The 72,089-nt window shown below is 37.6% G+C and overlaps 1 pseudogene; it reads left to right on the top strand.

Moving 5' to 3' along the window:
* The first annotated feature begins 20,339 nt into the window (after positions 1 to 20,339).
* LOC101125915 (small ribosomal subunit protein eS27-like) lies at positions 20,340 to 20,667 on the top strand (annotated as a pseudogene).
* Positions 20,668 to 72,089: the final 51,422 nt, after the last annotated feature.

A 72,089-nucleotide genomic window follows, 5' to 3' on the forward strand; every position in this document is an offset into this window, starting at 1 on the left:
AGTATATTGGACCCAGGCAGTGAGCACAGTATCCAATAGGTAGTTTTTCAGCGTATGCTCCCTCCTTCCCTCCCACCTCTGGTAGTTCCCATGTTTATTGTCCCCATGTTTATGTCCATGTGTGCTCAATGTTTAGCTCCCACTTAGAAGTGAAAACATGTGGTATTTGGTTTTCTGTTTCTATTTTAGTTTGCTTAGGATAGTGGCCTCCAGCTCCATCCACGTTGTTGCAAAGCATATGATCCTGTTTTTTTTAAGGCCACATAGTATTCTATGGTGTACATGGACCACATTTTCTTTATCTAGTCTACCATCGATGGACATCTAGGTTGATTCCATGTCTTTGCTATTGTGAATAGTGCTGCAATGAACATACACATGCGTCTTTTTGTTAGAACAATTTATTTTCCTTTGGGTATATACCTAGTGTTGGGATCGTTGGGTGAAATAATGGCTTTAAGTTCTTTGATAAATCTCCAAACTGCTTTTCACAGTAGCTGGAATAATTTACACTCCCACCAATAGTGTATAAACATTCCCTTTTCTCTGCAACCTTGCCAGTATCTGTTGTTTATTGGCTTTTGTATAGTAGCCATTCTGACTGGTATGAGATAGTATCTCATTGTGCTTTTGATTTGCATTTCTATGAGGGCCTTTACTAGGGAAACTGGCTGATGTGATTATGGAGGCTAAGAAGTTTCATGTGGTCTACCACAGAGAGATCCAGGGAATCATGGTCCAGTCTGAGTCCAAAGTCCTGAGAACCAGGGGGCCACTGGTGCAAGTCCCAGAGTCCAAAGTCGGAGAAACTGTAGTCCTTATGTCCAAGGGTAGGAGAAGGTGAATGTCCCAGCTCCAGAAGAGAGGTCAAATTTACCTTTCTTGTGCATTTTGTTTCATTGGGGCACTCAGTCAGTTGGATAGTGCCCACCCACTTGGATGACGGCAGGTCTTCCTTACTCAGTCCACTGATTTAAATGTCAGTGTCTTCCAGAAACCCCTCACAGACACATCTAGAAATAATGCTTTACTAGCTATCTGGGTATCTCTTAATTCAGTGAAACTGACACCTAACATTAACTGTGACGGCCATTTTTGAGAGATGGAGAAGACGTCTGCATCTGGTCAAGATAGAATGGCAAGGACCAGATTTACCTACCCTTTCATCTGCAATAACCAAAAAACTGGCAAATATATGGAAAATGGCTTTGAAGATATTGAACTTCAGGTAATAAAAGAGAGTGATTCCTGAGAGGTGGTAAACAAATGAGATGACCCCATCTCATAGAACAACCAATGCCACTAGAGATCACAAAACACAAAACCGGAGAAGAGAAAGTTGCACAAAGAAAGCACTCCAGAGCTGGGTGCAGTGGCTCACACCTGTAATCCCAGCACTTTTGGAGGCCGAGGTGGGTGGATCACTTGAGGTCAGGAGTTTGAGACCAACCTGGTCAACATGGGAAAACCCTCTTCTCTACTAAAAATACAAATACTAGCTGTATGTGGTGGCACATACCTGTGGTCCCAGCTACTTGGGAGGCTGAAGCGTGAGAATTGCTTGAACCCAGGAGTTGGAGGTTGCAGTGAGCCGAGATTGTGCCAGAGCACTCCAGCCTGGGCAACAGAGTGAAACTCTGTCTCAAAAAAGATAGCACTCCAAAGATCTGCAGAGGGTTCTGGTCAAGTATTCAGCTGAGTACTGATTAGTGTATGCATGTGAGAAAACTATGTGATATTAGAGAAAGAACTACCTGAAAAGAAGAGAGGTAATAGCACTTGCTGTTCACACAGGGTGAGGAATAGTGTCTGCTTGACTGGAAAAGCACATGATCCGTGAGGTATTTAGTAGAGTGCACAAAAGATTCTTGCATCAGTGGTGGGTAATAATTATCCCTGGACTGAGCATTGCTTCAGTACCATCTAATGATTATCAATGGCAAGATCCCAAAAGATCGAACTCCTTTGCAAGTAACTTAACTGCATTCAAGAACAAAGCTCAAGAATATTTGCAGGGAACACAAAAATATCCAGCACCCGAGGTAAACTCTCAATGTCTGGTATTCAACAAATACTTATGAGGCTGGCAAAGAATCACAAAAATACTATTTATAATGGGGAGAGAATCAATCAATAAAAAGCAACTCAGAACTGATATTATATATATCAGAATTATCAGACAAGAACATTAAAATAATTATTATAATTGTATTATATATGTCCTCAAGTTAATTAGACATACAGAAGGCATAAAACAGACCCAGTTGAACATCTGGGGAGAAAACTGTGATGAATGAGATGAAAAATACACTGGAAGGGATTAACAGCATGTTAGAAATTGTAGAAGAAAAGATTAGTAAACCTGAAGACATAACAGTAGAAACTAAAAAAAAAAAAAAAATGAAACAGATAAAACAATGAAAAATGAACAGGACGTCAGTGAGCTATAGGAAAACTTCAAGTAGCCTAATAAGTGAATACGTGTATGACTGGAGTCCCTGAAGGGAGAAGAGGAGGTTGTTAGAACAAATAATGAACAATTTTTTCCCCAAATTTGTTGAAAATTATAAGCTTACACTAAAGGGACTTCAAGCAAGCATAAGAACTATTAAGAATACTATGGCCGGGCATGGTGGCTCACGCCTGTAATCCCAGCACTTTGGGAGGCTGAGGCGGGCAGATCATGAGGTCAGGAAATCCAGACCATCCTGGCTAACATGGTGAAACCCCGTCTCTACTAAAAATACAAAAAAATTAGCCGGGCTTGGTGGCGGGCGCCTGTAGTCCCAGCTACTCGGGAGGCTGAGGCAGGAGAATGGCATGAACCCGGGAAGCGGAGCTTGCAGTGAGCCGAGATCACGCCACTGCACTCCAGCCTGGGTGACAGAGCGAGACTCTGTCTCAAAAAAAAAAAAAAAAAAAAAAAAAAAAGAATACTACACCATTATATGTTTTATTCAAATTACTCAACACCAGTAATAAAGAGAAAATCTTTATTGCCAGAGGAATGATGAGGGTGAAAGCACATTTCTTTTTTTTTTTTTAATTTTTATTTTAAGCTCTGGAGTACATGTGCAGGATGTGCAGGTTTGTTACATAGGTAAACATGTACCATGGTGGTTAGCTGCACCTGTCAACCCATCACCTAGGTATTGAGCCCAGTATCCATTAGATATTTTTCCTAATGAAAGCACGTTTCTTATCCGAAACAATGAAAGTGAGGAAATGGTGAAGCAACATCTTTAAAATACTGAAAGAAAAGAAGTCAACCTAGAATTTTATATTCAGTAATAATATTTAAAATGAAGGCACGTAGGCTTTTTTCAGACATCCAAAAATGGAAAGAATTGTTCACTAACAGACTCTCACTACAGAAATGTTAAAGGAATTCCTTCAGGCTAAAGAAAAATGATACCAGATGGGAATATGGCCCTAGACAAAAGAAGGAAGAGTACTGGAAATTGTGACTACATAAATAAATATAGAATTTAAAACTTCGTTTTTAAATATCTTTAAAAGATCATTGACCATTCAAACAAAAACAGCCACATAGTGTGGGTTTATAAAATATGTAAAAGATATGACAACACTAGCACAAGGGGGAAGCAGATAACTCAGAGTATGATATTATAAAAATATTATACTGTATAGGAGGTGCTATAGGGTCACTTTAGGGTAGAATGTAATGAATTAAAAATGAATACTATAAACCTTAAAGCAACCACTAAAACTACTAAAATAAAAAGACAAAGAATTATGGGCAGTAAACCAACAAAGGAGATAAAATGGACTTATAAAAATACTCAACTTATCCAAAAGAAGGTAGAAGAAAAGAAAAAAAAGAAACATGGAAGATAAAACTAATGGAAAACAGGGTGGAGCCAAGATGGCCGAATAGGAACAGCTCCAGTCTACAGCTCCCAGCGAGAGTGACACAGAAGACCGGTGATTTCTGCATTTCCAACTGAGGTACTGGGTTGATTTCAGGGGAGTGCCGGACAGTCGGTGCAGGACAGTGGGTGCAGCGCACCATGCATGAGCCGAAGCAGGGTGAGGCATTGCCTCGCCTGGGAAGCGCAAGGGATCAGGGAATTCCCTTTCCTAGTCAAAGAAAGGGGTGACAGACGGCACCTGGAAAATCAGGTCACTCCCACCCTAATACTGCGCTTTTCCAACAGGCTTCACAAATGGCACACCAGGAGATTATATCCCACACATGGCTTGGAGGGTCCTACGCCCACGGAGCCTTGCTCATTGCTAGCACAGCAGTCTGAGATCAAACTGCAAGGCAGCAGCGAGCCTGGGGGAGGGGCGCCCGCCATTGCTGAGGCTTGAGTAGGTAAACAAAGCAGCCGGGAAGCTCGAACCGGGTGGAGCCCACCACAACTCAAGGAGGCCTGCCTGCCTCTGTAGGCTCCACCTCTGGGGGCAAGGCACAGGACAAACAAAAGACAGCAATAACCTGTGCAGACTTAAATGTCCCTGTCTGACAGCTTTGAAGAGAGTAGTGGTTCTCCCAGCATGCAGTTTGAGATCTCAGAACAGGCAGACTGCCTCCTCAAGGGGGTCCCTGACCCCCGAGTAGCCTAACTGGGAGGCACCCCCCACTAAGGGCGGACTGACACCTCACACGGCCGGGTACTCCTCTGAGACAAGACTTCCAGAGGAATGATAAGGCAGCAGCATTTGCAGTTCACCAATATCCACTGTTCTGCAGCCACCGCTGCTGATACCCGGGCAAACAGGGTCTGGAGTGGACCTCCAGTAAACTCTAACAGACCTGCAGCTGAGGGTCCTCACTGTTAGAAGCAAAACTAACAGAAAGGACATTCACACCAAAACCCCATCTGTACATCACCATCATCAAAGACCAAAGGTAGATAAAACCACAAAGATGGGGAAAAAACAGAGCAGAAAAACCAGAATCTCTAAAAATCAGAGCACCTCTCCTCCTCCAAAGGAATGCAGCTCCTCACTAGCAACGGAACAAAGCTGGACGGAGAATGACTTTGACGAGTTGAGAGAGGAAGGCTTCAGAAGATCAAACTACTCTGAGCTACAGGAGGAAGTTTGAACCAATGGCAAAGAAGTTAAAAACTTTGAAAAAAAAATCAGACAAATGGATAACTGGAATAATCAATGCAGAGAAGTCCTTAAAGGACCTGATGGAGCTGAAAACCACAACATGAGAACTATGTGACAAATGCACAAGCCTCAGTAACCAATGCGATCAACTGGAAGAAAGGGTATCAGCGATGGGAGATGAAATGAATGAAATGAAGCATGAAGAGAAGTTTAGAGCAAAAAGAATAAAAAGAAATGAACAAAGCCCCAAGAAATATGGGACGATGTGAAAAGACCAAATCTACGTCTGATTGGTGTAACTGAAAGTGATGGGGAGAATGAAACCAAGTTGGAAAACACTGCAGGATATCATCCAGGAGAACTTCCCCAATCTAGCAAGACAGGCCAACATTCAAATTCAGGAAATACAGAGAACGCCACGAAGATACTCCTCGAGAAGAGCAACTCCAAGACACATAATTGTCAGATTCACCAAGGTTGAAATGAAGGAAAAAATATTAAGGGCAGCCAGAGAGAAAGGTCGGGTTACCCACAAGGGGAAGCCCATCAGACTAACAGCTGATCTCTCAGCAGAAACTCTACAAACCAGAAGAGAGTGGGGGCCAATATTCAACATTCTTAAAGAAAAGAATTTTCAACCCAGAATTTCATATCCAGCCAAACTAAGCTTCATAAGTGAAAGAGAAATAAAATCCTTTACAGACAAGCAAATGCTGAGAGATTTTGTCACCACCAGGCCTGCCCTAAAAGAGCTCCTGAAGGAAGCACTAAACATGGAAAGGAACAACCGGTACCAGCCACTGCAAAATCATGCCAAATTGTAAGGACCATCAATGCTAGGAAGAAACTGCATCAACTAATGAGCAAAATAACCAGCTAACATCATAATGACAGGATCAAATTCACACATAACAATACTAACCTTAAATGTAAATGGACTAAATGCTCCAATTAAAAGGCACAGACTGCTAATTGGATAAAGGGTCAAGACCCCTCAGTGTGCTGTATTCAGGAAACCCGTCGCACGTGCAGAGACACACATAGGCTCAAAATAAAGGGATGGAGGAAGATCTACCAAGCAAATGGAAAACAAAAAAAGGCAGGGGTTGCAATCCTAGTCTCAGATAAAACAGACTTTAAACCAACAAAGATCAAAAGAGACAAAGAAGGCCATTACGTAATGGTAAAGGGATCAATTCTACAAGAAGAGCTAACTATCCTAAATATATATGCACCCAATACAGGAGCACCCAGATTCATAAAGCAAGTCCTTAGTGACCTACAGAGAGACTTAGACTCCCACACAATAATAATGGGAGACTTTAACACCCCACTGTCAACATTAGACAGATCCACCAGACAGAAAGTTAACAAGGATACCCAGGAATTGAACTCAGCTCTGCACCAAGCCGACCTAATAGACATCTACAGAACTCTCCACCCCAAATCAACAGAATATACATTCTTTTCAGCACCACACCACACCTATTCCAAAATTGACCACATAGTTGAAAGTAAAGCGCTCTTCAGCAAATGTAAAAGAACAGAAATTATAACAAACTGTCTGTCAGACCACAGTGCAATCAAACTAGAACTCAGGATTAAGAAACTCACTCAAAACCACTCAACTACATGGAAACTGAACAACCTGCTCCTGAATGACTGCTGGGTACGTAACAAAATGAAGGCAGAAATAAAGATGTTCTTTGAAACCAATGAGAACAAAGACACAACATACCAGAATCTCTAGGACAAATTCAAAGCAGTGTGTAGAGGGAAATTTATAGCACTAAATGCCCACAAGAGAAAGCAGGAAAGGTCTAAAATTGACACCCTAACATCACAATTAAAAGAACTAGAGAAGCAAGAGCAAACACATTCAAAAGCTAGCAGAAGGCAAGAAATAACTAAGATCAGAGCAGAACTGAAGGAAATAGAGACACAAAAAACCCTTCAAAAAATCAATGAATCCAGGAGCTGGTTTTTTGAAGAGATCAACAAAATTGATAGACCGCTAGCAAGACTAATAAAGAAGAAAAGAGTGAAGAATCAAATAGACGCAATAAAAAATGACAAAGGGGATATCACCACTGATCCCACAGAAATACAAACTACCATCAGAGAATACCATAAACACCTCTATGCAAATAAACTAGAAAATCTAGGAGAAATGGATAAATTCCTTGACACATACACTCTCCCAAGACTAAACCAGGAAGAAGTTGAATCTCTGAATAGACGAATAACAGGCTCTGAAATGGAGGCAATAATTAATAGCTTACCAACTGAAAAAAGTCCAGGACCAGATGGATTCGCAGCTGAATTCTACCAGAGGTACAAGGAGGAGCTGATACCATTCCTTCTGAAACTGTTCCAATCAATAGAAAAAGATGGAATCCTCCCTAACTCATTTTATGAGGTCAGCATCATCCTGACACCAAAGCCTGGCAGAGACACAACAAAAAAAGAGAATTTTAGACCAATATCTTTCATGAACATTGATGCAAAAATCCTCAATAAAATACCAGCAAACTGAATCCAGCAGCTGATCCAAAAGCTTATCCACCATGATCAAGTGGGCTTCATCCCTGGGATGCAAGGCTGGTTCAACATATGAAAATCAATAAACATAATCCATCATATAAACAGAACTAAAGACAAAAACCACATGATTATCTCAATAGATGCAGAAAAGGCCTTTGACAAAATTCAAGAATGCTTCATGCTAAAAACTCTCAATAAATTAGGTATTGATGGAATGTATCTCAAAATAATGAGAGCTATCTATGGCAAACCCACAGCCAATATCATACTGAGTGGACAAGAACTGGAAGCATTCCCTTTGAAAACTGGCACAAGACAGGGATGCCCTCTCTCACCACTCCTATTCAATATAGTGTTGGAAGTTCTGTCCAGAGCAGTCAGGCAGGAGAAGGGAATAAAGGGCATTCAATTAGGAAAAGAGGGAGTCAAATTGTCCTTGTTTGCAGATGACATGATTGTATATCTAGAAAACCCCATCATCTCAGCCCCAAATCTCCTTAAACTGATAAGCAACTTCAGCAAAGCCTCAGGATACAAAATCAATGTACAAAAATCACAAGCATTCTTATACACCAATAACAAACAAACAGAGAGCGAAATCATGAGTGAATTCCCATTCACAATTGCTTCAAAGAGAATAAAATACCTAGGAATCCAACTTACAAGGGATGTGAAGGACCTCTTCAAGGAGAACTAGAAACCACTGCTCAATGAAATAAAAGAGGATACAAACAAATGGAGGAACATTCCATGCTCATGGGTAGGAAGAATCAATATTGTGAAAATGGCCTTACTGCCCAAGGTAATTTATAGAATCAATGCCATCCCTATCAAGCTACCAATGACTTTCTTCACAGAATTGGAAATAACTACTTTAAAGTTCATATGGAACAAAAAAAGAGCCTGCATTGCCAAGTCAATCCTAAGCCAAAAGAACAAAGCTGGAGGCATCACACTACCTGACTTCAAACTATACTACAAGGGTACAGTAACCAAAACAGTGTGGTACTGGTACCAAAACAGAGATATGGACCAATAGAACAGAACAGAGCCTTCAGAAATAATGCCGCATATCTAGAACTATCTGATCTTTGACCAACCTCACAAAAAGAAGAAATGGGGAAAGAATTCCCTATTTAATAAATGGTGCTGGAAATATTGGCTAGCCATATGTAGAAAGCTGAAACTGGATCCCTTCCTTACACCTTATACAAAAATCAATTCAAGATGGATTAAAGACTTAAATGTTAGACCTAAAACCATAAAAACCCTAGAAGAAAACCTAGGCATTACCATTCAGGACATAGGCATGGGCAAGGACTTCATGTCTAAAACACCAAAAGCAATGGCAACAAAAGCCAAAATTGACAAATGGGATCTAATTAAATTAAAGAGCTTCTGCACAGCAAAAGTAACCACCATCAGAGTGAACAGGCAACCTACAGAATGGGAGAAAATTTTCGCAACCTACTCATCTGACAAAGGGCTAATATCCAGAATCTACAAAGAACTCAAACAAATTTACAAGAAAAAAACAAACAACCCCATCAACAAGTGGGCGAAGGATATGAACAGACACTTCCCAAAAGAAGACATTTATGCAGCCAAAAAACACATGAAAAAATGCTCATCATCACTGGCCATCAGAGAAATGCAAATCCAAACCACAATGAGATACCATCTCACACCAGTTAGAATGGCAATCATTAGAAAGTCAGGAAACAACGGGTGCTGGAGAGGATGTGGAGAAATAGGAACACTTTGACACTGTTGGTCGGACTGGAAACTAGTTCAACCATTGTGGAAGTCGGTGTGGCGATTCCTCAGGGATCTAGAACTAGAAATACCATTTGACCCAGCCATCCCATTACTGGGTATATACCCAAAGGTCTATAAATCATGCTGCTATAAAGACACATGCACACGTATGTTTATTGCGGCACTGTTCACAATAGCAAAGACTTGGAACCAACCCAGATGTCCAACAATGATAGACTGGATTAAGAAAATGTGTCACATATACACCATGGAATACTATGCAGCCATAAAAAATGATGAGTTCATGTCCTTTGTAGGGACATGGATGAAGCTGGAAACCATCATTCTCAGCAAACTATTGCAAGGACAAAAAGCCAAACACTGCATGTTCTCACTCATTGGTGGGAATTGAACAATGAGAACCCATGGACACAGAAAGGGGAATATCACACACCAGGGACTGTTGTGGGGTGGGGGGAGCAGGGAGGGATAGCATTAGGAGATATACCTAATGGCAAATGATGAGTTAATGGGTGCAGCACACCAACATGGCACATGTATCCACATGTTAGAAACCTGCACAATGTGCACATGTACCCTAAAACTTAAAGTATATATATAAAAAAAAGGAAAACAAATAGTAATACTGAAAGCTTAACATATAAATAATTACATTAAATGTAAATACTTGAAATGTCTAAGTGAAAATCGAGGATTCAAAAAAGCTTTTATTTTAGGTTCGGGGTACATGTGCTGGTTTGTTACATAGATAAACTTGTGTCACAGGAGTTTGTTGTACAGATTATTTCACTACCCAGGTATTAAGCTCACTACCAAATAGTCATTTTTTCTGCTCCTCTGTCTCTTCCCACCCTCTGCCCTCAAGTAGATCCCACTGTCTGTTGTTTCCTTCTTTGTGTTCATAAGTTCTCAATATTTAGCTCTCACTTATAAGTGAGAACATGCAGTATTTGGTTTTCTGTTCCTGTATTAGTTTGCTAAGGATAATGGCCTCCATCTCCATTCCATGTACCTGCAAAGGATGTGATCTTGTTCTTTTTTACGGACAAGCAGGGATTCTTTGATTAAGCAGCAAGACAGTGTGTATGCTGTCTACAAGAAATGCACTTAGGCTAGGTGCAGTGGCTCATGCCTGTAATCCTAGCACTTTGGGAGGCCGAGGTGGGTGGATCCCCTGAGGTCACGAGTTCAAGACCAGCTTGGCCAACATGGTGAAACCCCATCTCTACTAAAAATACAAAAAATATTAGCCAGGCGTGGTGGCATGCACCTCCCAGCTTCTTGGGAGGCTGAGGCAGGAGAAACACTGGAATCTGGGAGGCGGAATTTGCAGTGAGCTGAGATTGCACCACTGCAGCCTGGGCATAGAGTGAGATTCTGTCTCCAGAAAAAAAAAAAAAAAAAAAAAACAGAAAAAGAAATGCATTTTAAATATAAAGAAGTGAATAGGTTAATAGTAAAAGAATGAAAAAATATATCTTGCTTATACTAACCATAAAAATCAGGAGTGATTATATATAATCAGACAAAGCAGCTTTCAGAGAAAAGATTTTTACTAGGGAAAAAGATCATTTCATAATGATAAATGGATCAGTTTATCAAGAAGACAACAATTCTAAGTCTTCATGCACCTAATAATAGATCTTCAACATGCATAGCACAAGAAATGGATAGTACTGCAAGTATAGACAGACAAATCCACAGTTTTAGTCATAGATACTAATACCGCTCAAATAGTTGATAGGATAATAGACAGAAATTTGGTAAAGAAGACTAAAAAATATTAAGATAAAAATTTTACACAAATGTATTTATAGATTCAGTGCATTCTCAATAGAAGTTCCAGCAGACTTTCTGTGTGTGTGTGTGTGTGTGTGTGTGTGTGTGTGTGTGTGTGTGTGTGTGTATAAATAGACAAATTGATTCTAAAATTCATGTGGAAATGTATAGGACCTGGAATAGCCCAGACTGCTTTGAAAAAAAAGTAAAGTTGGAGGACTTGCATGACCTAATTTAAGACAATGTAATGCCGTATCATCAAGATAGCGTAGAGATTGTGGTTATGGTTTCCTGGTTGTATACTTATGTCAAAACTAATCACATTGTATACTTTAAATGTGTGCAGTCTATTGTATATCAATTATACCTCAATCAAACTGTTAAAAATGATTATTGCTAAGAAATAATGAATTTCAAGTAATATCAGTAATTCAAGGAAAAAAACACGAGAAAGTGACAGAGCTACACTTCTACTCTTAGCACAAGCAAGGTTAAAAACAACAAGCCAATAAAGTCAAACACTAAGTAGGCTGAAAAAAAATAAATTGATATGTGGATTGAAGACACAGTTATTAATGTATCACATTCTACTTGTTTTGCCTTGATATATTGATTAAAGCTTGTACGAAATGACCACCTGTTTCAAGATATTTAAAAATTATACATCCAAAACACCAAGTGAATCCTATACAATTGATAAATGAGTATCAAGACTTATTTTGCAAGATAATCAGGCTCTCCTCCCCCTGACACCCCATTTAAAGATTTTTGTGCTTTGAGGGATAGCTTGTTTAGCTGTGTTGGCCACTAAAACCTAGTCTTGAAGTGAGCTGGACTAAGAATCAGACTTAGATTAAAATCACAGTGATATTATCTTTAGTGATAGTAACAAGGATGCTTGTTCTATCAATTCATAAAATAATTGTTTTAAAAACATGGCTTATTTCATCCTTATTTTTGAAAATCTCTTAATGTATCTATCATGTATATTATGTGAGTAGAGTTGTATATACATAAAATTTATAAATGAGTATGCATATTCTAAGGAAGAATCCAAAGTAAAAACAAGTCTCTTGGGAACATTCATGAAGCATGCAAACTGTCCAAGTGAATGCTGCTGAATTCAGAGAATTTATGAGTGTGTTTCTTGCAATTCACCCTGCAGGGCTAGTTCAAGTTTGAGCTTAATAATATAGGAACTTAATAGCTCTGAAAAATACAGCATTTGGACATGTTCTATTTTGTGTTTTATAGAAATGTTGTTGAGATGCTTGACCTACAATACAACTATTTATACTAAACCCGAAAAGACTTCAAAGTGAGAAAAATACTGGAAATTTTATCTAGTCCTACTGAATGGTGAGGGACATGCAGAATGTGGAATTAAGATCATGCCTGTATCTTTCCAATCAGTATGATTTATTAAGAGAAGCAAAAGCTCGAAAAGAGTCAAAGAACAATAGCCACACACCCAGAGCTTACTAAAACCTCCCTAAATCAGTTAAATAGCAAATTTACTGCAGTTTTTGTTGTGATTGAGGAAATATTTTGATTCATTATTTAAAAAAATCAAAATACACAACTGTATGATAATTATGTTTTCAAGTGTGTGTGCTAAATATTTTGATATCTGCCTTTCTAGTTTTATTTTTAAACAAACAGCAGTTGCCTTTGACATATGGAATTATATATTATTATGATTATGCTTTTAAAATCTATATACTTTATGAAAATTTTATGTGATCATGTGTTTTCTTAAATATCAGAAAAATGCTCACAGATAAACATATAAGGGAAACTTTATATATCATTTCATATTTTTCACTTTTTATAAAATAAATATATTTTATTCAATATGATTTTAATTTTATAACTTTTCTGAGTTTTTTAATATAAAAATTCAGAAATTAGAAAGTCTTTTGCTAACTTTGTATACTTGATCTTTGATTTCAAATATAGAAACTAACATTATAGGACATTGATAGTGAGATGTACAATATATTCTTTGCATCTCTACAGGTAAGTTGTTTCATTTGCTATATTTTCCTCATTATAAAACATTTTCATATGTAATATAGAAGGCATAACTTGAACTCTCTTTTCTTTCCTTTACTCTCTTTTAAAAATTGTTATATTAGTATGACCAGACATTTCTCAAAAGAAGACATACAAGCAGCCAACAAATATATGAAAAAATGATTAGTATCACTAATTGTCAGAGAGATGAAAATCAAACCCACAGTGAGATTCTATCTGACACCTCTCAGAATGACTATTACTAAAACTTCAGAAAATAACATGTGTTGGCGAGGTTGTGGATAAAAGAGAACACATACATTGTTGGTGGGGATATAAATTAGTTTTGCCCCTGTGGAAAATAACTTGGAGACTTCTCAAAAAACTAAAGGTAGAATTACCATTCAACCAAGCAGTCCCCTTCCTGGGTATATACCCAAAGGAAAACAAATCATTCTACCAAAAAGATACCTCCACTCATATGTTTATTGCAGCACTATTCACATTAGCAAAGACATGGAATCAGCCCAGGTGTCCATCAACAGTGAACTGGTAAACTGGATAAAGAAAATGTGGTACATATACACCATGAAATACTACACAGCCATAAAAAGAAAGAAATCATGTCCTTTGCAGTAACATGGATGGAGCTGAAGGCCATTATCCTAAGCAAATTAAAGCAGAGGCAGAAAACCAAATACCACATGTTCTTAGTTATAAATGGGAGCTAAACGTTGGGTACACATGGACACAAAGATGAGAACAATGAACACTGTAGATTCCAAAAGGCAGGAGGGAGGAGGAAGCCAAGGGTTGCAAAAACTACCTATAGGGTACTATGTTCAGTATTTGGGCGATGGCATTATGAGAAGCCCAAACCTCAGCATCATGCACTATATCCATGCAATAAATCTGCACATGTACATATCCCCTGAATCTAAAATTTAAAAATAGATAAAGTTGTCATATTAGGGATGCATGCTTTTTTTTGATAATAGCCTTATTGAGGAGAGATGACATATGACAAACTACACATTCCTAAAGCATACAAGTTTGGGTGTATGATGCACCCATGAAATCATGACCACAATCAAGATAGGGTGCATATCTATGACCTCCAAAAGTCTTCTCATGCTTCTTTGTCATCCCTCCCTTTCAGGCTGCACAAGCCTCCTCCTCACCTCCACTATGTCCTTAGGCAACCACGGATCTACTTCCTATCACTATAGGTTAATTTACATTTTCTATAATTTGGCATACATGGAATTACACAGTAAGTACTACTTTTTGTCTGATTTCTTTCACCCAGCATAATGATTTTGAAATCCTTCCATGGTTGTAGTATATACTAATAATTCTCTTCTTTTTATTGCTCAGTAGTATTCCATTACAGGATATACCACAATTTGTTCATTCATTTACTTGTTGATGGAGTTTTAGACTGTTTACAGTGTTTGGCTGTTAACAAATATATTTCTTATAAATATTTTTGTACAATACTTTGTGGTATGTACATCTTTAACTTTTTTTTTTTTTCTTTGAGATAGAGTCTTGCTCTGTCACCCAGGCTGGAGTGCAATGGCCCGATCTCGGCTCACTGCAACCTGCGCCTCCCGGGTTCAAGTGATTCTCCTGCCTCAGCCTCCTAAGTAGCTGGGATTACAGGCGTGTGCTACCACGCCAGGCTAATTTTTGTATTTTTAGTAGAGAGAGGGTTTCACCATGTTGGTCAGGGTGTTCTTGAACTCCTGACATCTTAATCCACCAGCCTCGGCCTCCCAAAGTGCTGGGGTTACAGGCATGAGCCACCACGCCCGGCCACATCTTCAACTTTTACAGAAGCTTCCAGGCAGTTTCCAGAGCAGTTCTACCATTTTCCGTTCTCATTAGCAGGATACAGGAGTTGTGGTTCTGCCATATTCTTGCCAATACTTCATATGCTTACTTACTTTTTTTTTTTTAGCTGCTTTAATGGGTGCATAGTGGTATATGGTTGTGGTTTAATTTGCATTTTCCTAATGACTAATACTGAATATTGTTTCATATGCTTTCTTGTCACTCATATTTTTTTTTAAGTATCTGTTTAAATCTTCTGTCCTCCACCTTTTTAAAAACTGAGTTTTTTTGTTTCTTATTGCTGAATTTTGAGGGTTCTTTACGTATTCTGAAAACAAGTCCTTTTTCAAATATATGCTTTGCAAACGTTTTCTACACGTCTGTTGCTTGTCTTTTCATTGTCTTAAGGATGTCTGTCAAGGAGAAATTTTAAATTTTGATGAGGTCCAATTTATCAATTTGTTCTTTTGTAAATCATGATTTTGGTGACATATCTAAGAAGTATTTGCCTAACCGAAGTCAAAAAGGCTTTCTGCTGTGGTTTTCTTCTGAAAGTTTTTTTAGTTTTTACATTTAGGTCTGTGACCCATTTTGAGTTAACATATGTGGTGTGAGCTGTGGATCAAAGTTCTGTTTTGCATCGTTGCAGCAGCATTTGTTTAAGACATTTTCCTTGCTCCACTGAATTGTCTTTGTCTTTATTGAAAATCAAGTGTCCATATATGTTTGGGCCTCTTTCTAGACTCTATATTCTATTACAGTGATCTTCTTGTTTATCTTTATGGCAGTGTCTTACATTCTTGATTACCGAAGCTTTTAGTGAGTCTTTAAATCAGGTAGTATTCATCCTTCCATTTTGGTCTTCTTTTTCAAGTTCATTTGGGTATTCTAGGTACTCTGCCTTTCCATATGAGTTGTTAGAATCAGTTTGATAATTTCTACAAAAAAAAAGCCTGCTTGGATTTTGATCGTGATTTGATTGAATTTATAGATCAGTTTGGGAAAAATGGACAGTTTTACAATATTACGTCTTCTGATTCATAAGCGTGGTACAGCTTCTCATTTATTTAGGATTTTCTCAGTTTCTGTTAACATTATCTTTTAGTTTTATGTGTTCATGTCTTGCATATATTTTATCCTATTTATTCCTAGTAATTTCATACTTTTGGTGCTATTGTAAATGACATATTAAAAAATTTCAACTTCTAATTTTTCTTTTTCTGGAAAGTTGAAATATAATTTATTTTTTTTGTGTTAATTTTGTATCCTGCAGCTTTTCTAAATTCATGTATTAGTTCTAGTTGCTTTATTGTACATTCCATTGTGTTTTGTGTTTTTTACATAGACAATCATGTCATCTGTGAAAACTGACATCTTTACTCCTTTTTTTTCCAAACTGAATGACCTTTAGTTATTTTTCTTACCTTATTGCCCTTGCCAGAATCTCCAGTATAATGTTGAATGTAACTGGTCAGAATTGACATCCTTGCTTTGTTTCTGTTCTCAGGGAAAACATTCTGTCTTTTATCAATACTTTTGATGTTAGCTGTTTGTTTTATGTAGCTGCCTTTTATTGAGTTGAGGAAGTTTTCTTCTACCTGTATTTGGCTAAGTTTTTATCAGGAATAATGTTGGATTTTGTCAAATGTACTTTCTGTATCTACTGAGATGATAATATAGTTTGTTTTCAATGTTAGAACATGAAGGTGAATTACATTAATGTTTCAGTGCTGAACCAACTGTGCATTCCTGAGATACACTCAAGTTGATCATGATGTACTATCATTATTGTAAAACGTTGAAATCATTTTGCTAAAAATTTTCTTAGAATTTTTATATCCATGATCATAAGAGTTATTCATCTGTAGTTTTCTTTTCTTACAACATCTTTGATTTTTTGTACCAGAATAATTCTTGTGTCATGAATGGGTTGTAAACTATTTCTTCAGGTTTCACATTTCTCTAAGAGTTTGTATAGAATACTATTTATTTGTTAAATGTTTGGCAGACTTCAATGGTGAAGTTATCTGGGCTTGGAATTTTGTTTTTGGAAAAGCTTTTAACTCTAAAAACAATTTATTTAATTGATATGGGTCTATATAGGTTGTCGATTTCTTCTTGAGTGAGCTTTGGTAGTTTGTGTCTTTCAAAGAATTTGTCCATTTCATCTAAGTTATTGCATTTATTAGCATAAAGTTGTTTATAATATTCCCTTATCTATAGAATCTGTAGTGATTTCACTTGTCTCACTCCTGAGACTGGTAATATTAATAATTTGTTCTCTGTCTCGCTCTCTTTCTTGCACGTGTGCGTGTGTGTGTGTGTGTGTGTGTGTGTGTAAAATGTCTGGCTAGAGGTTTATCAATATTTTTGGAAAATATAAAGAACCAGATTTTGGTCTCATTGTTTTTCTCTTATTTTTCTGTTTCTATTTCATTTACTTCCACTTTCATCTTCATTATTTCTTCTTCTACATTTCAGTTTAATTTGCTGTTCTAATTTTTCAAAATAGATGCTAAGATAATTCATTTGAGGCTTCCTCCTTCTACTCCTCCTGCTCTTTATTTTTGAAATAGATCTTCAGTGCTATAAATTTTGTCCCAATTACTGCTTTAGAAGCATTCCTCAAAGTTTGATTTGTTGTGTTTTTATTTTCACTGAATTAAAACAATTTATAATTTTTATTAGTTTCTTCTTTGACATGGGTTATTTATGAGGATGTTATTTTATTTCTACATATTTTTAGATTTTTCCAGAGATATTTCTGTTGTTGATTTTAATTTCATTGTGTTCAGAGAACATACTTTATCTGACCTGAATTCTTTCACATTTATTGAGACTTATGTTATGACCCAGAGTATAATCTGTCTTTGTAAATGTTTCATATGCACTTGAAAAAAACGTGTATTTTGCTGTTGTTGGGAGGAGTGTCCTAAAAATGTCAATTAGGTCAAGACATTTGTTTATAATTTTCAAGTCTTCCATCCTTAATGATATTCTGTCTACTTTTTCTATCAATTTTAGCTGGCTATAATTGTGGTTGTCTACTTCTACTTGCAGTCCTATGTCTTTTTTTTGCTTCATATATTGTTAACCTCTATTATCAGGTACTTAAATGTTTAGGATTTTAAAAATCTTTTGCTTGGCACATAATGGACGAAGCTTTTCCATGTATCTTAGCAAGATACATGGAAAGATACGTGCAAAATGTAACAAAATGTAACACAGCATAATCTATTTGGATATGTCTTCATAAGCTCCATCGTGCACTTCTTTTTGTTTTACAAGGCAATATTGGAGATATGATCATTTCTCTTCCTACAAGTATTAGCCTGACTAATGTTAAACTTATGTTCTGTTTCTGGTATTATGTGTCTATTACTTTCTAGGTGTCCAACATTTAAATTCAATGCTCAATCATCAAAATCAAAGATATTTTATGTAATCAATTTCAGGGGTATTTTATATGGCAATTAAACTCTACACATGTAGTTTCAACACTATACAGACTCCATTGAAGAGATGACAATGTCGGTAATGATGACCAAGTTTGTGCATGTGTAGGCAATGTCAATTATGCACTGATTGCTATCTAAATGATACTAAGCATAGGACATACACCTTGATGTTTAAATGTGAAAAAATTTATTTTAAGTCTATGAAATATGGTTCGTGCCAGATAGGAGTATTGTATTCTATATAGTGATGGATGAATCAGCCAAGTTACTGTCCCCATAGAGCTTATGTTCTAGTGTGTATAGGCCACTATGAAATAAACACAAAATAAATGAGACAATTCTTACCCATGGTATATACTAAGAAGAAAAGAAAGAGCAATGCAGTAGTAGGTTAAAGGGGTAGGGTGAAGGTGCTATTAATTGGGTTGTCAGTGAAGGCCTTTCTGAGGATGTCATGAGTGAGATGAATGACACTGAGACCTGAATAGGGAGAGGAAGCCATTGGCGATGACATTGGGGAGGAGCATTTGAAGCAGAGGGAGCAACAAGTAGAAGGGCTCTTGATCAGGCATGAGCTTGGTGCTGGAGAAACATAAAGAAAATCAGCATGGCTGGAGTTTAGTGAGTAAGAATGGTAGCAGGTGAAGGTGGAGAAGTGGGTTGTGAGGCTGTTTTTGCTTTAGTTTCTCTAAAGCTGAACCAGAAGATTAAGTATTCTTTTAGAAAAACACATTAGACACATTACTGCACGTGGATGTGTTTCATTTCAACCCTGTGTGGGGACTAAAAGCAGAAGGAAATAAGCCGAGCCTCCCAGGGTGCTTAGCATCTGTACTACATGCAATTTAGCACTTGGATATATGTTTCCATGTGTTACTTGCAAATTGTATAATCTGTTTTAGCCTTGTCACTCTGAGGGGAAAGGGCCGTGTTATATTGGTTCAATTAGTATGATATGGCTTCTCAAGGGATAGTTATGGCTTGGGTGAAGCAGGGGGTAGAAGAGGGTTGATGCAAAATCAGCATGTTTCCTGGCAATTATATTAACCAGTTAGCACTTAAAAGGAGCATAATTGGAACATCTTTCTGGAGGGCAATCTTGAAATACGTATCAACCAATCCAAGTTTTTTTTTAAATGCTTTTATTTTGAAAAGTATATGAAAGAAATGATCAGGGCAAAGATGCTTCAACAGGGATGTTCATTGAACTGCTTTTTTTGTAATAGCAAAAAAGTTGTCAACAAGTTAACGTTGGAAAACAGAGTTACTATAAAATATTATTTAGTATTAAATTTGTGAGGTAGATTTATGCTTTTTGACATAAATGATGTCTAAAGTATTTTAAATGTAAAATATGGGCAGAAGCAGAGTATAATTCCACCTTTGAGAAACAATAAGTTTGTTAATGTGAGAAAAGAAAAAGAAAAAATATCTAGCCATCTACAAATATCAAAACTGTGGTTGTTTCTTTGTAGTGGGGCTATACATAGACTTCTTTTTATCTTTACAGATGTTTATATTGTCTGAGCATTTTACAACGAATATACATTTTGTACATAAGATTATTAGAAAAATTCTATTTCTATGTTGAAAAATAACATCAAGGCAAGCTGCTTGTTGAGCAGGAGTTGAGTTAAAGGGTAAAACACTTTATGAGGTAATGCCAAGAACACACTTGGGGCACATCCGGAAGAAAGTGGTTCTGGCATTACACTTGACACATAATAGAAAATAAATGGTGAGTGGTTGTTGTGGGTTGAACTGTGTTCCCTATAAAATCCGTATGTTGAAGTCCCAACCCATAGTATCTCAGAATGTAACCATAGTTGGAAATATCGGATGCCGAGCGCAGATCGCGTGCAGCTCGCTAGCGGTGTTGGCTGAGAGGTCTAGAAGGGCTAGACTTGCTAGAGGATGACTTTGGCTAGAGATTTACTACCTCCGTCCTTGGAAGAGGAAAAGAAAAAAACATAAAAAGAAACGGCTAGTGCAAAGTCCACATTCTTACTATATGCATGTAAAATGTCCAGGTTGCTACAAGATTACCACGGTTTTCAGCCATGCTTAGAGAGTGGTTCTTTGTGTAGGTTGTTTAACAGTGTTGTGCCAGCCTGCAGGAGGAAAGGCCAGCCTCACAGAAGGGTATTCATTTAGAGGAAAGCAACACTGATGATCCACACAGCTTCCTGAATTCGTGTTATCTTTCAGAAAGCCTTATCATAAGTTCCATAATTTGAATTAATCTACCAAGATAATGTAATTACATTTGGTTTTGTAAGGTATACAACAGTGATCTCCTATTTTGATGTCAGGCTTTCAATAAAGTTTTGGTTATGGGGAAAAAAAAAAGAAATATCACCTTTACAGAGGCAATTAAGTTAAAACGAGGCAGGTAGGGTGGGTCCTGCTTCTAGTATGGATGTGCACAAAAGGAGGAAAGTCCATGTGAGGACACAGTGAGAAGGCAGCCATCTGCAAGCCAAGGAGAGAGGCTTCAGGAGAATCCAAACCTACTGACACCTGGATCTTGGACTCGTAGCCTTCAGAACTGTGAGACAGTGAATTTCTGTTGTTTAAACCACCCAGTTCATGGTATTCTGTATGGCAGCCTTAGCAGACTCATACAGTGGTCAAAAAATGATGGCTGCTGTTATTAAGAAGAGTTATTCAACACTAGGCACTGCACTAAGGACTTTACATGCATTATCTTATTTCTTCATCACATAATCTTATGAATTATATTCTATGATTCATACATATTTTGCAAAAAAAGTAACTGAGGCTTAAGGGTCTTAACTAATTCATTGCATAGCTAGCAATGTGGCAGAGCTAGGTTTTGAATGTTGGTTGTCTGATGCTGTAACTTCTGCCCTTAGGCGCTGCACTAATATTAGCATGACTTTGTGACAGTGCACAAAGTTAGGATCCAAGAAAGTTAACATGGCAATACCAATAAAATGGCACATGATTTCACTCTAGGTAATAAATGTATACAATATTTATATCTTTTTTTGTTGAATTAAAAAACCCTTCCTCTTTATTACAAGGTAAAGAGATTTCATATTTTATTTGTTTGGTTGTGAACTACTAGGGGTATAATCCCATATAACTCAGTGGGAAGAGTAGTTGAGTACTAGAACTGGGACCAGGTCTCTTGGAAACTAAATAGAGACAAAGAACAAATAAAGGAAGCTGTCATTTGGAATTTGAAACCCTTAAATATTCAGTGCCCCATTACAGTTTGCTTGGCTCTTAACTTTGGGATGCTCTGTCATAAACTCTTCAAGTCAATCTTCCAAGGAAGGTCTTACCGTCAGTGAAGAAACTTAGGTTCTGAAAGATGAAGCAACTTTTCTGAACCCACAGGTCTGGTCAGTGTTTTTTATCTCCAAAGTCAGACTGGGAGTGTGGACATACATCTTCTTGCTCCCTGGCCATGCGTGAAGAGGACGGCCGTGTTTATCCAGGGAATTAACCCTTTCTCTGTTACCATTAATTTCTGCTTATTTTATGTTCACTCTTTAGAAGATATTCTGCATTTGACTGTATAGAGGAAAGTCTGAGTTCCTGGCCCTCAAAACTTTGAACTTCAGATAATTGAGACTTGGAAAGTTTACTTTCCAGTAATAACTTATTGGAGACTAATTTGGAGAAAATAGGGAAGGGAATCCCTCTTGTAATTCAAGAGCTTAATAACACCAAGATTGAATCATTTAGTGAATGCTTGCAATGTGCCAGGAACCATGAAATGCACTTTCCCATTAAACATGAGGCATGTATTTCTCCAGCTTCTGTGAGGGTTGGCTGCTAACAGCTCAGAGCTGAGCCTCTCTCTAGGAATTTCCTTTAACCAAATGGGTGGCCCTTATCCAATGACTAGTTGATTAGGGTACAAAAGAAACAGTATAGCTCTAGAGAGCCATGCAGAGATCCCCCTAGAGTTGGCTGGAGCTTCTCTATGGGTTATCTTCTCCATCTGTCCAGTCCTTGTTCCTCTAACTGCTTTCTAATACACCTCCTGCACTTGAATCTCCACCTTAAAGTCTAGTTCTTAGCAAACCTGATGTAAGTCAGAAGCCAAATAAAATTTCATCCATCCATCCATCCATCCATCCATCCATCCGTCCATCACTCCCTTGACTTATTTACCAGATACTATTAAACACCTGTGATTTGCCAGGCAATATTCAAGGTCTTAAGGGTATAGTGGAATTCCTGCAATTCCTGAAAGCAAGATCTCTGTTCTCATAGAGTTTCTTACTGTTTCTATGTTTAAAAAGTGCTTTAGGCTAGGAGAAAGGCTTAACACCATATCATTATTAAATGTTCTACAGTTGTTATCTTCTGATTAAATGATAAAAAAATTACCCTAGTCAGTATAAATCCTGATTTGGATTACATCATCTCCCACCCTGAATTACTAAATAGGATCTTCCCAGGTGTTTCCTAACTAAAATCCCTTCATGTCAGTCTGCCCTGACTTTTCTCTTCTTCAAAAGCATGTCTGATAATTTAAAGCATTCTCCTTAGCTACCTAATACAATGCAGTTTTCACAGGGTGGCAAGCAGGCTCTTTATAACCTGGTTCCATTCAATTTTTTCAGCTTAAACTCTGATTACTGGTCTACTATAACCCAACTTCTTTCCATTAGACCCCACTGATATCTCTTTTCCTTCTCTGTATAGAATAATTGCTATGATCATATTATTTCCTGTTCTTGAGACTTTCTACATTATTTTCTCTTTCTGAGAGGCCACTCTGTCTCCCAGGTCATCTGCAGTGTCCCCATCAACATTTCTACTTACTAATCTTCTGGCTTGAATATCACCTTTTAAGTTTTTATCATTAACTATTCCCCAAATATCAACTGAACATGGTAGGACCATTTCTTTCTCTTCCATTCTCCCATGATATTTTGTGTAGCCGTCCTTTGTACATGTTACCACTTTGCATTGCAGCTACTTGTTTGTGTCCTTCTCCCTTAATCAATTGTTACATCCTTGAGTGCAATGACTATGCCTTGTTAATTCTTTTTTTTTTTCCAGACGGAGTCTTGCTCTGTCGCCCAAGCTGGAGTGCAGTGGTGCCATCTCAGCTCGCTGCAACCTCCGCCTCCCAGGTTCAAGCGATTCTCCTGCCTCAACCTCCTGAGTAGCTGGGATTACAGGCACGTGCCACCGTGCCTAGCTAATTTTTGTATTCTTAGTAGAGATGGGGTTTCACCATGTTGGCCAGACTGGTCTCGAATTCTTGACCTCATGATCCACCTGTCTTGACCTCCCAAAGTGCTGAGATTACAGGCGTGAGCCACCGTGCCCAGCGTTAATTTTTATATCTGTAGAGCTTTACAATATGTATACAGCAAAAACTGGATATATTGCAGTTGAATGCATTTCTCATTCATCCAATTCACTATTGGAGATACAAAATTAGCATTTCATTCCACTGGATTTCTTTTAAATAATGAAAGTAATATTTTCATATTAGTTCCTCTAGGGTAAATTTCAGCTGAGGAGAAATGGATACACGTTGGTGTTAGCTCTTTTCCTTTATTTAAATGATCTATTTCTTTGTTTTGGCTGCTATTTACCACTGTCTTGTTGCAGTGACTTAGTTCATAATGCAAATCTCTTCAGTCAATAGATACGCTTGAAATAGTTAGCTTGTGGTATGCTGTTTGAACAATTTTTCATCACATTCAGCCTTCCATCTGCATACCAAGCACTGTGGAAGGGATGTGGGGGCTTCTGTTGGGAGAGGGGAATGACAGGAGAAGAAAAATTATAATGAAGATAAGGAGAAGGAAAATCTGGAAATCTTTTCCAGTTTGGCAGTGGCAATCATGGGTACCATAAGTAGTAACAGTTTAATTTTAATTTTTAAGGCTGGTTGTTTTCCCTGAAGACCTGCAGATATGCAATAGGTACTGACTGGTATGTAAAAGTAGAAATGGCATTAGCTTTATCCCTTCACTCGTTCCCTTCTACTTCCCCTTTCACTCATAATTAGGTACCTTGTGGATCATTAAATCTACTGCGATCCCCCTGTCTCCCCACATTGCATCTGCCTCTCCATGTCCTCCCCTACATCATGCCCCTGAAATGCTATTTAGTGTCCAAATGTCACCTCTTCCATCAACCTTCTCAGACTCCCCACAAAGCAGAACCATTTGTTTATTTTGTAATCTTATGTTAGTTTGTCTGTCCCAATATTTTTATTCGGGCAACAACATTTAATTATTTGTTTGTATGCCTGTCTCTCCTTTACAATCATTGGCTCCCAAGAGAGGATATGTTACCTTGGCATTCTTAGCAGTTCCATAGGAATGGAATAAAACGGTTGCTAGGTATATATGCATGGAATACATGATTAAATGATTCAGAAGAAATACTTACTGGGATTTTTTTTTGCATATTACCTAACACAAGTCTTCTAAAATGTCCAGCCATTTCAACGATAATTAGTCTCACTGAAGAATGTTATGAAATGGTTAGTACATGGAAAAAGCACATTATAATTAGAAATACCAATATGTTTTTCTGTTTGTTTCTCTTCTGCCAAGAAATAAAAGCATTTTTATAATTTAAGCCAGAAAACTTTATTTTTGGATGTAAGTGGATATCATTAGATGTGGCATAAACCTTTTCATATGTTGAGCATCTCAGAAACTAGAGCTTATATGTAACTTAAAATGTCAACGATCAAAACTTTATGGAATCTAATTCTTCATGGAAATAAATGGTCCAAGTGTGCACAGTAGTCAATGTGAGGATTGCATCAGATAGTATGTGTTATGTGATATATATTATATTTTGTGTATATTTAATGAGTTTTGTGATTGATCATTATTGTTCCACCATGTCCATTACTTTAAAAATATTGGCCAATGGCTAGTTTAACCTTGTGCATACCTGCTCATTCTAAAATCTTTCTCTTGTTACTTTTCAGTATTATGAGTTTTTTATTTTGAGGAGGAAAGAACATGTTGATCAAACTTCTAAATAATCTCCTCCCCTGAACCATTTGCAAAATATAAAATGTATGTCAGTGGCCCATATCAGCTATAAATGTTGAATGATATGGGTGAATTAGCTTTCCCTTAAACAAAAGTTCTGTACTCACCAATTGTACTATTTAAAATTCAGTTTCCAGACTAGCTTACAAAAGTTCTGTACTCACCAATTGTACTATTTACAATTGAGTTTCCAGACTAGCTTCTGCTAAAGTGGAAAACCATTTCTGTCTAATCTCTTTCACTGAGTTAAAAAAACAAACAGAACTTTCTGCATATTTTAAATGGTGGCTTTGAAGAATAGGGTCTGGTTATTGAAACAGAAATCCCCTAGAACTCACCAGAACATAGGGCACTGAAACTGGAAGAAATGTAATTCTGATGTATGGTTGTACTTTGAGGCAAGCTGAACTCAAGAGGTGTGCGGGGAATTGTAAACCAAAACGTTCCATCTTGAGTACTCAGTCAGGGTTAATGGAAGGAAAAGTGTCAGAGTCCCAGCTAAGGCAGCTGGTCCCTAAGGTCTGCTGTAGGTTACAGTGTCATCTGCTCGGGTCTCTTAGGAGGTATGCAATTGACAGGGTGATAAGAAGCAAACTGGAGAGAGAAACAAGCTGTAGACTAAGAAACAGCACCAACAAGCTGATTTGGCTCAAATGCAGTACTCTATCTTGAAAACATCACGATACTATCACTGGTGTGTGTGTGTATGTGTGTGAGTGAGAGAGTGAGATTATGTATTTACAATTTTGTTTTCCCAATAGACAGTGAATTCTTGGAGGGCCAACTTTTGTATCTTTAGTGACAAGGACAATGGGACACACGTGTCCCTACTCCCTGGCACCTCCCAAACATGCAAATATGTGGCAAAAGAATTAGTTTCTTGCCTTTAATCCTACATTGATTTGACAGGCACTCAACTAATTATTGCAGAAGAAACACAAGGAGGGAGGAAGGAAGGAAACTTTATTCTGAATCTTAACTTTTCCATTAATCTTGACTTAATCTTGCCTTTTTGTTGGGCAAGTCAATTCTTGTATCTCAGATTCTTCATCTGCAAAATGGTCAGGCAAGGCTAGATCCATTTCATAAGCATTTTCCAGAATTAATATTTTATGGTTCCATTGAAATCTGTAAGTATGAAAAGAAATAAAATTATAAAATGAATTTGCTGGGGAAGTACTTTATCCAATCCAATGTTGAGGAAGTAAGTGGTACTAATATCTGCTGCCATTTTCAAGCTTACTTATTATCAGTCTTTAGTGAAACACATGGGCTGCCCTGAAGCTCGTGTCACTGGGCTGTCAGAGGGGAGTGAAACTGAGGAGGACAATTCAGAGAAAGTTACTTCTTCAGTTTCAAAGAAAACTCAATTGATGTCCAGCCTAGGTACCTTCCTTTTCAACAATGCCAGCACTTTTTAGGGGATAAAGAACTGCTTATGGAGGGCTTTCAGAATCACAGAGAATAGTCATGTGACACAGGGCAAATTTTTAAGAACAGGGCCTGGTTTTAATATTTCTGAAAAAATGTGTAAAGTTTGTATAAGCTATAGGAACTATACAGAAGCTGAGAATATTGATGATGATGATGATTATTATTATTATAGATGTTCTTTATTATTATAATTACTTCATCTTTTAAGTGGAGATGCCCAACCCATTATCATTATTCTCTGACAGAAGCTCATAAAAAATTTTACTAATGCATTATTAATACATTTTAAAATCTTGTGATAAACTCAATTTCATGTAGGAAGAGATGATGCTCAAGTAGATAGCACAGGAATTTTGGGACCATATATACATATGAAATAAACACCAACTCAATCTTTTAGTGTATATGACATGTTGGCAAATCAATAAACATCTCTGTCCCTATGTGTTTGTTAATACAAATAAAAGAAAAAATACACACACAGAAAATAAATATCTCTGAACCTCAGTTTACTCTGTGTAAGTTTGTCTTCATATTTCAATATCAGTGCATCTTGGAGGATTAACCAAGAAAACACATGGTCACCTTCTAGTAGAGTGTTGAGAACAAAGCAGACATTTGGTTTTGCACCCCAAATTTATTGAAATACCCATTATTTCCCAACAATAAAATAAGAAAACACAATCTCTGTCTTTATGAATATTACTGTTTAGTTAATTCCTTTAAACTTCCCATGTTTCTGAATTAACAGAGAACATATACTCAAGGGAATATGTATTAGGATGATGAATATTGACAAGGGTAGCATGGACTTGCCAGTCAAGAACAATGGTCTCTGTTCTAGGGTACAGGCAAAAAAAAAAAAAAAAAATCCAATGGCAAAAAAGAACCCAATGCCAAAAGGGGCTGACATGATTGAAGAGCAGCCTAAGTCAATCTTCATACTTTGGTGGCAATATTTATATTTGCAAATAACAAAGTTAATTATTTGAATATAGCCTGTTACTAGACTCAGTTATTTAAAGATCACAGAGGGTGGAGCCAAGATGGCCAAATAGGAACAGCTCCAGTCTACAGCTTCCAGCGTGAGCGACGCAGAAGACGGGTGATTTCTGCATTTTCAACTGAGGTACCGGGTTCATCTCACTGGGGAGTGTTGGACAGGGGGTGCAGGGCAGTGGGCACAGTGCACCGAGCGTGAGCCAAAGCAGGGCGAGGCATCGCTTCACCTGGGAAGCACAAGGGATCAGGGAATTCCCTTTCCTAGTCAAAGAAAGGGGTGACAGACGGCACCTGGAAAATTGGGTCACTCTCACCCTAATACTGCGCTTTTCCAATGGTCTTAGCAAATGGCACACCAGGAGATTATATCTTGCGCCTGGCTCAGAAGGTCCTATGCCCACGGAGCCTCGCTCATTGCTAGCACAGCAGTCTGAGATCAAACTGCAAGGAGGCAGTGAGGCTGGAGGAGGGGCGCCCGCCATTGCCGAGGCTTGAGTAGGTAAACAAAGCAGCCGGGAAGCTCGAACTGGGTGGAGCACACTGCAGCTCAAGGAGGCCTGCCTGCCTCTGTGGACTCCACCTCTTGGGGCAGGGCATAGCTAAATAAGAGGCAGCAGAAACCTCTGCAGACTTAAATGTCCCTGTCTGACAGCTTTGAAGAGAGTACTTGTTCTCCCAGCATGCAGCTTGAGATCTGAGAATGGACAGACTCCCTCCTCAAGTGGGTCCCTGACCCCGGAGTAGCCTAACTGGGAGGCACCCCCCAGTAGGGGCAGTCTGACACCTCACACAGCTGGGTACTCCTCTGAGACAATACTTCCAGAGGAACGATTAGGCAGCAACATTTGCTGTTCACCACTATCCGCTGTTCTGCAGCCTCTGCTGCTGATACCCAGGCAAACGGTCTGGAGTGGACCTCCAGAAAACTCCAACAGACCTGCAGCTGAGGGTCCTGTCTGTTAGCAGGAAAACTAACAAACAGAAAGGACGTCCACACCAAAACCCCATCTGTACGTCACCATCATCAAAGACCAAAGGTAGATAAAACCACAAAGATAGGAAAAAAACAGAGCAGAAAAACTGGAAACTCTAAAAATCAGAGCACCTCTCCTCCTCCAAAGGAACGCACCTCCTCACCAGCAATGGAACAAAGCTGGACGGAGAATGACTTTGACGAATTGAGAGAAGAAGGCTTCAGACGATTAAACTACTCCAAGCTAAAGGAGGAAGTCTGAACCCATGGCAAAGAAGTTAAAAACCTTGAAAAAAAATTAGATGAATGGCTAACTAGAATAACCAATGCAGAGAAGTCCTTAAAGGACCCGATGGAGCTGAAAACCATGGCATGAGAACTACTTGACAAATGCCAAGCCGCAGTAGCCAATTCGATCAACTGGAAGAAAGGGTATCAGTGATGGAAGACCAAATGAATAAAATGAAACGAGAAGAGTTTAGAGAAAAAAGAATAAAAAAAAATGAACAACGCCTCCAAGAAATATGGGACTATGTGAAAAGACCAAATCTACATCTGATTGGTGTACCTGAAAGTGACGGGGAGAATGGAACCAAGTTGGAAATCACTCTGCAGGATATTATCCAGGAGAACTTCCCCAATCTAGCAAGGCAGGTCAACATTCAAATTCAGGAAATACAGAGAACGCCACAAAGATACTCCTCGAGAAGAGCAACTCCAAGACACATAATTGTCAGATTCACCAAAGTTGAAATGAAGGAAAAAATGGTAAGGGCAGCCAGAGAGAAAGGTCGGGTTACCCACAAGGGGAAGCCCATCAGAATAACAGCTGATCTCTCAGCAGAAACTCTACAAGCCAGAAGAGAGTGGGGGCCAATATTCAACATTCTTAAAGAAAAGAATTTTCAACCCAGAATTTCATATCCAGCCAAACTAAGCTTCATAAGTGAAGGAGAAATAAAATCCTTTACAGACAAGCAAATGCTGAGAGATTTTGTCACCACCAGGCCTGCCCTAGAAGAGCTCCTAAAGGAAGCACTAAACATGGAAAGGAACAACTGGTACCAGCCACTGCAAAAACATGCCAAACTGTAAAGACCATCAAGGCTAGGAACAAACTGTGTCAACTAACGAGCAAAATCACCAGCTAACATCCTAATGAGAGGATCAAATTCACACATAAGAATATTAACCTTAAATGTAAATGGGCTAAATGCTCCAATTAAAAGGCACAGACTGGCAAATTGGATAAAGGGTCAAGACCCATCAGTGTGCTGTATTCAGGAAACCCATCTCATGTGCAGAGACACACATAGGCTCAAAATAAAGGGATGGAGGAAGATCTACCAAGCAAATGGAAAACAAAAAAAGGCAGGGGTTGCAATCCTAGTCTCAGATAAAACAGACTTTAAACCAACAAAGATCAAAAGAGACAAAGAAGGCCATTACATAATGGTAAAGGGATCAATTCAACAAGAAGAGCTAACTATCCTAAATATATATGCACCCAATACAGGAGCACCCAGATTCATAAAGCAAGTCCTTAGAGACCTACAAGGAGACTTAGACTCCCACACAATAATAATGGGAGACTTAACACCCCACTGTCAACATTAGACAGATCCACGAGACAGAAAGTTAACAAGGATATCCAGGAATTGAACTCAGCTCTGCATCAAGCTAACCTAATAGACATCTACAGAACTCTCCACTCCAAATCAACAGAATATACATTCTTTTCAGCACCACACCACATCTATTCCAAAATTGACCACATACTTGGAAGTAAAGCGCTCCTCAGCAAATGTAAAAGAACAGAAATTATAACAAACTGTCAGACCACAGTGCAATCAAACTAGAACTCAGGATTAAGAAACTCACTCAAAACCACTCAACTACATGGAAACTGAACAACCTGCTCCTGAATGACTACTGGGTACATAACAAAATGAAGGCAGAAATAAAGATGTTCTTTGAAACCAGTGAGAACAAAGACACAACATACCAGAATCTCTGAGACACATTCAAAGCAGTGTGTAGAGGGAAATTTATAGCACTAAATGCCCACAAGAGAAAGCAGGAAAGGTCTAAAATTGACACCCTAACATCACAATTAAAAGAACTAGAGAAGCAAGAGCAAACACATTCAAAAGCTAGCAGAAGGCAAGAAATAACTAAGATCAGAGCAGAACTGAAGGAAATAGAGACACAAAAAACCCTTCAAAAAATCAGTGAATCCAGGAGCTGGATTTTTGAAAAGATCAACCAAATTGATAGACAGCTAGCAAGACTAATAAGAAAAGAGAGAAGAATCAAATAGACACAATAAAAAATGGTAAAGGCGATATCACCACTGATCCTACAGAAATACAAACTATCATCAGAGAATACTATAAACACCTCTATGAAAATAAACTAGAAAATCTAGAAGAAATGGATAAATTCCTCGACACATACACTCTCCCAAGACTAACCCAGGGAGAAGTTGAATATCTGAATAGACCAATAACAGGCTCTGAAATGGAGGCAATAATTAATAGCTTACCAACCAAAAAAAGTCCAGGACCAGATGGAATCACAGCCGAATTCTACCAGAGGTACAAGGAGGAGCTAGTACCATTACTTCTGAAACTATTCCAATTAATAGAAAAAGAGGGAATCAGCCTTAACTCGTTTTATGAGGCCAACATCATCCTGATACGAAAGCCTGGCAGAGACACAACAAAAAAAGAGAATTTTAGACCAATATCCCTGATGAACATCGATGCAAAAATCCTCTATAAAATACTGGCAAACCGAATCCAGCAGCACTTCAAAAAGTTTATCCACCATGATCAAGTGGGCTTCATCCCTGGGATGCAAGGCTGGTTCAACATATGAAAATCAATAAACGTAATCCAGCATATAAACAGAACCAAAGACAAAAACCACATGATTATCTCAATAGATGCAGAAAAGGCCTTTGACAAAATTCAACAACCCTTCATGCTAAAAACTCTCAATAAATTAGGTATTGATGGGATGTATCTCAAAATAGTAAGAGCTATCTATGACATACCCACAGCCAATATCATACTGAATGGGCAAAAACTGGAAGCATTCCCTTTGAAAACTGGCACAAGACAGGGATGCCCTCTCTCACCACTCCTATTCAACATGGTGTTGGAAGTTCTGGCCAGGGCAGTCAGGCAGGAGAAAGAAATAAAGGGTATTCAATTAGGAAAAGAGGAAGTCAAATTGTCCCTGTTTGCAGATGACATGATTGTATATCTAGAAAACCCATTGTCTCAGCCCAAAATCTCCTTAAACTGATAAGCAACTTCAGCAAAGCCTCAGGATACAAAATCAATGTACAAAAATCACAAGCATTCTTATACACCAATAACAGACAAACAGAGAGCCAAATCATGAGTGAACTCCCATTCACAATTGCTTCAAAGAGAGTAAAATACCTAGGAATCCAACTTACAAGGGATGTGAAGGACCTCTTCAAGGAGAACTAGAAACCACTGCTCAATGAAATAAAAGAGGATACAAACAAATGGAAGAACATTCCATGCTCATGGATAGGAAGAATCAATATCGTGAAAATGGCCTTACTGCCCAAGGTAATTTATAGATTCAATGCCATCCCCATCAAGCTACCAATGACTTTCTTCACAGAATTGGAAAAAACTGCTTTAAAGTTCATATGGAATCAAAAAAGAGCCTGCATTACCAAGTCAATCCTAAGCCAAAAGAACAAAGCTGGAGGCATCACGCTACCTGGCTTCAAACTATACTACAAGGCTACAGTAACCAAAACATCATGGTACTGGTACCAAAACAGAGATATAGACCAATGGAACAGAACAGAGCCCTCAGAAATAATGCCGCATATGTACAACTATCTGATCTTTGACCAACCTGACAAAAAGAAGAAATGGGGAAAGGATTCCCTATTTAATAAATGGTGCTGGGAAAACTGGCTAGCCATATGTAGAAAGCTGAAACTGGATCCCTTCCTTACACCTTATATAAAAATTAATTCAAGATGGATTAAACACTTAAATGTTAGACCTAAAACCATAAAAACCCTAGAAGAAAACCTAGGCAATACCATTTAAGAAATAGGCATGGGCAAGGACTTCATGTCTAAAACACCAAAAGCAATGGCAACAAAAGACAAAATTGACAAATGGGATCTAATTAAACTAAAGAGCTTCTGCACAGCAAAAGAAACTACCATCAGAGTGAACAGGCAACCTACAGAATGGGAGAAAATTTTTGCAATCTACTACTCATCTGACAAAGGGCTAATATCCAGAATCTACAATGAACTCAAACAAATTTACAACAAAAAAACAACCTCATCAACAAGTGGATGAAGGATATGAACAGACACTTCTCAAAAGAAGACATTTATACAACCAAAAGACACATGAAAAAATGCTCATCATCACTGGCCATCAGAGAAATGCAAATCCAAACCACAATGAGATACCATCTCACACCAGTTTAGAATGGTGATCATTAAAAGTCAGGAAACAACAGGTGCTGGAGAGGATGTGGAGGAATAGGAACACTTTTACCCTGTTGGTGGGACGGTAAGCTAGTTCAACCATTGTGGAAGTCAGTGTGGCAATTCCTCAGGGATCTAGAGCTAGAATTACCATTTGACCCAGCCATCCCATTACTGGGTATATACCCAAAGGATTATAAATCATGCTGCTATAAAGACACATGCACACGTATGTTTATTGTGGCACTATTCACAATAGCAAAGACTTGGAACCAACCCAGATGTCCAACAATGATAGACTGGATTAAGAAAATGTGGCACATATACACCATGGAATACTATGCAGCCATAAAAAATGATGAGTTCATGTCCTTTGTAGCGACATGGATGAAGCTGGAAACCATCATTCTCAGCAAACTATCACAAGGACGAAAAACCAAACACCGCATGTTCTCACTCATAGGTGGGAATTGAACAATGAGAACCCATGGACACAGGAAGGGGAACATCGCACATCAGGGCCCTTTGTGGGGTTGCGGGAGGTGGGAGGGATAGCATTAGGAGATATACCTAATGTAAATGAAGAGTTAATGGGTGCAGCATACCAACATGGCACATGTATACATATGTAACAAACCTGCACATTGTGCACATGTACCCTAAAACTTAAAGTATAATTAAAAAAAAAAGAAAAAAAAAAGAAAAAAGATCACAAGCATTCCCAAAAAATCTCTGTAACTTTTTCATGCCTTGTTTGAAGCCTGAATTCCAGGAGGAACCCAGCACTTGTTGAGCATCTTAAGGTTGTGTTTGTTCATTTAACTGTCTCAACATATTTATTTGGAAGTAGCATTTGTAAGCATCCCCATTGTATAGATGAGGAAATTTGAGAAATTAAAAAATTTTCTCAGGGTCAAACATTTAATACGTGTGTCACATGGAATTGAACTCAGATCTATTAGGTTGATGCAATTACTTTTGCACCAACCAACCTAATAGTTGGCCTAAAAAAGTTATCCCACTGCACTTTGTTAAAAAATATCGAGGAAGAAAGGAAAAAAATAAGTGGAATGAAATATTTGAGGGATGGAGTAAGGAGCAGAGAAATTCCTTGTACCTTTAGGATGACAATATGCACAATTTATCTTCTCAAATATGGTATGTAAGTAATGGGGAACAAGTTGTCTGTCCAATAATAATGAACTCCTCACAAATCCAAAATTTTTCACCAGCTGCTGAGTGAAATAATCAATTGGTCACTGCTCATTTAAGTTGTTATATGGTTTTTTTTACTTGAATTCATTTTTTCTCTAAATTATTTTCGGAGTTGACATTCTGTTATTTGCACAAAATATCTCAGTAGAAGATCTTTGGCATTTTCCTTAGTATTGACAATAGTTTGTGTAATTATGTGTAGGTGTTTCTGAATGCTTTGAAAACTGATTTGAATGGCTAATTTAGCCACATAAAGGATGAGAAAGTTTCTGTGTCATGATTGTATAAGTGTGAGTGTGTGTTTTCTCAACTGTTTAAATAATTCTATCATGAAGAAAATGACAGGGGCCTCTCTTAAGGCGTATATATCGTCTATCAAAACAAGAGACGAGTCAAATGTAAAGAAGGTAAAGAATATAACTCAAGCAGGGAGGAGAGGGAGAGAAGCAGGCAGGACAAATAGCTAATGCATGCGGGGCTTAATACCTAGGTGACAGGTTGATAGGTACAGCAAACCACCATGGCCCGTGTTTACCTAGGTAACAAACCTGCAGGTTCTGCACATGTAGCCTGGAACTTAAAGTAAAATAAAATTAAAATATATATATATATATAAAACTCAAGCCTGCTGTCTTCATTCAGGAAAGGAAGGAAGGGAAAATACCCTAGGAATTCTGTCTTCTTGGAGATAGGAAATTGTCTGGAGATATAGTGGTAGAAATCTCTAGGAATACAGCTTCCTAGAAATTCTTCCTTCCTTGCAGATTTCTGGCACAAGTAAGGCATACAAATATACTATTACTGGTTGGAGATTTATTCCCAATCACACATTTCAACTTCCTTTGGAGGACTCTTTTTACCTGGACAAGTTATACTTCCTTATCGCACTATAGCTAAAACACATACCACAACTCTTATCACTCAAGTATGAGCAGACCCAAGAGAGGAAAGGGGAAAAACAAGTTCAAAATGTGGCGGTTTAAATATGACTTAGGTGGCTCTCATTATCCCCACTGTAATTAGCCACATGTGTTAAAAGAGAGTACGCAGTGGGTATGCTTGATATTTTCACTGGTGTGAAATCTCCAGCCTCTTAATCTGTGACATGCTAAATTGTTCTAGAGTTTGACCAGTTCAGATCAGCATCCTTCTTTAAAATGTAGGAAAGAGGAAAGGGATCAAGAAGAGCCTAGAGCTTCTTTTAAAGCTTTTGTATCTTATAGGATTTTTGTTAGGAGAAAATATGGTAGGTGAACGAATGCATATTAAACAGCCCACTGTATGGCATTTGTGACACCTTGTAAATAAATTGTTATTAAAACTCCTAGCCTATTATTAGCCTAATTATAATTATTCCTTAAATATAAAGTACACAATACAGGACTAACAGAATAAATAAGCCAGCCAGAATTTTAATTAGTTTCATGATGTTGCTACATTATAGGAGAAATTATAGCATATAAAATTTAAAAAATAAGATGTTAAAATATATAAATAAGAATATATGGTATTAATGTTGTTCTTAATATTAAGTATTCAGCAAATATCCTAAAACTCAATGCTATTGTTCTTTTTTTTTATTGTTATACTTTAAGTTTTAGGATACATGTGCACAACATGCAGGTTTGTTACATAAATGCTATTGATTAGATACATCTGTTCACTTAGAAATCCATGGGAACTGATATAGTTTGGATATTTGCTCCACCCAAATCTCATGTTGAAATGTAATCCCTGATGTTGGAGGTGGGGTCTGGTAGGAGGTGATTGGCTCGTGGGGGTGGGTTTCTCATAAATGGTTTAACACCATCCCTTTGATGCTTTCCTCCCAGTAGTGATTGAGTTCTCGTGAGATTTGGCTGTTTAAAAGTGTGCGGCACCTCCCATCTCCTCTTGCTCCTATTTCCATGTGACCTGCCTGCTCTCACTTTGCCTTCTGCCCTAATTGTAAGCTTCCTGAAGCCTCCCCAGAAGCCAAGCAGACATTGCCACTATGCTTCCTGCAAAGCTTGCGGAACCGTAAGCCAGTTAAATATCTTTTCTTTATAAATTACCCAGCCTCAGGTATTTCTTTATAGCAATGCATGAACAGCCAAACACAGGAACCAACTCTCCCATAACATTGCCTCAATTAGAACATAGGTGCCTCACTTCTGTTCTCCATCAAAGCTAGACCAAGTTAGATGTAATGTTTCAGGCATTGGCTCCTGTATACAAAACTGCATACAGTTGTTCCTCCATAGCCATGGGTTCCATATACATGCATTCAACAAACTATGGATCTAAAATATTTGAGGGAAAAAACTGTATCTGTGCTAAATGTGTACAGACATTTTCTCTTGTCATTATTCCCTAAACAGTACAATATAAGGCAATTTTCATAGCATTTCCATTATATTAGGTATTATAAGTAATCTATAGATGGTTGAAAGTATATAGGGGGATGTGCATAGGTTATATGCAAATCCTGTGTCATTTTATAGCAGAGACTTGAGCATCTGCAGATTTTGGTGTCTGCAAGGATCTTGGAACCAATCCTCCATGGACACTGTGGGATGACTGCATCTGTCTTTCTCTCTCTATATTCTGTTTCCCATGAAACTGTGTTGAGAACAAAACCAATGATCAAAATCACTTTTAAATAACATTTCCTCAATTATTCAGAGATTTTTGGTAAAAACTGAGTTTTTGTCAGTCATTTAAAAAATGCTCTAAAACTACCCAAACTATATATATATATATATATATATATTTTTTTTTTTTTTTTTGAGGCGGAGTCTCGCTCTGTCGCCCAGGCTGGAGTGCAGTGGCGCGATCTCGGCTCACTGCAAGCTCCGCCTCCTGGGTTCACGCCATTCTCCTGCCTCAGCCTCCCGAGTAGCTGGAACTACAGGCGCCCGCCACCACGCCCGGCTAATTTTTTTAGTATTTTTAGTAGAGACGGGGTTTCACCGTGTTAGCCAGGATGGTCTCGATCTCCTGACCTCGTGATCCACCCGCCTCGGCCTCCCAAAGTGCTGGGATTACAGGCGTGAGCCACCGCGCCCGGCCTATATTTTTTATAACTTTTTAAAAATGGGTGCATTTAAGTCTGGCAGCTAAGGTATAATCTCTTCATTTTCTCATTATAATCAATTTAGGCGATCTATCTGCTGAAATAAATAAAAACATAAACTTACTCAGAAATTAAAGACAGGCTTGTTGCTCATGCTCCATGGGCCCTGTCTTTAAATATATTAAAGTTGTGCAAATAATCATTTTTGTCTTCACAGTCAAGTGATCCATATTTCATTAAGCATTAAATCACAATTGAATTTATTTTTTCCTGTGCTATCCCACTCTTGCTTCGAATTTCTGTGATTTGTATTGAACTTGTATCATGTATTTTACTTGTACAATCCTATAATTTTCCTTTTTATTTCACACTTCATTGTTGGCATAAGAGAAAATTTGACCCCATCAATTTTCTTTCTATGCCTCAATTTTAATGACTATATGCTTTAAAGAGTAAATTCTAAAATTTTAATGTTTTTCTCTTCTATTGCCTGAAAGCTGTCATTCAGATAGGAGGAAAACATTGTATTTTAAACAAATAAGGATGTTCCAATGTGTATATCATAGTGTAATGTGATGTGGTGTGACAACTATACCTCAATGCAGAAAATACTATCTATTATAACTCTAAATGGGAAAAATAGTCTTCATTCTGAGAGTAACCATATGCAAAATGCTCAATGGGATATTCCAGAATCTTTGTGATTTGGGTAAAAACTTTGACTCTTGATCTGACACATCTTTATGTATCAGCTTTGATAGCAAGCGCATTAACAAATTCTAATTTGACAACTTCTTCCTCAGTATATTTTTGGAAAACCTTAAGATGGCTTACTCTTTTGGAGACTGCAAGGTCAAAACCGTGGGAGACGTCTGTTCTGTACTTGTTGAGGAGATATCCATTGAATCCTGATGCTTCTCTCCATCTGAACAAAGAAAACAGTGCTTTTAGGGCCTCACAAGTGGTGACTTATTAGGGGCTTTCTAAAAATGAACAGCTGCTAATTTTCTAATAACTGGAAATGAGGATATAAAGGTATTTTTCAGGGGTGAGATTCAAGGCCTTCAGGAGCATCACTCCAAGAACTCACACACATGCACGTGATTGTCCTCTGTCTTTACTTCTTGTTTCTCTTGCTTGGTTCTGTGGAGAACTTGCTGCCAGCCTTTGGATGCAGACCTTATTCAATTGGGGCAAATCCCATTATGACACTTAAACTTGGTGTTTCTTTTGATAAATGCTTAGCTTTGGCATCCGCCAATATTCCTCAGAGGTCCAATCACCGGTGTACTTTTTATCCTATTACTTAAGTGTTGGTGATGACCACTTGTAACTGGAAGGGGTAAATGTGTTTCTCACATATTACAGAGTTTCATGCACATGGAAGTTTGAAGCAAAAAAAAAAAAAGACTGCATTAATCAAGATTCTCCAGAGAAACAGGAGCAATAAGAGATATATAGAAATATAGAGATATAGAGAGATAGAGAATATCTGTCTATTCATCCATCTATTCACCCATCTGTTATCCATCCATCCATCTATTATCTATCTATCTATCTCTATCCATCCATCCATCTATCATCTGTCTATCTAATCTATTTAACTATCTTTATTATACAGAATTGCTTCACATGATTATGGAGGCTGACAAGTCCCAAGACTCACAGTCGGCAAGCTGGACACCCAAGAAAGCTGGTGCTGCACATGTTACCAGTGATGTAGTTTCAGTCTGAATCTGAAGGCCTGAGAACCAGGACAGTTGATGGTGTAAATTCCAGTCCGAGGTCAGGAGAAGCCTAATGTTCTAGCCTAACATCACGCAGCTTTTTTGTTCTATGCAAGTTTTAAAGTAACTGGATGGGACCCAGCCACATTAGGGAGGCCAATCTGCTTTACTCAGTCTACCAATTCAAATCTAATCTTATCCAGAAACACCCTCGTAGACACATCCACAGTAATATTTGACCAAATATCTGGGCACTCAAAGGCTTAGGCAAGTCGATATGTAAAATTAATGATCACAAGGAGGGAGAATGGATTCAACAGGTATTTAAAAGTATTCATAATAGAAAAGTATTTATTGTGTTTATTTATGTGGCAGGCAGCATTCTGAGTGCCGTTGTTGTATCTCAGTTAAAACACTAGTTAGGTAAGAAAAGCGTCACCTCTGTGAGGTGGTTACTATTATTGTCCTCATTTAGCAGATGAGAAAACAGGCAGAGAAAAATTTACATGATTTGCTGGCACTCGTGCAACTGATAAGTATCTGAACTGGGATTCGAACCCAAACTAACTCAGAGTTTAAGCTGTTAACTGCTATTCTAGAGTCCTCCTTGGGGACAGGTGATTGTAGGTAGAAAAAAGAAATATGGGGAGAGGCATGCTGAATTGAAAAAAAAAAAAACCTCTCTAAATGAAACTGAGAACCACATCTTCTAGTACTAATTATAGGTAGCGAACTCTGCTAAATATTTTGCAAGCATTGTCCAATTTAATGTTAAAAATGATACTGGACATGAGAAGCCATTATATCCATTTTATAGAAAAGAAAAATGAGCTGGGTTGGAATTGCAGCTGGGGCATTTTTGATACTGTGATCTTAGATATATTCATCTGTCAGACTCCAGCTGATTCCAAACTCCTTGTTCATTCTATTAGGTTGTGCTATAAGAAAAAATTCTGTAAGCTTTAAAAGTGGTAAGTCAACTCAAGGCACAGCCAATAAGCACTTATATGATTGTACATTATTTACCTAACTCTGCAGAGGGAGCCAGATATCCTTTAGTGTAGTAACAAAGAATGGCTCCTGCATATCCCCAGCAATTCTCAGGAAAATTTGGGTATTATATTCTCTTAAATAGAGAGGCGTTTTTTTTCTTAGTCCTATTACTGGCAGCTTCTAAATTGAATAACAAAATGCTCACCTACAAATAAGAAGAATAAAAGCTTAACTTGCCACAGGGGGAAAAAAAGTTCTATGATGTAACAGACCCAGGAATAAGTGATATTCATGGGAAGGTCACTGCCTGAGGCTGCTTGATAAACTCCAGCCCTTTCCTGTATCCACTGTTTAATGTTTGAGCTTTGGATGCTAAGAGTGGTTATAATAAACTGTCCAACAGTTTCTCACTTAGACTTCCCAAGAAGGTGACAAAATAAAATCAATGTAAAGCTGTCAAAAGAGAGGCTCATCACTGAAGTATATTTTGCTCAATCACCCATTTGAAACCAAGTGTTTCCTTTAATCAACTCTTTTGAGAATTTAGCCAATGGAACACCAAGAGCCTCCAACGATCGTTTCCCATCTACATTCTTTTTAAGAAAAATGCAGGCAAATTCCTGAATCGACCTTGTTCTGATAAGTCTCCTTGAGGTAAGGTCGTCATGATTCTCACCCACATTTTTCCACTGTCTTGTCAGATGAATCCGTGAAATTCACAGATTAACTCAAGTCCCTCACTCAGACATTCTAAATGCACCAAATGTTCAAGTCTAACAAAAAATTACACATCTGGTAATTCTGCGTGTTATTTATAGCCTTTCTGATAGAAGCATAATTGATTCAGAAATGTAATTTACAGCTTGGCATCTCCATTTCAAAGCCTCAATTCTATGACATCCACCAAGAGAGTAATCTCACTTTTGTGAGGAAGCAAACATAATAATTGTAAAGAATTTTTGTATGATAGTCTCACGCTTTTGCATAAAGTTTTTCTTGCTCCTTGTTTTTCATTTGCAAAGTGGGCAATATTCATGTCAGCCACACACTTTTAATTCTACAGAATGGTTTATGAAGACATAAATGGAGCATAAAGTTGATCAACAAACCCTAGGGTGATGGCAAATGGCTAAGGGAAGTTTCTCTTGCCCTCTAGTTTTAATTGCAACCCTCATAAGAAAACAGTCTCTAATTTAACTAGGTAATTGTTTTCTTCAAAGAGAACATTTGTTATTTAGTGCCATTTTGAAAACTACTAAAGAATACTGGAATTTTTTTTTTTTATCCAAGAAGAGTCATAAAACCACTTTTTCTTCTTCAGTCTCTGTCTTCCACACCCTTCTTAAGTGTAAAATTGATGCCTTAATTATTGCCCTAGTCTCTTGTCTTGGGCACATTTTGAGGAGGATAAGCTTATGTGAGGGTATAATTTCCTCTAGCTAGTGGGGGCGCAGCATGAGTTTTATTGAAATAAGCCTAGGTATCTAACCTTCATCATCATGTCCAAAAATTAGAGTTACATAACTGCAGAATGAGCCCAGTTTAGTTCAACTTTGTATAATAAAGTTGTGAGTTGTTTTTCAGTTGCCACGAATCCCAGGGTTGCAAGTTTTGCAACCTGAGCACGCCTGAGGAACCAAGAGTGCAACCATGGGTAGAAACAAAGTGCTTGTGTACTGGTGAAAGGTATCTGAGTTACTTGCGGTGAATCCGCATGGGTCTGCAGCAACCTCAATTCTTGCCTTCTCAGAAGAAAGAATTTGACTGAGGATCATTAGGCAGAAAAAGAGACCGAGGCACGTTTCAGAGAAGGAGTGGAAGTTTATTTTAAAAGGCTTTAGAACAGGAAAGAAAGGAAAGTACGCTTGGGAGAGACCCAAGTGGGCAACTTGAAGGACAAACGTGCTGTTTAACCTTTATCCTAGGACTTCATAGGCTGGCTCCTTTCCCAGGATTCTTCCCTTAGGATGGCTGCCCACATGTGCAGTGCTCTTACCCTTGGGAGGTGAACACATGCAGTGTGTTTAGGAAGTTGTAGGCATGCTCATCTGAGGCTTTCTTCCCTTTCCTGGTGGAGTGTAACTGGGAGGTCATACTCTGCCATTTTGTCTTTTGATGCGTATGCCTGGGAAGTTGCTTCTCTCTGGCACCTGCATTCAGTGAACACTGTAGTGCGATATGTGTGGACCATTAGGAAATGGCCTCTTCCTGGTGCCAGGTGCCAGTTTATCACTTTTGGAGAGGCAATGTGATCATTGCTGAGCCATCACCTGACATTCCCAGTGGGTGTGGGGAGAGCCCTCTCCTGCCCTGTTCATGCCTGTCTGTAACACTTGGGACTAAATTATGAAACAAACACCTAAGGCATGTGCCATACTCCAATCAGATAGAGTCCTGGCATCACCCTATGGCATGATCCAGTCAGATCATGCCTCCCAGCAGCACCTCATTGCAAGATCCAATCAGGTCATGCCTTGTTATCCTCTGCTTATAAAACTTACCTCAGCCTCATCTTAGGGAGACAGGTTTGAGCATTGTCTCCAGTCTTATTGCCAGCCAACTTGCAATAAAGCCTTTCTTTTCTCAAAAGTAAATGCCACACTATTGGCTTCTTTTTGTGTTGGGCAGTGAGCCCATTGCTTGCTTGGTAATAATTATCCTAATTCTGGCCATGCATATCTGATCTATATCATGTAAGTTTACTTCAGTTTCTAATTAAAAGCTCAGGTTTCTCTTTGGTCATGGAAAATAATCTGTTCAGAACTATCCCCTTAGCATTGCTGGCCCACTCTGATTCCTAGGCCAGACTGTTATTTATGACACTAGGAGCAATTCTAGGAAATTTCAACAGCCCCTTGGTCCTTCATTGAGCCCTACTTTCCGGACTTGCTCTTCACTCCCTGCTTTCCATTCCTGCCTTGTTACTTGTGTCTGACACTAACACTGCTATTCAAGCATTGCCTCTGTCCTAAGAATCCAGCTGTGATGCTCCATACCTGCAGATGTGATTTCTTTGTTTACAGAGATGGCCAAGATAAAGTCAGAATTCACTGTGAGCTTTTGCATTTCTCTTTTTTTTTTTTACTTGACTCATCACGGAAAGTCAGAAATATACTTCAAACTATAATATGCAAACAAAAGTACACATAAGACAAATATAAATGCTGTTATTGTATTTGTATGTTTTCTCCGTATGTCATCTCTCTCTCCCTGCTCTGTCATCTGTCTATCTATCATCTTATATCATCTACCAGCTTGACATCATATGGTTAATGCAAATTTTATCTGTGATTTTCACTCAGTATTTCATCATTTTTATGCTCCTATTTATAAAAAAAATTAAAACCTTTTTTGTTTCGAGAAAGAAATGTTTTCTGCATTATAGATGTGTCAAAATTTACTTACCCATTTCCATATTTAGGCATTTTGATTAATTATCAAGTTTTTATTTTTCATAATCAAACCTTGATGAATATCTTTTTACTCATTAAAACTCTCTATTGAGGACTTATGTGTGAGGCCCTATTTTATGCACTGGAAATTCAACAATCACAATAGATGAACTTAAGCACATCAGAAAAAAGAAGTCTAGGGTAAAATGGGAAAAAAAAGCAATTCTATTACTGTTTGAAAAGTGTTAAGGGCACATAAAAAGTACTGGATACAATTGGAAGTCAGAGAATACTTCAAGGGAGAGGTAGTCTCTAGACACAAATGTCAAGGATGAATAAGAGTTAACCAGATAAATGAAAATATTGGGAAAGAAGTCACTTTTGTAAATGTAATGAACACTAAGTGCAAAGTCCTATGAGCAAGAAAAAGCATAAGTTTGAAAAAGTACAAGTAACTTAGAACATTTGGAACACTGAATGTGAGGACTTATAAGACTGCTTAAGAATATAGTTTAGGGCCAGATCATAAAAGGACTTCCACAAGATTTTAAGGAATTTATTTCTTATTCTGAAGACAGTGAAAGTCTTTAAAATGTTTTAAGCAGAGAGAAGCATAATTGAAAATGCATTGTAGAAAGATTATTGGTAGCTTTGTAAAGATTGCACTGGGGAGGAGCAAAGTAGACAGAGGTGCTAATTAGGAGATTACTCCCATAATGCAAACATAGATGATGATAGCTGGACCGAAGGTGGTAGGAGAGTGGGAATTAGGATGAAGAAAAAGAATTTAAAAAATTGCCTTGATATGACATGATGATTTTACTTAGTAAGTATGGGAGAAGAGGCAGCCAAGGATGATGTCCCCTGGGGAAATTGTGATGCCACGTGCATAGAAAAGCAACAGGGAGAAGAAGCCAGTTTGTGGAGATGCATTGATTTAGAAGTTGTGAGCTATTTCTGAAGAATAGGCAATCTCCTATGTGAAGTTTAAAAGAGAGATCTGAGTGGGAACAGAATAGAGATTTGAGTGAGAGATAGATCAACTCTGATAATTTTATTGGGAGATAATTCTAGGAATGAAATTATTCATCAAAGATTGTTGATGCATTTGACACGGTGATATCTAGAAAGGTCACAGATGTTGGCCTGTTGGCACAATAATTTAGACTTCAGATCAGCCCATCACTGTGTTCTTAGGAACCTTTTGTCCTCTGGGTCTATGCTTGAGCCCCATCATATTTCTTTCTCTCCATTCTACCGTTGCAGGACCAGCATTGTCTGAACCATACTGTGTAATGATGACTCATTCCTCATGGGATGGGTGTGGGGGGGTGGGGGGTGGGGTTTAAACACATGACATCTTTGAAGTATTGTTTTAGCATTCTGAGCAGTGGCTGGAATATTTATATCAACAATAAATAACACAACAGAAGAAAGACCTTTTTCAATATCTGGCTTCTACTCAAACTGTAGGCTCAGCTGTGATTCCTAAATGTTTTAATTAATGTGTCTCAAAGGGAGGTTTTACTAAAGCAAATGAGAGGCACCTTGATACATATCCATTTATGTATCAAGGCTTATGAGCCGGGGGTGCTGACACTCCCTGAAGATCTTACCTCTCTTGAAATGGATGATGCTTCCCACGCTGATGATGGGGCCTGCATTCTTTTCATTATATCACTGCATTCTCAAAGAAACAGAAAGCAATTAATTAATTAATCAGATGGTAAGTCATTGAGTGTTGGATAATTGGCTTTATATTAGGATACATTTGGAATTTTAGAGATGTCTATTTATATAGTTAGGTAGTTTCTCAATGTCCTGAAGGGACAGAGTGACTGGGAAGAAACACTGTATATGAACCCACCCCAGACTCATGATAAGATTTGATACTGTCTACCTAAGGAGAGTGTATGCTGTTTTGTTTTATGTAATAAGTACTATTAAATATTGACTATTTATAAAGTACCCAGGAGTTACGTTAAACACTTGACATGTATGATCTCTTCTAAGTCTAATCACAGCCTGTGGTGTACATACTATCAATATCATCTTGTTACAGAAGAGGAAACCAGCTTAAAGATTAAATAACTTGTTCAAGACTATACAAATGGTAAGTAGGGAAACCCATATTTAAACCCAGGCAAACTGATTCTAGATGAACTGGAGGTTGTCCACAATTCAGAGTAAAATAGTTCAAGAGTGTCTAGAAAAAATCATTCTTTGTCCTCATTCTGGAGCTCACAGTAATAGTTTCACAAAGGAAGACAAGTTAAAGTATGGTAATGGTGTCAGTGTGTATGAAAGACAAGAATTTCTAAATGTCTTGTAAAACACTTCAGAAGATATCAGCCTCCTTGTATGATTTCCAGCAAGAAATAAGCAGATTGACCTTCTGGTTCTTATCCTCAATTATCTATTCTTATCTTTAATTAGCAAATATTTGTCTTCTATGAGCAGAAACTGAACAGTCACTGGGGTTAAACAAGTCATAATCTACATGAAAAGAAAATAGTAATTTTTTTTAGAAGCATATGGGATTTCATTATTTTATTGGGTTCTTAAGGTCTCCACCTAGTCAATGGATATTCACCAAATCCACAGTGGATATTGGCTCTAGCCAAAGGCCTGACTCCTCTCTTTGATTAGTAAAGAGGTACTTCAGACAGAGTCAATATGAACTCTGAATGTGGCTGGCTAGTTGAGAAGGGCCATAGACAATCTCCTGTACCATTGAACTCTTCCTAGCCAGCTCTCCATTTACTTTTCATCCTTGATTGACCTTTAAAAAGTTAGTCATTTTCATATTCATAGACATATATATTTTAAAATTCTTAATCATCACTTTTAATAGCGTTTCTGTAGTGGTTGGTGCTGTCTCTCATATAACAAGCTGGCATTAATCTCTTGATGTTTAATAATACTGATTAATTTTCCTGTAATATTTCAATATTCATCAGTAATGAATTTTTATAAGGGCTGATCTTTGAGTCTCTCTTCTGCCATCTAGGACAAACCTCAGTCGACCTGGTATGTCTGTGTATGGAAGATGATATGTGGCATTTAAAGACTTCTAAAGTCAAACAAAGGAAGTTACCCACTGTGTTGATATATGGATGTACTGTCAATAGTTGACACACCATGCTAAGATCACTCATGAACCTAAAGGATAAAACCCAGAAATGCTAGCAAACTAGCTAACAAAAGGCAGTACCCACATTACAATTTAGTGTCTATTTGTCAGTATTTATTGGGGGGTCAAGTGCTCTGTTTACCTAGAAGTACTGATTCAGATGCGTTTTTTCCAATAATCACCAATGATAACTTTCTGAGGAAGTGAAAGTTTTGCAGGTAAGATTTCTTTATGCAAGCCTCTAGGTTAAGTGGCAGAATTGCAAGAATAGTTCGGGGTTCTTAAGTTTAAACCAAGGTTGAGCTTCTGTGAATGCCAATGCTAGTCTTGGTCTTTTTCCAGCCTGGCATATCAAAGGCTAAGTAGTCCACTGGAGAATGACATGGCTGAGACTGGAATATTTATTTTCTGATAGCTGAATTCTTCACTTGCAATGCTAGTATTTTATGCAGCACTCATGACAGTCTTATGATATTCATAGATATATTCATGTTGGAACTTAAAACTGAGTGTGTGGTTGGGGATGTTGTTATGTAATAATAAGAAAAGAAAAATAATGAAAGTAACCTTTGAGGTCAGAAAAACTCAGAAGAGAATTACAACCCTACCATTAGCTACCCATGCAACTTAGACAAGTCATTTATCTCTGTGTTAAGTAATTCTAGTTGCTTACCCAATATCTAGTGCCAATTCTTTCGTTCTTTCATTACTTTATTCCTTCATCTATTCTTTATTCTTTGCTAACGGCATAGCACTTACTTTGTGTTAGATCTGATTCTAAGAACTACACAAATATAAAGTCATCACTAACCCTGATTTTATTCAGGGCTGCACTGGAGTTTGGAATACTTAATTCATTGGCTTTCCTTACAGATATAGGTGGTTATGTGATGTAGTTTTGGACAACAGAGATTAAACTTTGGGTGGGGCCTTTTGAAAATATTTTCTCCTTCTGATAAAAAGGGACAGGCTTGGCTGGCACACAGCCCTTTCCTGTTCACTCTCTGCTTATTTATATTCCTTTATCTTCCTACCCAGAGCACATTTACAATGCCCAAAGGCTGGCAGCCATCTTGAAAGACTAAGGATAAAAGCCATGTGCTGGGCATGGCATACCAAGGAGCCTGAGTCCCTAATGGGAATGTTGACCCTCTGCATAGCATCTCCAGCCCACCCAGACTTTCTGTTCAAGAGAAATGATGCTTCATTTGTCTGAGCCACTGTTAGTCAAGTTTTCTGTAGCTTGTACCTGAACAATTCTAATTGTTAAGCATTCTTTGGGCTTCAGTTTGCTCATCTGTAAAATGGGATGTAAATGTAAAATCCATATAAAATGTAAAATGTAAAATCTCTGAAAGGATTGTTAGGATTAAACAAGACAGAACATGCAAAACAAAAACGACAGAGTATTGTCCAATAAACCCTAGTTCTCCTTGACATGTGCATGTAAACCTTTCTCTATTCCAACACATGGGGGTAGGAAGAAGTGTAGAACATTAGATAATCTTGATGGTCATTAGTGTTTTATACTCATTTGTTTAGCTTTTCTTTTCTTTTTGCAACTGCTTTTGCAAAAATTATAAGTGGGAAAATTATGGCAGTGAGAAATCTGATTTAAACATCCCCAACCTCTTTTTCTTGTCTCTTAATTGTTACTGGGCTTTTGGGCCAAGCTAATCTGGAGAGACATTTGATTTATAGTTGAAATGATAATAGGCCTTCCCAAAACTCAACTGGCTTTGTAAAGCTAATGAAAGGACATCAGGCTAGGGGGAGGAGAGGAACCTGAAGATATGCAACACCACTATTGTAGATTGGTGGCCATCACTATTGTAGATGGGTCTTTTGAGATATCTTTTCAGGTTATTTGCATGTCTGACACCCATGGTTTCACCTGGATCTATTGACCCCCCTCAACCAACCAGTCTTGTGAAGAAGTGACTCAGCTGGAGGACAGCTTCCACCCCCTGTGATTTTATCTCCACCCCAACCAATCAGCAGCAAGTACCCATTACCTGGCAACCCCCACCCCTTCCTCCAAACTGCCTTTGAAAAACCCCTAACCTATGAGCTTCAGATGACTTTGATTTGAGTACTAACTTCGTCTCCCAAGTGACATGACTGGCCCCGTGTCTATTAAACTCTTTCTTTACTGCAATGCTGTGGTCTTTCTTTGTGCAGTGAGCAGGAAGAACCCCTCAGGTGGTTACATTCTTTTCTCTTTTTGTTCTGTGTTGTCCCTACAGCCATTGCTATGAGGTATGACATCTGCACACTCAATGCATAATCATACCAAATTTGCCTTTTAAAATTCCTTCTTGGCCAGGCACCGTGGCTCATGCCTGTAATCCCAACCCTTTGGAAGGCTGAGGCAGGCAGATTATGAGGTCAAGAGATTGAGCCATCCTGGCCAACATGGTGAAACCCCATCTCTACTAAAAATACAAAAAATTAACTGAGCTTTGTGGTGCGCGCCTGTAATCCCAGCTACTCAGGAGGCTGAGGCAGGAGAATCACTTGAACCTGGGAGGCGGATGTGGCAGTGAGCTGAGATCACGCCACTGCACTCCAGCCTTGCGACAGAGTGAGACTGCATCTAAAAAAAAAAAAAAAAAAAAAAAAAAAGAAAAATTTCTTCTTATACACAAAGGCAAGTTGGGGGAGGAATAATATTTATTGAGGTAAGACTAGAGAATGGGGCATTGCTATGCTTCTGAAAAATATGTGCTTTAATGACAGAATAATCTGCTTTTGAATCCCATCTCTTCAATATATGAACTCTGTGACCACACTGGCAAGTTGTTTAACCTTTCTGAGTCTCAGTTTCCCACCTGGAAATAACGAGGATAAAGCCCATCTCTCAGGCTCCTTGTAAATGTTAAGTAAGTGAATGCCCTTGGATGCATAGTGCCTGGACTTCAGAGGGGTTCTAGAAGCATTCTCTTTCTTTGTCTACTTCTCAATTTTTTTCTCATTCAGTATAGTTAGGCGCTTTTTGTTGCTGTCAGTGTTTGCAGCAAATTCCAAGAATTTACGTAGAGCATACCCTCTCAAGTGGCCAGAGAGAAGGTCTTTGCATTGGGCAATTTCTGTAAGTATGGAGCTCCATTATGATACAACTGAAATATTGTTTTAATGTCTCTCTCAAAAGGATTTGCTCTAAGTCATGCTTTGCACTGTGGGAAGGTGGATTTTATTTGTAAAACGGAAAATAAAAAGCTTTGAACAAGAAAATTTCTTTTAGAAATGGAATCCTAATAAACATCGCATTCTGAAGAGGTCAAAGTTTAGAAAATAAAGTGGAAATGCAGGCAAAAATAAGAAATTAAGACAAATCTGAACCTCTCTCCTTATAGGTCACCCCTCATTGGCTTAAATACAATGGAGATTTGCTCTGTGTGAAATAACCATTGACATCAAAATCTTTGCAAGTGAGTAACCCAAACAGATATGGGAGAATTACACAAATCTTCAAGCTATTTTCCTTGTCTGCAGTGGGTGGGTGGGGCATAAAGCGAATGAGAGAAAAAAGTGGTTGAAATCATATCAAGTGATGAAATTTCCAGAAGCTCAAAAGATTACAGATTTTTGGTCACTTATTAAAATTCTGAGTGGCAGCAGATATCATCTGTGTTACCTTACAAGACAGTGGCCTCATATGGTTCCCAAAATACCCAGAGATGGAGAGAAATATTTAGAACTATCCCCAGATGGAAAGGCTGCTTCTGAAGAAAGTGTTTTCTTTTGCACCAGAAGAATTGCAGAGGGCATATCTGTCATATTAATTTAGACTATTCCTTTGGTCTTCTTGGCAGATGGGGTCTGATCAGTGGGAGGTTTCTCTAAGGCTGAGACCAGGGCAGCCATTTTGTGCCAGGCAATCCTCCCTCCTTGGGAAGAGATGATTGAACTAAGAGTTAGACGTCCAGTCCAAGTTGGGTCAACCACATTCTTTGACAATTTACAATGAGAAAAACAGAGACTGGAATGTGGGAGCAGAGCCAGAGTAATGGTGGATTTCTAAATGGGAGGTCTATTGACCTCTAAAACTGAGGTCCTGGGGGTTTCTCATTCTTCTCATTTATGCTTCAGATTTTCACAGGAAAAATACCTATACAACTACTCAGAACAGAATAATAAATGAAAACAAATTTCTACAGTGATCATAGTATACTTTGCTATTGTCTTGTATTCCATGGTACTCCTATCTCTGACATCAGTATTATATTACTAACTGACATGGACATATAAAACACCAGAGATAAGTAATAGCTATTGGTTAGCAGATAGAGAATGTGCCAATAGATACTCATTAGTAAAAATTAAACATGAGACTCATGAGGAAAATGAGGCTGCTTTGGACTGAAAATTAATAGCATGAGCCAAGATTGCATGTAACAAATTGGAGATCTGCAAGGAACATTCTTGTGATCACCACAGTCCACCCACTTGCCTCACACAGATCTACTTTTCCACACGTGTTCAGGAAACAACTCCTTCATGGTTTCTCGAGGTCTTTCTTCTTGAGGAGAATTTCAAAAAGAAAGAGGTACATGGAATGAACTACAGCTTCTACCACTCCCATTGATCCTGGGGCTGCCCCTGGTACTCATCCTCTCCTTCATTATCCATTCTAAATTCTTCTCACCTCTAGCCTTCACCTTCTCAGGACTGGGTAGCTTATCTGGTGGTGTGACCAAATATTCATACCTGAAGCATCTGAACTGAACTTGATTGATAATCATGCCCTTCTCAATGCAGGGTTTTTACATATGTGTGTGTTTACAGTTGTGCCTGGGCACAAGAGGACCAGGAGACACTCAGGGAATCACCTGGATTCCACACGTATTTCTCCCTGCCCCTATTGTGTCAAAACAGCCCTACCTCCTCTTGCTGATCAGGATAAATTACTCCTACAAGTATGCCAGCTCCTCTTTTTATCTACTGGCCCCAATAGAACAAATCCTGCTCAATAGAACAAACTCTAGTGATGTCTGCCCATAAGAGTGTGCCTTTTTGGGGACCAGGACTTCCAGCCTTGCATACAGGGGCAGGAAATACAAAGTCCTCCTCTGGATCATTGGGCATGAGGATAAGTGGCCACTTCTGCTTTCACTCTTTGGTTCTCAAACCCATGTGTATTAGTCAGGGTTCTCTAGAGGGACAGAACTAATAGGATAGATGTATATATAAAGGGGAATTTTTTAAGGAGTATTAACTCACATGATCACAAGGTCTCACAATAGGCCACCTGCTAGCCGAGGAGCAAGGAAACCAGTCTGAGTCCCAAAGCTGAAGAACTTGGAGTCTGATGTTCGAGGGCAGGAAGCATCCAGCATGGGAGAAAGACGTGGGCTGGGAGGCTAAGCCAGTCTAGTCTTCTCGTGTTCTTCTGCCTGCTTTTTATTCCAGCCACTCTGGCAGCTGATTAGATATCCCCCCCCCGCCCCCTCCAGATTGAGGGTGGGTCTGCCTTTCCCAGTCCACTGACTCAAATGTTAATCTCCTTTGGCAACACCCTCACAGACACACCCAGGAACAATACTTTGCATCCTTTGATCCAATCAAGTTGACACTCAGTATTAACCAGCACACCATGTATCTCCTTCCTGTTGGGAAGGAAGCATCCTATAAGGGTCTGTAATTTAATGGGTATATTATATCCTGAAGAATGGCACCCCATCCTTTCGGAGTGTTTCTTCAAGCTGGCACTTTAGTTATGCCTTTAGAAGCTGTTTCAATGTTGTATGAATTCAGATGCCTCTGGAGAATATAGTATGTGTGATATGACCAGTAAATTCCATAGTCATGGGTCCACTCCTAGGCCTCTTGCTATAAAGTGGGTCCTCTGGTTGCATGCTGTGCTAGGTGGGACTTCATGCTTGTGGACCGGGAATTTCCTAAGTCTCCAAATAGTGAGGAATAAACCCTCCATGAGTGAAAGGTAAATTCATAGCTGGAATAGTTGTTATCCCTGTAGGTCTGTGAGGCATCTTCTTATGGTTGCCATAATTTCTTAACCTAGATTTTGAAGCTCCCAATGATTCATCCTAACCTTATTTTTTTGAAGGTTAATTTTTCCACTACTGTATTTCATGAAGGCTGTATTCTGGTTAGGACATGAACTTTCCTACCTGGTGCCTCAACAACCGTTTGATAGGAGAAAGGGAAGAACTAACTCACACCTATAGGACCCCTCGTAAATTAGAATTTAGTCTTACTATCCTTTTTGCTTATTTGCTTTCTTTTTTGTATGTTTGCTTTATTGATACAGGAACTGAAATTGGAAAGAAATTTCATGCCATAGATTCATTTGCATGTTGGAAAAAGGCATAGAGTTATTCATGATGAGACAAGTAACTAAAGTATTCCAGTAATCCTCATAATCTTGACTTTTTGTTTTATAATCTTATTGCCAAAGCAAGCTTGAAGATTTTTTTTTTCTCTAGAGAACATGGATCTTTTCCTAGACTAGAACTGTGAAGATTTTTGACTGGCTGTTTGCAGAATATTGGAAAACTGATGAGCCAAGATGAGACTACAAAATCCCTATGAGTCATAGAAAATGTTAACATAGGCCTGTATGGAAATAAATGCACACTTTTTGCCAGAGTTCAAAGGATTTAACATCTGGTTCAGTCTGCTGAAGTAAACTTGAATAAGATCTCCTCTTCCTCCATTCCTTTTCCTCAACAATTTTGCTACGTGAAATCAAGCCCTGAGTTTTGTTTTGATTTAGCTCTAATTGGAGCTATGCTTTCACTGAATCTAATTTCAGTTGGAACTAATTACAGGGGAAAAGGTCATAGCTGTACTGAGAGTAGTACTCTGTTCAAAATTTATTGGCACCATATAATAATAACTCTACTTCTGCAGAGATATAAATGAAGACAAAAATAAATTGCCGAAACATTCTGGATCTTCTTTTTGTTTAAATCAGTAGGGAAAAATCCATACATAGTTATTGACAAGAAAATCTTTCTTAGGTATGAATAAATATAAGCTTTTCAGTTGATTTGTGTCCATTTCCTGACAACAATCAGGGAATTGCCAAGAAAGAGACATATTTTGTGCCTTTTGAGCTTGAGATGATGATACAATTGTGTTTCAATTGGTGTACCATGCTTACCTATATAAAATGCTCTTTTATAATAATCTGGCAGCCTATAGGGGGAAAAGAAAAAGTAAAACACTCTCCATTGATTTTTTTTTTTTTGAGGATAAATATAAATTTACTTGCATGTACAAGAGAAACATTCATCCAAACTGAAAGTAAGTCTTTGACTTCCAACTTGTTGCATGACATCTTGGCTAATGCTATTACCTTTCAGTCCAAAGCAGCCTCATTTTCCTCTTGAGGTTCATGTTTGATTTTTATTAATGGGCATCTATTGGTGCATTCTCTATCTATCTGAGAACCATTAGCTATTACTCATCTCTGGTGTTTTATGTGTCAGTGTCAATTAGTAATATAATATCGATGTCAGAGATAGAGTACCATGGAATAAAAGACAATAGCGAAGTACACTATAATCTCTGCAGAAATTTGTTTTCATTTATTATTCAGTTCTAAGTAGTTGTGTAGATGTTTTTCCCATGAAAATTTCAAGTATGAATGTCTGACAACATGTGTCAATTTTTCTACTGTGAGGGGAACTGATGCAATGTGAAGAAACACAGATTAGATTAAACTTGAGGTTTCCTAGCCCCCCTTCTCAGTGTGAGCCTCTGCTCACATTTCCTTTCTTGCTCTCTTTTGGTGGTCGTGGTGTGTTGAGAGCATTATTTACTTATCACAAAGGAGTAAGAGGTTGGTAACTGACTATCAAGTACCAAATGCTAATAAATTTTTTTAAAAATCAGTGACTTCCATGAACCTACCAGGGTTGGGGACTATTTGTCCTGGAATGCAATATATAATTTTTTTTTTTTTTTGAGACGGAGTCTCACTCTGTCACCCCGGCTGGAGTGCAAGGGTGTGATCTTGGCTCACTGTAACCTCCACCTCCCAGGTTCAAGTGTTCAAGCAATTCTCCTGCCTCAGTCTCCCAAGTAACTGGGATTACAGGTGCACGCTGCCACGCCCAGATTTTTTTTTGTATTTTAGTAGAGATGGAGTTTCACCGTGTTGCCCAGGCTGGTCTCGAATTCCTGAGCTCAGGCAATCCACCCGCCTCAGCCTCCCAAAGTGCTAGGATTATAAGTGTGAGCCACCACTCCTGGCCTGCAATATATAATTTTAAGGCAGAGTATTAATACTAGAGGCCACATGCAGGCCCTGGAATATCCATTAAAATAATTGCTTTGATCCTAATATAAGTGATAAAATATTTTATTTTAAATGAAGACTTCATTGCTTTGAAAATATATGTGTCATTTAGATGCTGGGTGTATTCAGACTTGAAGTACCTAGATAGTGAACACTAAAATGTGTGCAGTGGTGAAGGGAACAAAAGATCCATCAGAGTCAAATACCGTTATGCATTTTTATAAAATTATTGACAGAAAGGCCCCCTTTTATTTATTTATATGCTTATTTGTTTAAATCTTTTTATCTGGTATTCAACACTGCGGGCCTAAGGAAGGGAGTTACATAGGACTGATTAATGGACCCAGAGCTGCCAGGCAGGCTCACTATTTGAACATAAGCAATCAATCAGTTAGTGGAGCAGCACAGTTCTCTTTGGGGGACCTGCAGTTGCCTTGGTCCTATACAGAGCTTGTTTATTCCAAAGCAGTCAGTCCCATATAGAATGCCCCAAGGAGCAATAATGCCCCACTATAATTCATTAATTTTGCAGCTTATCCTATGAGGTTTCTCCTTGAGTCTTCTGGTCCATATAAAACTGTGAATTATGACCTTATGTATTATTTCAAATGAGCTAATTGCCATCTCCTGGTAATAATGAAACCATTAATCAGGGTAACTAAACACAGTTCTAGTACTTTCACTGGAGAGGGGAAACTTCTAAAAGAGTTGTACTTCACCAGGGTCCTATAACCCTATTTTCGTCTCCCACTCAACACACTGACATTTTGTAATGCTAACATGAGTAAAGAATAATCATAATACTTAGCATTTATATAGCTCTTAACAAACATTCACTAATTAATCCTCATGCCAGCTCTACTCGGCAAGCACCGTGTCTATTGTTATCCATGCTTTTCAAAGCCTGGAACTGCAGAAATGTTAAGAGATTCTCAGAAAGGTTAAGAGACTTGCCAAAGGTCACAAAACAACATAGTAATGGAAGTTAATTCCAGCTGAGACATCATGTCATGCAAACATGTGGTCTCTTGGAGGCTTGAAGGCCCATTAGTAATATGAGGCCTGGGCTATGGGAAAAACCCAGTTGTGTTGTGCAGAAAACATAATTCAATAGCTGGAAACAGGTGACACGCATTTGTCAATATATGGTCAGAAGAAAGAAGCAGTCTGAGCCTCAATTTCTCAGTCTGTCCTTGGTAGGAGAATGTGTACCCTGCAAAGCAGCTTTCTTCTCTGTTCTGCTCTTCTAAGATTATACAATGAAATATGCAAAGCTCTTAAAAATTACTAAAAAGCCGAGATGATTTCAAAAATATACTGCTCTTCTCTGGGGTAGTGTCAGACTACTAGACTCCCCCACTGAGAAATAATGTGAGAAGTGGTGGCAAATTTCACATTTACAGACCCAAGAAAACTCAAGAGGAGTGATAATTAACAATTAATCAAAAACACCTCCTAAAGTCTACCTATTCAAATGTAGGAAAATGTCTTGATTTAAATTAAAAGCATATTCCTTTTAATAGTCAATTTACATGAGCTAGTAATACAGAATAAAATACATTTTAAACTACAAAACTGCATTTCAGAGGTTAAAAAAGTGAGATCAGGGACTGAGCTCATAGGAGGAATGAGAAAATGTTTGGGAATATTTGAGATGTTTTCCCAAATGAAATACTAAAACTCAAATTTTATTTTCTCACAAATCATTTTCCCCCTACCATTCTTTTTTTTTTTTTGAGTTGGAGTCTTGCTCTGTCACCCAGGCTGGAGTGCAATGGCGTGATCTTGGCTCACTACAAGCTCCACCTCCTGGGTTCAAGCCATTCTTCTGCCTCAGCCTCCCTAGTAGCTGGGACTACAGGCGCCCACCACCACACCTGGCTAATTTTTTTGTATTTTTATTAGAGACGGGGTTTCACCATGTTAGCCAGGATGTACCATTCTTTACCATTACAATAATTAATAATAACATAAAAATTTTGTTTGATGTTCTGAAAAAGAAAACTTGCCTCCCTTAATAATTTAGTATCTGGAGCAGCTCAAAAAAAATACCTTCAGATAGAGAAAATCAGATGGGAAAGATAGCTCTAATTAGGTTATGAGATGTCATCATCACACTAGTTGCCAGAGAATTCTAAATACCTGCCATGCTGCCCACCCCCTTAAAACACTCAGTGCTGATGTGATAAAATCCCTTGATTAGTAGAGTAAAAATGAGATAACCTGAGACTTTCAAAAAAATTTTATGAAAGAGAAAAGGAAAGCAGAAACCAATTAAACCACAAGACCGCAGGAAGCAAGAAAATCTGCCCATTGCTCAAGCTGTGTTCAGAGAATCATGCTAGTTTCCAAAGCCCATTATCTATTTATTGGCTCCAAATAGTTGGCATACTTTTCCAGGCATTTTCCATGTGCAAGATTACATACTTTGGATGTAATTGCATGTGCAAGATTATGTACTTTGGACAAGGTAGATTTGGACTGCTTTTAAAGCTTAGTTGGTTGAAAGTCCCCACTATCATCTGTTGATCAATATAGAGATATTTATTCTCAACAGAACTAATATAACTCAAGTATTCAAATGTTTATTTCAATCCTATTGATCACTCCTATATAGAAGATATAGTTAAAGGGATAATAGTGAACTTCTCATTCAAATGACAGTTTTTTTGTTTGCCAAAGATTGATAAAATCTGTTACAAAAGGGACTGTGTTTGGCAATAACACAGCTTACTCCTGAGCCATGGTAGGTTGTATTAGAGGCTGGGCATAGCATGACCTGAACGACCACCCTCACTTTGTAATCTAATAATATATTACATAAGAACAAGCACACCAGCCATCAGGAGAAGCACATAAGAAGAAACCCCCTGTGAACTCAAACTTTGGTGGCAATCTTGAATCATTTGTGGTGAAATTTTAAATTGTTTTTTTTTCTGTATTCAAACATGGGCTGCAACTTTGAATGACTTTAAATGAGATAATTGTGATTTTGTGTGACATTGTCATAAATCAAAACAGTCTTAGGCATCAACACGTAGTCATCATCTTGTAATGAATCTCTCAGAGTTCAAGGGTGAAGGTGGCACTTCATAAACAAATAATACGAGATTGCATCATCTAACCACTTGTCTTGGTATCAAGCGGCATCCAACTTTCCTGCATATTAGTGCCATATGTTGCCTTTGTCTGATAGGACAGAAGAGTATTTGAATCATTAGTATGCTCGGGCTGAAGCCAACAGGGTACACACTTTCAATTCTGAAAAGGCTCTCTCTTAAAGGTGACTTCTATTCATTATATTCTGATGCTTTGTCTATGTAAATTAGCAATCAAATATTCTAAGTACGTGATGGAAAATAATTTTATCTACTGCTCGCATCCTAAATCATAGTCGTCAGGTTTAAACGTCTGATTGGGGAGTTTTGTTAAAATATCTTCCAAGTGTTAATTTGGTACGTTTTCCAAGTTAGTGAATCTTCTTCGAGCATGTGAAAAAAATCTATATATGAAAATGTAAAATTTATTTAGAAGGCAAATCAAATTGGATACAAAAATCTTTCGCTGTGCTTAATTTAGTCAGCTTCTTCCTCATGAGATGAGCTAGTAGAATGAATGAACTTTAATTAACTTATTGGCTCCTGGTCACATGATTGCTGTGTTAATCTATCATTTTAATAGGCTGTCTTCCATGGGTATTTTTATAAATGTTCGACAAAATGAACCAACAAATTAATTTCTAATAATTCTCTATTTTCACAATACTTCAAATGGTATCCATCATTCTCTGATTTTAATTACAGTTCTGTAAAAGTGTGAGTAGAAGATGCAAATTCTCCTTTGATTCTAAACAATTTGTGAGAAAACAAGTAATTTGAGTAATGCCAGATAGAGAAGATTTAGCAGTAAAATTTATCTTTTTTCGTGTGGAGTTCTGACAAAACACAGTCATGTAACCACCACCACAATTAAGAGATGTGAGAGTTTCATTTTCCTCCAAATTTCCCTCATGCCCTTTGTAACTTTCACTCAGCAAAATGCACGTAAGATTTGTCCATGTTGTTGTGTGTAACAGTGCTTCAATCCATTTTACTGCTGAGTAGCATTCTGCTCCTGTGGAATGGATGTACCACAGTTTGTTTATCCATTCACCAAGAGATAGTTCAATTGTTTCCAGGTTAGGTGATTATGAATTAAAACTTCAAATATTTATGTCCAACTTTTTGTGTGAATCTTAAATTTTCATTTCTCATGAGTAGTGGGACTATGTGGTCATAGGGTATACAAATGTTTCATTTATTAGACTTCCACACTTTTCCAAAGTGACAGTAACATTTTGCATTCCTATCAGTAATGTATGAGAGCTCCTAGTGCATATTTGCCAGCTCTTGGTATTATATCTCAGTTTGTTTTTGTTTTTGTTTTGAGACAAGGTCTGACTCTGTCATCCAGACTGGGGTGCAGTGGTGTGATCATGGCTCATGGCAATCTCGAATTTCTTGCCTCAAGCAATCTTCCCACCTCAGTCACCTGAGTAGCTGGGACTACAGGCTCGTGCCACCAGGGCCCAGCTATTTTTTTTTCTTTTGTAGACACAAGGGTCTCGCCATATTCTCTAGGGTGGTCCTGAACTCCTGGGCTCAAGCAATCCTTCTGTTTGGCATCTCAAAATGCTGGGATAATAGGCATGAATCACTGCATTGGGCCTCATTTTGTTTTCAGTTTGCATTTTCATGACTAATAATGTTAGGCATCATTCATATACTTATTTGCCATTCCTGTATCTTCTTTGGTGAATTGTCTGTTCAAATCTTCTGCCATTTTTTATTGCGGTGTTTGCTTTCTTGAGTTTTGCAAGTTCTTTATCTATTCTGGATATATGTTTTGGATACAAATCCTTTGTCAGATATGTATTCTGCAAATATTTTCTCAGTCTGTGGCTTGCCTTTGCATCTCTTAACTGTTCTTTTGCAGAGAAGTTTATAATTCTGATTTATTCAACTTATCAATTTGTTAATTTTTTTAAGGATGAAGATTTTGATGTTGTATCTAAAAAAATCTATGCCTAATCCAAGGTCACAAATACTTTCTCCTGTTTTTTTTTGTGGTAGAAATCTTATAGTTTTAGGCTCTCCATTCAGGTCTATAATGTATTTTCTATTAATTTTTATGAATGATGTGAAGTATGGGTTGTGGTTCTTCTTCTTCTTTTTCATATCCATTCATAGCATACATTTCATATCCATCCAGATCATGCTTATCTGTTCTAGTGGCATTTGTCTAAAAGGTTTCTTTCTCTATTGAATTGCGTTTGCATCTTTGTCAAAATCAATTGATGCTAGGTGAACATTTTCATAGATGCCTTTTAACAAATTGATGAAGCTCCTTTCTATTTCTACTTTGTTAAGATATCTAGAAAATCAAGAATGAATTTTCTAATTTTGTCTAATGTTTTTTTCTGCATCTATTGAGATGAAATTGTTTTTCTTATTTAGTGTATTAATAGGGTAAATTACATTGTTTGTTTTCTGAATTTTAAATCCACCTTTTCTCCCTGAAATAAACTCCACTTGGTCATATTATTATTATAATAATATTCTTTCTTAAGGTGATATTTGCATAACATACAATTAGCCATTTTAAAGTATGCAACTCAATGACGCTTAGTGCATTTACAATGTTCTGCAACTATCACCTTCTCTGTAGTTTGAAACTTTTTTTATCACCCCATTGGTATGGTATCATAAACCAATACGTAATCATTCCCCTTTCCTCTCTGCCACGAATTCCTTGGCAACTATTAATCCGTTGTCTAAAATAAATTAAATTTCTTTTTCCTTAGCTTTATTAAGGTATCACTGACAAATAAAAATTGTATATATTTCTGGTCTACAATATGATATTTTGACATGTGTTATACATTGTAGAATGACTAAATCAAGCTAATTAGCATATGCATTACCTCACATACATATCACGTTTGTAGTTAGAACACTTAAAATCTATTGTCTTAGCAATTTTCAAGAATTCAATATATTGTTGTTACCTCTAGTCACCATGTTGTACAATAGATCTCTTGAACTTATTTCTACTGTCTAATAAAAATTTTGTGTCCTTTGACCAACATCTTCCTAACCATCCTTCACTCCACATCCCCATCCCAACCCCTGGTAAACACCATTCTAGTCTCTGCTTCTACAATTTCAGCCTCTACATGTAAGTGAGATAATGAGGTTATTTGTTTTTCTCTGCCTGGCTTATTTCACTTAACAAAGCATCTTCCAGGCTCATGTATGTTGTCACAAATCACAGGATTTTGTTATTTAAGGGTGAATAGTATTCCATTGTTTTTATATGCCATATTTTCTTTATCCCTTCATTTGTTGATGGGCACTCAGGTTGTTTCCATATTTTGACTTTCGTGAATAATGCTGCAACAAATGTGAGAGTGCAGACATCTCTTCAACATAGTGATTTCATTCCTTTGGATATAAACCCAGTATGGGGATTGCTGGATCATATGTAGTTGTGTTTCGAATTTTTGAGGAAACTCAATGCTGTTTTCCATAATAGCTGAACTGATTTATATTTCCACCAACAGTGTATAATTGTTCCCTTTTCTCCACACCCTTGCCAGCTTGTGTTACTTTTTGTCTATTTGATAATATCCATTCTAACAGGTGCGAGGTAATATATCACTGCAGTTTTAGTTTTCATTTCCCTAATGATTAATGATGTTGAACATTGTTTAATATACTTGTTGGCCACTTGTATATCTTCTTTTGAGAAATGCCTATTCAGGTTCCTTGCTCATTTTTAAAATTAGATTATTTATTTTCTTGGCATTGAGTTGTCTGAATTACTTGTATATTTTAGATATTAACCTCTTATCACATGTATGGTTTGCAAATATTTTCTCTCATTTTGTAGGTTGTTTCCCTTCACTCTGTTAATTACATTTGTTTGTTTTGCTGCAGATGCTTTTAGTGTAATGCAATTCTATTTGTCTATATTTTCTTTATTTGCCTGTGCTTTTGGGGTTATATCCAAAAAATCATTGCGAGCCCAATTTCTAAGAGTTTTTCCTCTTAGTTTTTTCTAGTCATTTTACAGTTTCAGGTCTTACATTTGAGTCTTTAATCCATTTTGAGTTTATTTTTGTGAGATAAAGGTCCAATTTTATTTTTCTGCATGTGGGTATTGTTTCTCCAACACCATTTATTGAAAAGATTATCCCTTTTTCATTGGTTTTCTTGGCATCTTTTTCAAAAATCAATTGACTGTCAATGCATGGGTTTATTTCTGGGCCCTTGATCCTGTTCCGTTGGTCAATGTGTCTGTTTTTATGCCAGTACCGTGATATTTTGATTACTGTAGCTTTGTATTGTATTTGAAAACCAGATACTGTAATCCCTTCGGCTTTGTTCTTTTTGTTAAAAATTGCTTTGGTTATTCTGGGTCTCATGTGGATTCATGAAAATTCTAGGATTTTAAAAAAATTTCGTGAAACATGTCATTAGAATTTTGATAGGGATTGCATTGAATCTGTAGAACAGTATAGACTATTTAACAATATTAATTCTTCTAATGTATGAACATGAGATCCCCTTTCATTTAGTTGTATCTTCTTCAATTTTTTTCATCAATGTTTGATAGTTTTCAGTGTGCAGGTCTTTCACTTCCTTGGTTAAATTTTTTCCTAAGTATTTTATATTTTTTAGCTACTGTAAATGAGATTTTCTTAATTTTTTTCCAGATAGTTCCTTGGTAGTGTATAGAAATGCCACTAATTTTTGTATGTTGATTTTGTATCCTGCAAATGTACTGAATTTGTTCAGTTTTTTTGTGGAATGCTGAAGATTTTCTTTATATAAGATCGTGTTGTCTGCAAATGAGACAATTTAACTTCTTTCCTTCCAATTTGGATGCCTTTTATTTCTTCCTCTTGCTTAATTTCTCTGGCTAGGACATCCAGTACTATGTTGAATTGAAGTGGTGAAAGTAGGTATCCTTGTCTTATTTCTGATGTTAGAGGAACAACTTTCAGCTTTTCCCCATTAACTATAATTTAGTTGTGGATTTGTCATATATGGTCTTTATTGTGTTGTAGTATGTTCCTTTTATACTCAATTTGTTGAAAGATTTTTTGTTTATCATTAAAGGACACCGAATCTTGTCAGATGCGTTTTCTGCCTCTATTGAGATGAGCATATGGTTTTTTGTCCCTCATTCTGTAATACGGTATATGACATTTGTTCATTTGCATATGTTGAACCATTCTTGCACCCCAGGAAAAATCCCACGTGATGGGATCATGATGAATGATTTTTAAAATTCTGTTTCCTAGTATTTTATTGAAGATTTTTACATCTATATTCATCGAGGTATTTTCTTTTCTTGTAGTGCTTTTTTCTGACTTTGGTATCAGGATAATGCTGACCTCATCAAATAAGTTTGGAAGTATTATCTCAATTTTTTGTAAGCGTTTTAGAAAGATTGGTATTTATTCTTCTTGAATTATTTGGTAGAATTCAGTGGTGATGTCATCAGGTCGTGGACTTTTCTTTGATGGGAGGCTTTTTATTACCGATTCAATCTCCTTTCATGTTATTGGTCTGTTCAGCTGTTTTATTTCTAGGAATTTGTCTATTTCTTCTAGGTTATCCAGGTTGTGGGTGTGTAATTATTCATAGTCATCTCTTATAGTCCTTTGTATTTTTGTGGCATTGGCTGTAATGTTTTATCTTTCATTTATTTTACTTGAGTCATCTCTTTTCTTTAGTTAGGCTAGGTAAAGGTTGGTTGATTTTACTGTCAAATTCACTGATTGTTTCTTCTGCTTGTTCAAACCTGTTGAAAACCTCAACTGAAATTTTCATTTCAGCTACTGTACTTTTCAGCTCTACAAACTTGATCTCTCTTTTATGATTTCTTTCTCTTTAATAATACATTCTACTGGCTCATACACCATTCTCATTATTTCCTTTCCTTCTTTGTCCATGAATTCCTTCAAAATTTGAGCAAATTTAAGATGGTCAATTTAGTCTTTTTCTACTAAGTACTATGTATGGACTTACTCAGGGACAGTTTCTGAATAATTTCTTCATTTTTTTTCCGCTGCAAATGGGCTAAACTTTTCTGTTTTGTGTGTGTGTGTGTGATTTGTAATACATCTTTAGAACTGGAGATTTTGAATATTGTGATGTGGTAACTCTGAAATCAAATTCTTCTCCCTCACCTGGGATTGCTGTTATTGCTTGTTAAGGGCTGCAATTATCCAGTTGTTTATTGACTTTTCAACAATGGTTTTCTCAAAGAATATATTTCTTGTCATGTGTGGCCACTGGAGTCTCTGTTCTGTTACCTCTATATTTAGCTAGTGATGGCTCAGAGATTTCCTTGAATACCTAGGTCTAATTAAAAAAGGAAAAAAGGCAGTTTGTCGCTTTAAATTATTTTGACATATACTGACCAGGAAGTTGCTTCAGTTTGAGGGTTTTCCCCTCAATGTGTTTGGCAATGTCTTTTTTTGGTTCTGATATCAAGTTAATTCTGTGTTCATAAAGTAAACTGGGAAATATTTCTGCTCTTTATCTTTTGTGTAGGATTTCTATTATTTCTTCTTTAAGTGATTGTTGTAATTTATCAGTGAGGCCATTTAGACCAGATGTGTAAGGTTTTAGACTACAAATTAGTTTTCTTTAACAGATGTAGAACTTTTCAGGTAAACTATTTCTTCTTGAGTGAGCTTCATTAATTAATGGCTTTCAATAAATTTTCTTTAACAGATGTAGAACTTTTCAAGTAAATTATTTTTTCTTGAATGAGCTTCATTAATGACTTTCAATATATTGTTAACTTCATATAAGTTGTTATATTTTTAATGACAATGAATGTGTAGATTAACAAGCCCCCCAATTTTTTTTTTCTTTTTTTGAGACAGAGTCTTGCTCTGCCGCCCAGGCTGCAGTAGTTCAGTGGCATGATCTCAGCTTGCTGCAGCCTCCACCTCTCAGGTTCAAGCAGTTCTCATGACTCAGCCTCCTGAGTAACAGGGATTACAGATGTGTGCCATCACACCCAACTAATTTTTGTATTTTCAGTAAAGACCGAGTTTTGCCATGTTGGCCAGACTGGTCTCAAACTCCTGACCTCAAATGATCTGCCTGTCTTGGCCTCCCAAAGTGTTGGGATTATAGATGTGAGCCACTGCGCCTGGCCAAGTTATTTATATTTTTAAGCACAAAATTGTCTATAACTTTATTTTTACTTTATTGTCTATAGGTTAGTAGTGATGTCCCATTTTTCATTACTTATGTTGGTAATTTATGTCTTCTTTATTGTTTTTAGCTAAAAGTTTCTCATTAGAAGTTTTTTTTGTTCATTTCTGAGAAATATATTTTCTTTTTTAAAATTTATTTTACCTATTTTTCTGCTCTCAGTTTTATTCATCTCTGCTTGTTTCTTCATTACTTCCTTCCTTTTGTTTGTTTAGAGTAAGCATCCACTCTTCTCCCTCTAGTTTTTTAGAGTAGAAACTTAGATTATCGATTTAAGATTTTTTTTTTTTTTTTCTGGAGTACAGTGGCACGATCTCAGCTCACTGCAACCTCCGCCTCCTGGGTTCAAGTGATTCTCCTGCCTCAGCCTCCTGAGTAGCTGGGATTACAGGCACGCACCATCATGCCCAGCAAATTTTTGTATTTTTTATAGAGACAGGTTTTCAGCATGTTGGCCAGGCTGGTCTAGAATTCCTGACCGCAAGTGATCCACCCATCTCAGCCTCCCAAAGTGCTGGGATTACAGGCGTGAGCCACCTTGCCTGGCCAATTTTTTATTGTTGAAAATATTTTCTAATTTTCCTTGTGACTTCATTTGCATTCTTTGGATTACTTAGAAGTGTGTTGCTTAATTTTCAAATATTTGGAGATTTTCCAGATATCTTTCTATTACTGATTTTTAGTTTAATTATATTTTTATAAAAAATATACCTTGTATAATTTTTAACTTTTAAGAATATGTCACAATATATTTATGAGTTAGAAATAAGGTGTGAATATTCCATGTGCACTCCAGAATGTTTTGTTCTGCTATTCTTGGGTGAAGTGTTCAAAAAAGGACAATTAGGGTAATTTTGTTGACAATATTATTCAGGCTTTCAATGCACTTTTGAATTTTATGTCTACTTTTTATTGATTACTATGAGAAGAGAGAGTTTGGTGGATTTTTTTTAAAATTGTCCCTTGATTTTGCTTCAAGTATTTTGAAGCTCTGTTGTCAGGTGCACAAACATTTAGGATTGTGATGGCTTCTTGGTAAAATGACTTGTTTATCATTATGTGATATCTCTCTTTGTCCCTGCTGATATTCCTTTTTCCATAGTTTTGTCTGATATTATTATAGTCACTCCACTTTTCTTTTGGTAGATATTGTTATGGTATGTCTTTGGCCACCTTTTTACTTTTAATATGTAGATGACTTTATATTTAAAGTAGGGTTATTTTGAAAGCATATAGTTTGTTGCCCCTGTTTATCCAGTCTGATTATCTCTGTGTTTCAAATGGTATGTATAGCTGGGCACGGTGGCTCATGCCTGTAATCCTAGCAATTTGGAAGGCAAAGGTGGGGGCATCCCCCGAGTCTAGGAGTTTGAGACCAGCCTGGGCAATATAGTGAGACCCGGTTTCTACAAAAAAAAAAAAGAAAAAAAAAAATTAAAAAGCCAAGCATGGTGGCATGCACCTGTAGGTTGAGGTGGGAGGATCAGTTGAGCCTGAGAGAGGGAGGCCAAGAAAGCAGAGCGAAGATTGCCCCCCTGCACTCTGGCCAGAATGACAGAGCAAGACCCTGTCTCAAACACACACACACACACACACACACACATACACACACACACACACCCCAAGTGGTATGTATAGACCCCTTATACTTAGTATAAATATTGGTGTATTTGGATTAAAATCTACTACCTTACTAATTGTTTATTTGTTCTGTTTTTGTTCCACTTTCTCTTTTCTTTCTTCCTTTGGATTATTTTATGACTCCATTTTTTTGCCTCTACTGTTGGCTTATTACTTATGCCCCTTAAAAATTTTGTTTTGGTGATTGCCCTAGGATTTATTATATGCATATTTAATTAATCATAGTCTATCTTCAAATAATATCACACTACCTCAAATGTCTTGTAACCACCTTACAACAGTGTACTTCCAATTCTTCTCTCCCATATCTTGTGGTTTTAATGTTACACATGTTACTTTAAAATAGTCTATAAACATACAATGTATTGCCCCTGTATTTTCTTTAGTTACCTTTTACATTAAAAGTAGAAAAAAATAGTTCAATATTTGCATTTTAAAAAACTATTTTTGGCTAGGCACGGTAGCTCATGACTGTAATCCCAGCATTTGGGGAGGCTGAGGTGGGAGGATCACAGGTGGTCAAGCATTCAAGATTAACCTGGGTAACACCGTGAGACTCTGTCTCTAGAAAAACTTTAAAATTGGCCAGTTGTTGTGGTGCATGCCTGTAGTCCTAGCTGCTGAGGAGGCTGAGGTTGGGAGGATTGTTTGAACCTGGGAGGTTGAGATTGCAGTGAGCCATATTTGAGTCACTGCACTCCAGCCTGGGCAACAGAATGAGACCCTGTCTCAAAAACAAAAAACAACAGCAAAACCAAAACAAGTCTACCCCTTGTCAACTTGGTACTCACACACATTTCCTTAAACACAATCTCCAAATAAAGACAATAACAATGTCATAATCTCACCGAACATGATACAACTATCCTGTCTCAAAAAATAACCCCAAACCAAAAAACAACTGGAAAACTACTTTCAACACGTTTATTCTTTATTTATATTCAAATTTCTATCTATTTATATTTCAATTTCTATCAAGATACCTTATGTATCTTCCGGAAGAACTTGGTTTAACATTTCTTGTAGTGGAAGTCTGGAGGAAATGATTTTTTTTTCTGCAAAATTTTCATTTCTCCTGCTATTTGTGGAGTTTTAAGTTTTTTAAAAAATTATATTCTGAATACAAGCTCTTTATCAGATATATGATTTTCATATATTTTCTTCCAGGCTGTAATTTTTATTCCCCTAAAATTAATAGGCTTTATTTTTCAGAGTAATTTTAGGTTTACAGAGAAACTGAGCACTAAATATGGAGTTCCCACATGCCTCCTCCTTGGCTCATCCCCCCTGCAGTTTCCACTATTATTAACATCTTGCATTAGTGTGGTATATTTGTTACATCTGGTGAACCAATGCTGATACATTATGATTAAAGCGTGTAGTTTGCACTTGTGTTCACTGTTTGTATTATGCATTTCTGTGTACAGGTTTGGACAGATGTATAACGTCATATACACATCATTACAGTATCATACAGAATAGTTTCACTGCCCTAAAAATGTCCTGTGCTCTACCTATTTATCCCTCTTTCCTTCCCTTGAGCCCCTGGCAACCACTGTTCTTTTTCTATCTCTCTACTTCTGCCTTTTCCAGAATGTCATCTATTTGGAATCATAGGGTATGTAACCTTTTCACACTGACTTCTTTTACTTAGCCATGTGCATTTATGGTTCAGCCATCTTTTTATAGCTCATTTCCTTTGAGCTGGAATAATATTCCATTGTATATATGTACCACAGTTTGTGTAAACATTCACCTGTTGAAAGACATCTTGGTTGCTTTCAACTTTTTGCAATGATTAATAAAGATTCTATAAACGTACATGTCCAGGCTTTCGTGTGGACGTGGTTTTTCACTCATTTTGGTAAATACCAAAGAGTATTATTGCTGGGTAATATGGTAAGATTATGAATCAGAATTGCTATTGTCCCACTTTTTTATTTTTATTTTTAATTAATTAATTAATTGATTTTGAGACAGAGTCTTGCTCTGTCACCCAGGCTGGAGTGCAGTTGTGTGATCTTGGCTCACTACAACCTCCACCTTCTGGGCTCAAGCGATCCTCCTACCTCAGCCTCCCCAGTAGCTGGGACAACAGACGCATGCCACCATGCCCAGCAAATTTTTGTATTTGTTTTATAGAGACAGGGTTTCATCATGTTGCCCAGGCTTGTCTTGAACTCTTGGCTTCAAGCAATCCACCCACCTCAGCCTCCCAAAGTGTTGGGACTACAGGCGTGAGCCACCATGCCTGGTGTTTGCCCCACATTCTTGCCAGTATTTTGTGTTGTTAGAGTTTTGGATTTGAATAATTCTAGTGTAGTGGCATCTTGTTGTTTTATTTTCCTTCACTTTTAAAGGATATTTCCCCCATTACAGAATTCTGAGTCGAGGAATTTTCTTTTTCTTTCAGCACCTTAAAATGTCACTTTGTCGTCTTCTCAGTTATGTAGTTTCGGAGGAGTAATTTTCTGTAATCAGTGTCTTTCTTTTTTTAATATAATGTGTCTTTTTTCTCTGGTTGCCTTCAAGATTTTCTCTTTATATTTGTTTTTCAGCAATTTGAATGTGATGTGTCTAGTTTTATTTTTTTATTTTAAAAAAATCCTGTTTTGTGTTCTAGGAGCTTCTTGGAAATTTAATTTGACATCTTCTATTATTTATGAAAAATTCTCAGCCATTATCTCTTCAGATGTTTCTTTTGACCTGTTCTATTTTCCTTTCAAATGTCTAATTATGTGTATACTGGATCTTTTGATACTGTCTTAAAGTCTTAAAGCTTTTGCTTATTCTGTTCTTTCTTTTTAAAATTCACTCATTTTACATTGTGTTCCAGGTTGGCCAATTTCTATTGACTTAACTTCAAGTTCATGGATTCTTTCCTTAGTTGTGGAGTCTACTGATGAACCCACCATAGACATTATTCATTTCTGTGGTCATGCTTAAAAAAACGTTCTACCATCCCGTTGGTTCTGTCTTATAGTTTCTGTCTCTCTGTTGAAATTCTCTACCTGTTCATGCAAATTTTTCATCTTTACCACTGGAGTTGTCTTAAGGAATTTCTTAATGAATTTTAAATTCCAACATTTGGGTCACATATGAATCAAATTCTGTTATTGGCTTTGTGTCTTGACAGTGGGTTGTTTTTCTTGCTTTTCTTGTATCTTGTAATTTTTGGTTGAATGGTGGACATCCTATGTAGAACAGTAGAGACTAAGATTTGTGACTGCAAATAGACATATCACTTTTTCTACTAAGCTGCTAGTGTGAGGAATTCAATTAATTCACTCAAGAACTAAGCTGGGTTTTTGTTTTGTTGTTACTATGTTTCCTCTCAATGCATCACTAGCTTCAAATTCCTTCTTATTACCTTTTGGTTAGAATGGGGTTGGATATTGGAGAATTTCTCTCAGTGCTTTGGTTGACCCTCAGATTTAGACCTTCCTTATGAGCATGCCCCTTAGCAAAGGCCTTTCCTCACTCTTGTGCCTTTCTCCTGGGATTACACTGTTGTTACCTGTTAATTGCTACTTGGTGGTGTGTGTTGGGCAGGTATTCTCTTTTGTTTTGTTGCGGCTTCATCCTTAGGCAGATCCTCTGTTCCTTGGTTTTGACAATGGGAATTTTTCAGTGATCCTGCCCTTACACAGTGGTAGGGTATCTCTAATGGTCTAGGTCCAGGAGGGATTCTTGCCCCTCCTCTAGAGGCAGATGATTTTTTTGTTTGTTGCCTTTTATCTGCCTCAATGGGGCAGATAACTCTGGGAGCCCCAGAATTTGCTGCTTATGGCTTTTGCTGGATAGGGAGGTAGGAGAGAAGGATCCAGCTGGATCTTTGTGCCTTATCTGCAGCGAAGGCTACTCCTTTGCTCAAGGCTGGCAGCACTAGGAAAAGCTGTCTTTGGTTTCCCACTCTACACCTATTTTCCTCCTGAGCGATCTTTTAGTTTGCTAGTGCTGCCTTAACAAAGTACCAAAAACTGGATAACTTAAACATCTGGAGCCTAGAAGTCCAAAATCAAGGTATTGGCAGGGTTGGTTGCCTCTGAGGGCTATGAGGAAAGTACCTGTTTCAGGCTTCTCTGATGGTAGATAGCCATCTTCTCTCTATGTCTCTTCACATTGTTTTTTTCTACATGCATCTTTGCCTAAATTTCCCCTTTTAATAAGAGCACCAGTCATATTGGATTAGGATCCACCCTAATGAACTCATTTTAACTCGATTACCTCTACAAAGACCCCATCTCCAAATAAGGACATACCTTGAGATACTGGGCATTATGACTTAACATATAAATTTGTTCTTTGTTTTTAAAAATTAATAGTTTTTATTTATGTAGATGTATGGGGCACAAGTGCAATTTGGTTACATCCATAGATTGCATAGTAATTAAATCAGGGCTTTTAGTGTATCCATCACCCAAACAACATATATTGTACCCATTAACTAATTTCTCATCCCTCATGCCTCACCTCCATCACACCTCCTCTCTCTCCCAAGTCTCCAGTGTCTATTATTCCACTCTCCACATCCATGCATATGCTTTTTATAACACTCATTTATAAATGAGAACATTCAAGATCTGATTTTATCTGGCTTGTTTCACTTAATATAATGACCTCCGTTTCTATCCCTGTTGCTATAAAAGACGTAATTGTATTCTTTTTTATGGCTGAAAAGAACTAAAAATGATATTTTTAGTTCTTGAAAAATCTCCATGCTGTTTTCTATATAGCTTGTAACTACTAATTTACATTCCTACCAACAACATGAAAGAGTTCTCTTTTCTCCACATTCTTGCGAACATCTCTTAGTTTTGTCTTTTTAGTAATAGCCATTCTGCATAGGGTAAGATAATATTCCATTGTGGTTTTAATTTGCATTTCTCTGATGATTAGTGATGATGAGCATTTTTTATATACTCAGGTTGTTTCTGTGCAGGATCATTTAGAAGTGGGTG

This window comes from Gorilla gorilla, chromosome 18 (assembly GCF_029281585.2).
Source record: "Gorilla gorilla gorilla isolate KB3781 chromosome 18, NHGRI_mGorGor1-v2.1_pri, whole genome shotgun sequence".
Classification (NCBI taxonomy): domain Eukaryota; kingdom Metazoa; phylum Chordata; class Mammalia; order Primates; family Hominidae; genus Gorilla; species Gorilla gorilla.